General features: G+C 45.4%; 1 protein-coding gene across 1 annotated transcript; it reads right to left on the bottom strand.

Moving 5' to 3' along the window:
• Nucleotides 1-18,148: 18,148 nt before the first annotated feature.
• On the bottom strand, nt 18,149-52,399 carry HS3ST1 (heparan sulfate-glucosamine 3-sulfotransferase 1). The gene is made up of 2 exons (XM_065914306.1): nt 52,260-52,399; nt 18,149-19,530 (listed from the first exon to the last, which is right to left on the bottom strand). The coding sequence occupies exon 2, from the start codon at nt 19,417-19,419 to the stop codon at nt 18,481-18,483; it is 939 nt and encodes a 312-aa protein (XP_065770378.1). The 5' UTR covers nt 19,420-19,530; nt 52,260-52,399; the 3' UTR covers nt 18,149-18,480.
• Nucleotides 52,400-72,089: the final 19,690 nt, after the last annotated feature.

Raw genomic sequence — 72,089 nt, 5'->3', positions numbered from 1 at the left:
ATCACAAGTGTACCATTTAAAAACTTGAAGTCGTTTGAATTATGAGATGAGGTTGCCCAAGGAAACAACAAATTCCTCTACCTTTGAAATCTCAGTTCTATCCGCTCCCCACGGTTCTGGAACAAGAGTTAAAGTTTTCAAACTCCAAGCATGTTTTGTAGGAAGAGGAACCAAGCCTGAAGTATTGTAAACATTAGTTGTTGCTATTTTATACACTATGAATATGTCAAGGTCTACAGTAGAAAGGGTTCATTGTCTCTAGCAGAGTGATAGTAAAATACACAGTGTGATATGATTATGTGTGTATTAAAACGATGCACATGCCAGACAGGGACAAGAGCAGAGCAGAAGAGAAGATGTTGTCAGTGTTGTGTGATGGGGAGAGCTGCCTATAAGGTGAGACAGTCTTTTGTCCTGGCTCGGACCCCAGGCTCAAGGTCCTCTCCTCTAAGGATTCATTTTCAAGGTTCAAGGACACAAAATATACCAAAGACATGAATGCTGAATCCAAGAAAGTTCTCATCTACATGCAATCCAAAATCATGATGCCATTGAACACTCCTGGCTTAATTATAGGCTCTTATCTCCTCTCATCAGCATCTTCCAGTTCTTTCATGGATCCCCAAAAGGAGACGTGCTCACAGTTATCAGCTTATTGTTGTAGCTCTGTGGGTTACTTGTCTGGGAAAGCTTTAGATTGTATCATACAATGCATGATATAATAGCAACACCCCTGAATCTCAAAGACTTGACAACCACCATCTGTATAGCTGGGGAGGAAAGGGGATTGAATGTGGGCAGTGGACCCGTCCCTCCCACTGAGAGGTAATTCTTCACTGATCCTAAAGAAATCCTGCTCTACCTGGAATTTCACAAAATCTCCTATGAAATTAGCACCTTCAGCTACCCTTTTCCATGGCCCCTCTCCTGTATGCAAGTCTCAAAAACTAAACATTAAAACATCACCTCCATTTCTATAGCGATGAGGTACAGTTTGCAGAACATTCAAGGCTCCAACTCTAGACCAAGACAGCCTGACTTAGCCACTCACACCTCACCAATGACTGATCAAGACATGAAATGAAAAAGAGTTTGCACTTCCAAACCCATGCTGAAATCCTGCCTCTATATCCTGTCAGCATGGAGGGGTGAGTGACTTTTCAAAAATTTGTAAATAGAGGTTCTCAGGACACAGGCAACAAAGGAGCCCTTCAGTTCCCTCCTCTAAGAGCATAACAAAATGTTTACAACGTTTGAGACATTATTTTTTCTGGCTTCTAAGCAAAACAGTTTCAAAAATTTAAGGTATTAATTTCAACCAGAGCAGCCTGCGACTTAAAATATTGGCATAAAGAAGAAGAAAAGAAAGAAAAAGGAGTAAGAAAGGGGAAAGAAGGAAGGGAGGGAGCGAAGACAAAACTTTCTTCTTTTTCTTACCTAGAAGTTACAACATTCTAGAACTTTCCAGGGACTTAAAGATCATCTAGTTCTACAACCCTTTTCAAAGAAGGAAATCTCAGGCTTCAGAGAAATGACAACGTGTGTCTAAAACCACAGAGCCAGTGAAAGAATTAACTGAAACTTTCTGCAGCACTTTCCACAGCCCCCTGTTGTCTAGATAAACAACAGATTAGATAGGGGAAGGCGCGCGCAGTGATTTTCTGATCCAGATTTGAACTGCAGAGTCTAGCCGCCCAGTTGTGTAAATGTATGTCATTATTATACTGGGTGGAGTTCCTGGCCACCAGCCAGTGGAGCTGGGCTCTGGACAGGCACCAAGGGGCTGAAGTGAATGGGAGGGAGACACCCAGCTGGGAGGAGAATCTTGGCTCTCTGCTGAAGATTGCCTAAGAATCCAGCCCAAGAAATCAGTGAGAACTCCCTCTAGGATGGTAAACGCCATCAAGTGCAGAATTGCAGGTCAGGATGAAATACTGATGTGAGCAAACCGTCAATGAAATGTTCTGACTCTATTAGTCTCTTCTTTCTCTTCTTCCTTCTCCTTGTCTCCCGCAATCACTCCTCCTTCTTTTTCTCCTTATTTTTTTGAGATGATTTATACTTTCAGGTATCTAAACCCTAGCTCTTCATCCCAACATCTGCTGTACATGGAGTGTGGTGGTGGTACTGAGAGTGTAGAGAAACTGCGCGTGTCGCTGAGGCCCTCACCAATCCTTCACTGTTTCTCTGTCACTAATCAGGAAGCTTGTGCTGCCCTGAATAGATGCAGTATGCAGAGTATCGAGCTGGGGGGTCAAACAGACTCTGCTTCTGTCTAGCTGTGTGTCCTTGAGGAAGTTACTGGATGTCTCTGATTCTCACTGTCCATAGCTGAACATGGGGACAAACACAGACCCCCAAGGAATCATGAGAGTGAAATAGGAGAGGAATTCAATTTCCCGTTCTCTGTTAGAGAAACTCAAGTTTCTCTGTCAGAGACTCTTTCCTCCCTGGTGTCAATTTCTATGTGCCAGATAAAAGATCATTTGTTCATTCACTCACTAAGTATTAACAGTAGGGCTCAGACACTCTGCTGGCTCTGAGGGTTCAGGAAGGAATGGAAGATGCAAAATCCCTACTCTCATGGTGTTGGAATTCTAGCAGGGAAGGGCAGTAAGCCAACACCAAAGGAAAGCTTCATGATGGAAGAAGCTTTACTTTTTATCCACTGTTGCATTTCTTATCCTGTGAACAGTGTCTGGCCCACAAGGTACTCAGTTAATATCCATGGAATGATTGAATAAATTACATCTGTACAAAAAATTGAAATAAGACAGACTAGTAATATATATGTATATGTATATATATATATGAGATTATATATATATATTACTTTTCTCTCTTATTTCAATTTTTTATGCTAGATGTAATTTGGTATGCCAAATTACATATATATATATGTATAGTCTCTCTTATTTTAATTATATATGTATATAATTGAAAAATAAATGTATATCATTTCCAGTAATGATCAGTTCTATGAAGATAAATAAAACAGAGTGGAAGAAAAAAGTTATAGAAAGTTGCAGAATAGAGGAAGCCCTTAGTCAGGAGGTGATATCTGAGCAGAGATCTAATTTAAAGTGAAGTAATAATCATGGTGAACATTTATGAATCATGTAGTGAAGTAAACACTGTTCTTAACAGTTTTCCATGTGTTAAATTAGTCAGCTCTCATGTAGCTCAGTGAGGAGGTGTCTAACATTGGCCACATTAATGCCGATGATATGAAGCAACGGGAATCAAGTAACTCGCCCAGGGTAACACAGCTGGAAAAAGGAGAGCTTGAGATTTGAGACCTACAGCTTGACTCTGGGGCTGTGCCTTCAACTGTTCTGGGGGCACTGCCTCAATTCTATCAAGTGGGGATACATCCTCAAGCTTTGGAATCACCCCTTCCCCAGATCCAACTGACAGAACAAAAATTCAATCATTCCCTATTTCGTAATCTGTGATGCCTCAAAACAAACCACCCAGCCAACCAACCAACAAAAACTCAGAATGCAGAGGACCCTTCCCACCCCTCGCTGTGAATCAGGATCTGCTGGAAGTGGAGTATGGTAGAGTTATGCTTCTCAAAAAGCTACCTTGGTGACACGTACATCTAGCAATGACTGACAACACTGGTCGGGGTGGGGTGGAATGAAATTCAAGAAAACCTTGCATATCTATCCAAGAATCCACTGAAGTATGGAGGCTGCAATCAGTGGTGGATGGAGACAAACTCAGGACCACCCTTAAGACCTGGAGCAAATGTCACCTGTCCTGTGATGCCCCCCCCAGCCCAGGTGACCGTCATGTCCCTTCTCACCTCCTCCTGTCCACACTTCTATCACACCTGGCAGGATATGCAGTCACTTCCCTTCTCCTGAGCCATAGGCTCCTCCAGGACAGACACCGTCTTCCCATTTTGCAAACATTAGAGACCTCTTGCAATGCACTGCATGAATTGAGAAGAATGCCCATGGGTACCCCCACTAGGAATTCAGCATGTAGACCCTGAGACACACACTATGAAGACAGACAACAGGACAGGATAATCTGGGGAGAAAAGAAACTGAGTGAAAACAAGTCCGCCTTGTCTGGTCCCATTTCTCAACCTGCCCAGGGCTGGGAGGCAGAAACAAGCTCCAGGCCAGAACTCAAGAGCTGTTAAAATAAAAAATCCCATCCACCACCTCCATTTTGTAAACACCTACACTCCTTTCTGGGCTTTCCAGGCGACTCAGTGGTAAAGAGTTCACCTGCTAATGCAGGAGAGGCAGGTTTGAGAAGATGCCTTGGAGAAGGAAATAGAAACCCACTCCACTATTCTTGCCTGGGGGATCCCATGGACAGAGGGGCCTGAGGAGCTACAGGCCGTGGAGCCCCAAAGTCAAACATGATTGAGTGGCTGAGCATGTAATTTGTTGCAATATCCTTAGGAAGAAAATACAAGCACACTGATGGGTCTTCTGGGTTGACCTTAACCCACATGTTGGTGAACAACCCATTCCTATACAAGGCAGACACTCTAATTATGTATATAATTTGTTTTTGCTTATAAGGAGGTAATCTTTTTTTAATCTTTTATTTCCAATAGTTTGATCAGTTAGTCCCAACTCATGATGAGAAATTATTGTCAAACAGAACTGACAGCGTCATGGGTTAATTTTCATCCTGGATGATGCAGACAGCCTAAGGTTGGGATGTTGAACATTTCACAGGAAGGTTGGGAAGAGAACCATTTAGAGAGGAAATAATGCACTTCTCATGGGAGGGATTGAAAACTGGGTTCAGTTCAGTCGTTCAGTTGTGTCCAACTCTTTGCGACCCCATGGACTGCAGCACGCCAGGCCTCCCTGTCCATCACCAACTCCTGGAGCTTGCTCAAACTCATGCCCATTTAGTCGGTGATGCTATACAACCATCCCATCCTCTGTCATCCCCTTCCTTCCTGCCTTCAATCTTTCCCAGCATCAGGGTCTTTTCCAATGAGTCAGTTCTTCCTATCAGGTGGCCAAAGTTTTGGAGCTTCAGCCTCAGCATCAGTCTTTCCAAAGAATATTCAGGACTGATTTCTTTTAGGATGGACTGGCTTGATCTCCTTGCAGTCCTAGGGGCTCTCAAGAGTCTTCTTCAACACCACAGTGTAAAATTGTGTATAGTAGCTTAAATTATAACTGTAAATGATGTATTTGGTCTCAAGATAAGTCACCAGTTAGGCACATGAAAAGTAGATCCAATTAGGCCTGCTTTACAATAAGTATCATGTTTATTTTCCATCTTAAAATTGATATATAATGAAACAATTATAAACCAGAATTGTTGTGCAGTGATTGGTGACACATGGAGCTAATACTTTTATGAAAGTCCACCTGCATAAATTGCAGATGAATTAAGAACAAGGTTGACTTGTTTGCAATTAAGTAAAAAGTTAATATAGACCCTAAGGTTGAATTTGTGTCTGTATATATATATATATATATATATATATATAAAGTGATAAGAAATATAACATAAATTTTAACCATTTTTAAGCATACACTTTAATTATATCATTCATCACTATTTCAAAAAAAAAAAGTACATTGGTCCCCATTGTCTATTTCCAAAACTTTGTCATTATCCCAGCATAAACTTTGCTGTTGTTGGTGTTTAGTTACTCAGCTGTTGCACTCTTTTGCAACTCCATGGACTGTAGCCCACCAGGTCCTCTGTCCGTGAGATTTCCCAGGCAAGAATACTGGAGTGGGTTGCCATTTCTTTCTACAGAGGATCTTCCTGACCCAAGGATCGAACCCCCATCTCCTGTGTTGACAGGCGATTCTTTACTACTGAGCCACCCGGGAAGCCCTGTAGAGAAACTTTCTTCCCATTAGATAATAGCTCTTCACCTCTCCTTCCTCTCCAGCCCCTGATCATCTCTAATTGTCTTTCTGTCTTTATGAATTTGATCAATTATTTATTTCCTATAATTGGAATCATAGTGTTTGTTCTTCTGTGTTTGGTTTAGTTCAGTCAGCATAAAGCTTTCAAAGTTCATCCATGTTGTAGCATATGTAAGAATTCATTCCTTTCCACAGCTGAATAGCTTTTCATTGTATGGGGAGAAAACATTGGTTTACCGGGTCACCTGTGTGTGGACACTTGAGTTGCTTCTACCAGTGAAAGTGAAGGTGAAGTCGCTCAGTTGTGTCCGACTCTTTGCGACCCCGTGGAATGTAGCCTACCACACTCCTCCATCCATGGGATTTTTCAGTCAAGAGTACTGGAGTGGGTTGCCATTTCCTTCTCCAGTTTCTACTAGTGGGTGATATAAATGAAACATTGAATTTTAATAGACAGATGACGAGCATGGGTCAAATATCCCTTGAAATTTCAAACTCTTTCAAGTTTCCTTTTCAAAGTTCATACATTGGGAGATGGGAGAAATGAATCTTAAATGAATGATTATGGTACAGATCACACTCACACACACACAGAGATGAGAGAAATGGCAGCTAAGTGAAAAACAGTAATTTTATGTCCTTAGCAAATAGTTAAGAGCCTTCTCTACCAAAACAGGTAAATTTCCAAACTATTTAGTGGAAGAGATTTTCTTTTTAAAATACCTTTAATTTGCATCTGACATGTATAGAAAAGAAAGGAAGAGGACATTCAGACTTATCTACTTGAACACTTCAGAAAAACAAATAGACCTTTATCATTCAGATAATTGTCTCAAAAATTGTGTTTGCTCATCAATGGCCTGGATTTATCTGGATGTTTATATTTAGAGGCACAACAAGTTTTCACTGATTTTTTTGAAGTGTTGGCCTTGATGTTTAAAATGGGCAGTGATACCAAGGGCCTCTTCTGTTTCCAACAGCCAGTTCTTTATTACAGAACTTTTGAAGGGATTCACAAAGAGTGTGTTAAAGAAGAATGAATGCACGTGTGCTGAATGGCTACCACGTGACTGTCTATGCTTGTGGCCTTTAATATGCACAAGAACTCCTTAAATAATATCCTATTCCTATTTAACATATGAGCATATTGATCTTCTGAAATAGTTAATCACATTTGTCCTGTATGACCCCCAATTAATGTCAAGATTTAAGACCTAGTTTTTTGTTTTTTTAACTGGGAAGCAGATAAATAGATAAGTAGAGGGAAAAATGTAAGTCACAGCTGAATTGGATACTTCAAGTGCAAATCAGAACTAGGTAGAGTCTTTAATTGTGTGGAAAATGTAAATCACTACTAAAGATAGAACTTCCAAATTAAAGAAAGTAGAAATGGAATCTGCCATGCATTCTTTTCAGAGTGCTGTACACAGCTTCTAAAATGCAGTGTTAAATGTCTCAGTAACTTTCTTTTGTGTTTGACAGATTATCCGAGAGGTCCTGTAGCTCTGCCTACACAGTGGACAAAATTTCCCTGCTGACCCAGTCCTCAATTTGTTCTAAGTGTATCTTTTCTCCTCATAGGGTTTGGTTGGGCTATAATAAAAACACAGTGTAAGTAACATGGAACAAATGATTCATGCAAAATCACTTAATCACCATCACACACAATCAAAAGATTGGGCTGAAAATAGGCAAATGCTTTAGGTCAAAATAGTTGAAATTACATAGTTGGCCCGAGGACTTTTAATAATGATACCTTGCATTTGTATAATGGATTCTAAGATTCATGAAAGCTCATACCTATATTACTCTCTCTTTTAAATATGACCAAAAATCCATTAAGTAGGTGTTCTGTCCATTTTATTGTCAAGGAGCCACCAGGCATGGCACCTAGTCTCCAAAGAGGTCCCCCCAGTGCACCACGCCTCCTATTATTCAGCTCCTTATAAAGTCCTTTCCTACTGAATCTGGGCTGGCCCCACGGTAACAATACCGTGTAGCAGTAGTTTCTCTAGGTAACACTTGCAACTTTTGCTTTGCTCTTTTAGAACACTCATTCTGGGGAAAGTCAGATATCATAAAAAAGTTCCACCTAACCTTAAGTCTGCCATGCGGTAAGGAAGCACAAGTAGGTCACATGGAGGGTGGAGGGAGGGAGATCCAGCCAGGCACCCGGCACAGCGGTCATTCCAACTGCGGCATCAAGTCAGTCACTCAATCAGTTCAGTCGCTTAGTTGTGTCCGACACTTTGTGACCCCATGGACTGCAGCATGCCAGGCTTCCCTCTCCATTACCAACTCCCAGAGCTTGCTCAAACTCAAGTCCAGTGAGTCGGTGATGCCATCCAACCATCTCATCTTCTGTCATCCCCTTCTCCCGCCTTCAATTTTTCCCAGCATCAGGTTCTTTTCAAATGAGTCAGTTCTTCGCATCAGGTGGCCAAAGTGTTGGAGTTTCAGCTTCAACATCAGTCTTTCCTATGAATATTCAGGACTGATTTCCTTTAGGATGGATCGGTTGGATCTCCTTGCAGTCCAAGGGACTCTCAAGAGTCTTCTCTAACACCACAGTTCAAAAGCATCAATTTTTCAGCGCTCAGCTTTCTTTATAGCCCAACTCTCACATCCATCCATGACTACTGGAAAAACCATAGTTTTGACCAGACAGACCTTTATTAGCAAAGTGATGTCATCTCTTCTTTTTAATATGCTGTCTAGGTTGGTCATGACTTTTCTTCCTAGGAGCAAGCGTCTTTTAATTTCATGGCTGCAGTCACCATCTACACTAATTTTGGAGCCTAAAAGTATAAAGGCATCAAACATGTCATTAGTGAAGTTGTCTTAGATCTGCAACCCAGCCCAGCCTTCAGGGAGCTTCAATCCTAGCCACCATCTGACAACAACTGGGTGAGCACCCAAGGAAGAACTGGCCGGAATTGCCCAGCCCACCCTCGGAACTATCAGAGATAATAAATGCTGCATGGCTCTAAGTTTTAGAGTAATTTGGAACATCACCATGGGCAACTATAATACTAGGTCTGTGTGTGTGCGTGTGTGTGTGTGTGTGTGTGTGTGTGTTTGCTCAGTTGCTCAGTCATATCCTGCTCTTTGTGGCCCCATGGACTGCAGCTTGCCATGCTCCTCAGTCCATGGAATTTTCCAGGCAAGCATACTGGACTGCATTGCCATTTCCTACTCCAAGGGAACTTTCCGACCCAGGGATTGAAACTGCATCTCTTCCTTCTCCTGCATTGGCAGGTGGATTTCTTCACCACTGCACCACCAGTTAAGCCCAGAATACCAAGTCTACCTAGCTTTTGTTGTTTTTCCCATTTAATCAAAATCACTACTAAATGAAGACTTCAACTTTACTTAGCGGCTGTCACCTAGATATTGGCTTCCTGCAAAACACTGTGAGGCAATGGTTTCGTAGGAAGCAACAGAACTTCACCTGGGGACCAAACACTGGTGGGGAGTTACATGAGTGATATGAAATCAGACATTCAGTGTAGAAGGTACTAAGGAGTAGTTCTGAGTTCTCATCTATTATAAATTCAGCATGAACAGTGACTTGCCTCCTCTAGAACTCACACCCTTCTTCCATAAAACAAGGTTAGCTTAAACGATTTCTAAGTTCTCTTTCAACTTTATCAGTGGATAGTATCAGCTGATGTTTACCCTCAGGTTGTTGAGTGAGTTATCAAAAAGATGTAATTTATTTTTAATGCATTCATGTCTTGGAAAAATCTGCAGCAAGACAGAACGTTGAGAGTGATTATTTCTAGATAATCTTACTTGAAGGATTCAGTTTTCATACAATGAACATGTATACCCTGGGTAGCAAAAAAGTCATGCATTTTGTTTGTTTTCAAGAGAGAGTATATAAAAGTGAGTATAAATTGAGAAGAATGGCTAAAAAGTAGATTTAAGACTTCGTTGTGTGTGTGTGTGTTAATTGCACAGCCATGCCTGACTGTTTGTGGCCCCATGAACTGTAGCCCACCAGGCTCCTCTGTCCATGGAATCCTCCAGGCAAGAATACTGGAGTGAGTAGTCATTCCTTTCTCCAGGGGATCTTCCCCACCCAGGGATTAAACTGGGTCTTATACATTGCAGGCAGACTCTTTACCATCTGAGCCACCAGGGAATTTTCTATTATTAATATATAACAAATAATTATAAATCTAGCAGCTTAAACCAACATACTACTATTTCAGTTTCCATGAGACAGGAGTCCAAGCAGGCCCTTCACTGGGTGGCAGTCAAGGCCTCAGCCAGTGTGTTCTCATCTGGAGCTTGGGGCCCTCTTCCAAGTTCACATCTTGTTGGGAAACCTGAGTTCTTTGCAGCTGTAGGGCCATGGCTTTTGTTTCCTTGCTGGATGCTGGCTGAGGGACTCTTCCAGTATTGCTGGCCAGTGCAGTCCCTGGATAAGCCTCTTGCATGGCAGGTGACTTCAAAACTAGCAGGAGAATCTTTCTCCCTTCCCAGTATGCTAAGTTGGAGTCTCAGAAAACCTGATAACATCACATGCCATTGTCCTTACCAGATAATGTAAGCCGATCAAGAGGGTAAATATCCCATCTTATCTGCAAGTCCAGCTTACATTCAAGAGGAAAAGATTACATAGAGTATGTGCACCAGGGACTAGGAATCTTGGGAGGACATTCTTGAATTCTACCTACTATATATCCTTACTGATATTTGTCTTAAATTCCTAATCTCTATGTTTGCTTTCTTTATGCTCTAGCTCTTTTCAGGAGAAGGCATGTTAGAGAAAAGGGTTCTCTTCTGCACTGAAAGGTGGGATAACATGGTGATACTAAGCTACCCTACTGGTACTAGCTAGTACTACATACTTATGCTAGCCAAGAAGACAGTCGAGGGAGAAATCTAGCTTTATTTACTAGCCATGTGACTTTGAGAAAATTAGTTAATGTCTCTGTGCCTTGGATTCCCCATCCATAGAATGAGGTTAATAGTAATGCCTGCCTCAGAGGCTGACCTGAAAATTAAATGAGATAATACATACCCAGCTTGTCATTATTAGTCAGTATTATTCCATTACCCTCTAAATGGGGTGACACCAGTCATGAGAGCTAAACTAATTTTCAATGTTGATGAGTTTTTGTAGAATTATAATCTCTTATATGTGTACATTGGCCACTGGCCATGCCAGACTCATAGAATCTATGTGAAGAAGGCATCATTTATCTTGCTTTGCAGAAACGTACCAGAAGTGGAGAGAAGCTATGGAAATTGCCCAAGGTCACTTTGCCGTGAAAAGCTAGGTTCAGGATTAGCCCTCTAAGTTCAGGACTTCAGAATCCAAGGTCAGTGTTCTTTCCAGGGTGCCAACATGAAAAAGGGAATGAGCTTTGTTCTTCATAAGAAGAACAAGCAGAAGTCACAGCCACTGGAGGAAGCTAGGGGAATAGAGTTGTCGTTACAGGAAGTATGAATTTTAGTGGCCAATTTGGAGATGCAATGGCTTGCCTTAGGGAATACTGGATTCTCTACTAGTGCAATGTTCGGGAAGAGGTTGTATCATATGGCACAGTGGAGAGAGCTTGGACATTGGAATGATTCATTTAGTTAATAAATGTTTGTAACTCTTAGGCCAAACATTGCTCCATTTGCTGGGGATATGATGGTCAGGAAAAAACAATGAGCTTGGACTGATTATTTCCCCCGGGTTTTGTAAGGATTAAGTAAAACAGTATACTGTGAACTGCTATCAGTGCCTGGCCCAGAGAAGGCGTTCCCAGGACGTCAGCTCAGGAAGCTGGGATACCGTACAGGGGGTTTTCACATCAGATTGACATCTGGGCTAGAAGTATAATTCAATCCACAAAGAAGTATTTGCTATCTACCATGTGCCAGGCACAGTGCTGAGAGCCAGGGTGTTGTAACGAAGAGGAAAAGACATTCATTCAGGAGCTCTAAATTAAATACTAACCAAACAATAGAGATACAATATCTTGTCACATAAGTAAGATGGAGTGATGCCCTCATGTTGGTGAGAACCAGAAAGCTTTCATGATGCTGGAGGTTGATGGTAATGCATGGACACTGTCGATAGTCTGAGAAGGCAAAAGAAGAGACTACCCCTTGATAATGATTATGTCTATCATTGTATTTAGCAATTCTGTGTGTCAGAGAACAAAGTGGCCTCATTCCTTATGGGAAAAGCTAGAATAACTGTTGTATTACTGGCTGGTCATATTACTCATATGAAAGACAGAGAGACTAAGACCCGTATGCAAGTTTACAGTCTTAGAGTAGATGCTCTAGAAGCGAAGCTCGAGATGGGGATTCTTGTATTCTTGCTGCTGCTGCTGCTGCTAAGTTGCTTCAGTCGTGTCTGACCCTGTGCGACCCCACAGATAGCAGCCCACCAGACTCCTCCGTCCCTGGGATTCTCCAGGCAAGAACACTGGAGTGGGTTGCCATATCCTCCTCCGCCTGTATTCTTGGGCAAGTCATTTACTAAGAATGGGATTGTGGAAGAAATAGATAGCCAGGAACACAGAATAAAACGAGAAGAACTAGGCAGAAGCGTGGCTTCAGGAGAAGTCTGCCTGCGTGCATGTGTGCTAAGTCGTTTCCGTCGTATCCGACTCCGTGCAACCCTGTGGGCCGCAGCCCGCCAGGCTCCTCTGCCCATGCACTTCCCCAGGCAAGGATACTGGAGTGGGTTGCCACGGCCTCTTCCAGGGGACCTTCCGGGCCCAGGGATCAAACCCACATCTCTTGCATCTCCTGCATTGGCAGGCATATTCTTCACCACTAGCGCCACCTGGGAAGCCCTCAGAAGTCTAGCCTCCACTTGATCCCACGAATTCTGGAACGTGAGTTTTACCATAGAGGTTGTCCTGCTCAGAGACCAGGAGGCTGGGCTGCTTCCCTGCGATCCTAAGCCTCATGCCACATCAGTCAATCGTTAGTCACAGGCAACCACATGGAGAGTAGAGAAGAAGGATGAGCATCACTTCCCAGGCACCTCCAGGGAAGGCAGAAACCGACGATTAAGAGAAATGTCCCAGAACACAGTACACAGAGTGAGCTTTTAGTAGCCAGATGGGGGTGGAGAATGGGCGATGGGGAATTGGAGACTTTTTCTGGTGAATGGAGTCCAGACGGGACACCAACAGCAAAGGCCATGGTCCCAAAGCTAGGAAATGGGTGGGAAGACAAGGGCTTGGCACCTGCTGTTTCAAAACCAGTCTTGGTCTACTTCCCAAAGTTCTCAATCCTCTTAACCACTAAACCACATACCCACAAAGTTAACAGTTTTTACTTTATCTCACTGAATTCTCCCCAAAATAGAGTTAAGTAAATGTCAATCCATTTATATTCAGAAAAAAAAAAATTCTTTTGGGTTTCTGGGAATTTGAACCTAATAGCTGGTGGAATTGGGATTCACATTCATCCAGGTCTCCTAACTCTGCTTGCTTTTTCTCTCAGGTCACCTGACTTGGAAATTTGAGGAAAGTGGAGTGAGGATCTTGATTTCAGGGTGAACAGAAGAGTCAGGGTCATTTCTTCCACCAAAATATTTCAGTTAAGCATCTCAGTCAAGAATCTCAGGATCTCAGTCCTCATCCTTTGCTTGCCATTTGGAGAGCACCTTTGGGCTTCTCTGGTCTTTAGCTCAAGCTCAGACTTTCTAGATGAACGTCTACTGGTAAGGAATCTGCTTTATCACATTCCTTTTGTATCAGGATCCAGCCACTCTTGGCTTGAAGATGATCCAATAGCACTAGACAGTGCCTCCTGAAATTCTGGATGCCTCTTATGCTTCTAGGAGCTTCTCTGGTGGCTCAGTGGTAAAGAATCTCTGTCAATGCAAGAGACCTGGTTCAATCCCTGGGTCAGGAATATCCTGTGGAGAAGGAAATGGCCACCCACTCCAGTATTCTTGCCTGGGAAATGCTATGGACAGAGAAGCCTGATGCATATGCTTTATTTCTTCCTCTGCTGACTCACAGTTGCAGAGACTTTTAGTAGCAGGAGGTGGACACTAGGCCCTAAATTCCAGTTAGAGCCTCAATGGCTCTAACGGACGCCTTCAGCGTCCGAGTTTGAGTTTCCTCCCCTGTAAAATTAGTGCTATGTCGTTTCCTACTTCTCAGAATTGCCACATGGGTTAAAAACAACATATTTAAAATACCAAGCACATAGCAGGTATGCAAAAATGGTAGTTATTTTTATATGACAGATATACACCTGCACAGGAGAGAGAGAGACGCTTGGATGCCTGCTAAGCAAGCTTCCGCCACTTGGGAAGCAGATGTCAAGGCCACAGACTGAGCTCCAGTGTGTTGAAACCACTCCCATGCCCAGGAGACCATCTCCTGCTTGCATCTCTACTTCCTCTGCCTCCACAACCCCCCTTGATTCCTTAACCTGCTCTTGTCCAGAACACCCTGTTCTGGTTACCTCCATTGCCTTCTGCGCTCCGGCTCTATGGCAATTCCTCTAAGAAGCCTTCCTGCGGTAACCACAGGGTCTGCTGGCCCACAATATAAGCGATCTGGGTCACAGCTTTGCCACGCCACCCTTCCCATCTCTTCCTACTCCTGAGCAATGGCGTGGTTAAATGATACCTCTGTCATCTCTCACTTTCTATGATCCTCGATGCCAATATTCCCCATCTCTGGGACCACCATCCCCATAGCGGGAGTAGTATTCCTCTCTTTATTATTATCATTATTGAAAAATATTTATATTTATTTATCTGGTTGCTCCAGGTCCCAGTTGTGGCATGTGGGATCCTCAGTCACAGCACGTGAACCTCTGGTTGAGGAAGGCAAATTCCTGACTGCAGCATGCAACCTCTTAACTGTGGTTTGTGGGATCCAGTTACTTGACCAGGGACCACCTTGGGCCCCCTGCACTGGGAATGCAGAGTCTTAGCCATTGGACCACCAGGGAAGCTGCCTCTATTTATTTTCTTTTAAAACAATGGGGGCAGTTCCATGTCTTGTGCCTCAGTTTGTCCACTCTATCCTAGGGCTAACTGACTTCTCTCAGGGATGTTCTTGAATTCATAAGCACACTACACTGTCTAATCTGTACACAGTTTAATCTGCTTTCCTTGCCTTTCCTTTTTTAAATTTAAACACAGAATAGCCTTCCTAGCGCTTCTACGTTTTTGTTGTTTTTATTTTAAACACAGAACAGTTAATGACTATTTATTCCTGCATTAACATTTTCGTTCTCCTGAGATTAGTGCCTTAGCTCATAGTAGGTTCTCAAAAGAAAAACACAATTGTAATGAATACCCGAACTCTCAGCAGTGATCTCTGATTCCACCTCTGCGGGTAGTAGGCACTCTGAACGATGGCCTCTTTTGCCCCATATCCCCTTTCTGCTGCGCACCGTCTCCCAAGATAGAAAGAGCAGGCACTCTGCTCAGAGCCACACCAGCAGTTTTGCTAAAATAGCCCATTTCCAGGCTGTGAGCTGATAACCAAAATAGTGTCCGCCTTGCCAGGAGGTCATCACCCAAGGCTGGCCCTGAGCCTAGACTAGTCCGGGCAGCAGCCTCACTCCCTCGGCTTCTCTCTGTTAATAGACTTTCTATGAGGCGTTTGGAGACGGATCAGGTATCCATCTGAGTCCTGAGTCACTGCATTTGGGCCTCTGAGTAGGCCCACCCTGGTCTAGGGCAGGACCCCTTTGAATCTGACCGTGCTCCGATGAGAGCTAAGGGCCTGGGACAGGTCTGGAGCAATGGCCTCACGGTGCCTATCCCTTCCAAATGGCTGGCTCAGGGGGTACCAAAAACAGATGAATAGAAATACCTACTAGGGCCCCTGCCACCAGGCTTCGGTAGACCTCCATGAGAGCATTTTTAGTCAACAACACCCTCATCGGACTTCCCAGGTGGCTCAGTGGTGAAGAATCCTCTTGCCAATTCAGGAGATGCCAGAGATGTGGGTTTGATCCCTGGGTTGGGAAGATCCTCTGGAGCAGAAAATGGCAACCTGCTCCAGTATTCTTGCCTGGAAAATCCCATGCACAGAGGAGCCTGGTGGGCTGTAGTCCATGAGGTTGCAAAGAGTCAGATGTAACTGAACACACAAGCATACCTTTAAACCAACAATTACTGAGTTTATACCCCTTGATCGTCGTAAACTGGGGCATCCCCTAGCATCAGCAGTGTCAGCCACAAAAGGTAGATCATGTCTCCAATGTTTGGTCCTTCCCTCCTTCATCCTGACCCACCACCTTCTTGCCCCAACAGTGCAAGCTTCAAGTACACCATCCCGAGGGTGCTGGCATGCTTAAGTATTTTGCAAAAACCATCCTCTTTGGATTCAGAAAACACATACCAGAGTCTCCACTCAGTCACCCAATTCCTGGGCAACCTTGATAACTCGATTTCACCTTTGTCTCTCATTTTTTCAGCCTTCATCTATTACAGTGGGTATGACAGAAGTAAGATCCAGTGATGCACTATAGAGGGAAACACTGCAGATGGCAAAGTACCTCGTCAACAGGAAGCCCGCTCTATTGCTGCCACACCCTCTGGGGAGCTGGTTTTTTTAATGACAACCTTGACTTCCCTGGTGGCTCAGATGGTAAAGGGTTCTCCTACAATATGGGAGACCCGGGTTCAATCCCTGGGTCAGGAAGATCTCCTGGAGAAGGAAATGGCAACCCACTCTAGTGTTCTTGCCCGGAAAATCCCATGGATGGAGGAGCCTGGTAGGCTACAGTCCATGGGTCCCAAAGAGTTGGACACGGCTGAGCGACTTCACTTACACTTAATGAAGGTGCAGAGAAGGCATTTTCTGTGGTCTGTGCAGGGCCCAGGGCGCAGGCCATGCTAAGGTCAAGCCAGGCTGCAGCTGCTGAAGCATAACTAAGGTGACTCATTTCCCTGATAGCACAGCTGAGAAAACCTCAGGCTCCTTCTTGTCCTTTCCCTCTGGCTCAGGCTCACCTCTTGGGATGGAAGACATTTGGCACCAGGAAAGGAATATGTCAGGAAGAACTGTCTCTAGACCTTTCCATTTGCATTTAGAGAAAAAATGGGTAGAACCACCCCCCCTCCAAAAAAAAAAAGAACCTTGGACTTTGACTGTAAGTGAACTCTGAGCTCTGTTTTATAGTCAACGTGAACTTGGGCGACTTCCTTATCTTCACTGTGCCTGTTTCTTCCACTTTGAACTTGCCATTATGATTCCTCCTTCCTGGGGTTGCTTGAGGGAAATCTCCATGGGTTCCTCTACAAAATGTCTATTTCACTCCTCTGCCTTAAGCAAGAACTATGTTAGGAGACACATTTGTGTCCTTGTATTTGTTTGTTTGTTTGTTTTACCATGACGAACATATTTGTATTCATAATAAGAAAAAAAAGTCTGATTTATTTAATTCTGTATGAGGCTGACTGAACGAAGAACACATGAGAAGACTGAGGCTCAGAGGGGTTTATTTGATCATTCCTAACAACCCAGTTGTTCCGGGCAGAAGTGAAACTGAAATTGGGCCCCTCGCCTCTGAGGCAGGTGCGAGGGGTTCCAAACCTATTTCTGCACCGCTTTGAACTTTTCTCTTTTCAATTTCAACCCTTGGGAATTTAAATTCCCTTTCACATTCAGGACTCTAAATTTGGAGCTGATGTTTAAACATGTACATGCCCAGGTCTCAAAGCATATGGAATATATGTCTATAAGTGCATATTGATCTTTCAAGAAATAGATTAATAAACTCCCAGTCCAAGCAACCGGCTATCCCTTTAGTCAGCTTTTCACAGATGAGGACATGCATACACTCTACAATTCCTCTTTTCTATTCTAAGTGACTTTCTGGAGACCCATTGCCACTTGGGGCAAAGTACACAGCCCCAATATCATCCTGAAAGCCAGGTTTAATTTCCTTTATTGTTGTTTCATCTATTGCTGCAATCAGAAGGAAGTGTAAGCACTCTTTGAAGCAAGCCTCTTGCTGGTTAGCAACTAGCTTCTCCAGCTTAATTGCTTTGTCCTCTTGGAGTTTACATGGAGTTAGAATCCACACTCAGGGACCTGCTAAAGCTGGAAATGGGTGAAAATGTCACCTCCAACAACAACAGGGCATTTCAGTGAAGAGAAACTCACAATGCAAGTAAAAAATAAATCTGATGACCTCAGGGAGACATTAAAAAGACAATGAAGAAAGGAGAGAAGGGGAGAGGAAGGTAATAACTATGAAAAACATTTTTTAAAAGAGTAACAAAGAAATATATGCGATGAATGAACACACACAACTATTTGGAGTTGGGGGCAAGTTAATTATATTCAAAAAAGACTGCATCTCCAGAATTTCTTTTTTTTTTTTTTTGCAGTTAAATATTTTAGTTCCTTCATATAGAGACATATTACACATGTTAACAACCATGAAAAACAATACAAAATGCCCTCGATTTAACAAGTAGAAAAATATAACTAGTATATATGGCAATTGTGAATCTAATACTGTACAGAAGTAATTTATGGATCTTACAAATAAATTATACTTAAATGCCCTTTTAAAATTCTTTCCCCTACCCCAGATGTACACCAGAACTTACAATAGGAAAGGTTCCGAGCCTAGCTTATTGCAAAAAAAAAAAAAAAAATCAGTGCCAGTCAAATGTTCTGCCGACAAGCTCAAAGAATTTCTTATTTGGCTCATGAAAATATTCGTGCAGTTTATTGAGGAGTCTGGGGTCCACTTGGGGGTGCGCCCGGCCTTTGGACTCGTGTAAGCAGCGGTCCCGGCCGCCGTCCCGCAGGCAGTAGAAGCCCTTGGTCTTGTTAAAGTAGAAATTGGAGGCGTTGATCTGCGGCGACAGCCTCAGGAACCGCTCCACCTTCTGGATCTCGGGGAAGGGGTCCCTGATGAGGCGGTCGCCGTCCACGATGTGGATGCGGCGCAGCGGGAAGAAACGCAGCCAGTTCTGCATGTGCAGGTGGTACAGGCTGCGGTTGAGGGCCTTGTAGTCCACGTTGAGGCGGCCGTCGCGCACCAGGAACTCCTCGATGGACGGGTAGGGCTTGCGCTTCTGCACGTGGTTGTAGAACACTTGGGTGTAGTCGGACAACACGCGCTCCGACGGGTCCCGCAGGATAAGCAGCAGCCGGATGCCCGGGTTCATGCCGTGGACGCGCGCAGGCACTTTGGGCGACGTGAAGTACGCGGGGGTCTTTTCCACCGTGAGCTGGTGCGGGGCGGAGAAGGGCATCTGGCTGAGGTACCAGCCCAGGCCTTGGCTGTAGTGCTCCTCCCAGTCGAAGAAGTGCACCTCGTTCTCGGCGGCCGCCACGTCTGGATGCAGGCTGAGCATCTCCAAGAGCGCGCGGGTACCGCCCTTGCGCACCCCGATGATAATGGTCTGCGGCAGCTGCTGGGCGGAGCCGTTGGGGGCCGCGCCGTCCTGGATCTCCTCCTGGAGGCTCGCCGCTTTCCGCACCAGCTCCGGCTGGCCCGGCTCGTCCCCTGACACCACCGCGGGGCGGGAAGGCACTAGCTGGAGCTGGGCCACCAGCATCACCGCGCCCAGGAGCAGCGGGGCCATGCCGGACACCACGGTGGCTTCACTGGGCTGGGCGCCGCTGGGTCATGAAGCGCTGCCCGCAGGGGGACGTCTCCAGATCAGTGGCACATGGGTATCGCAGGCTTCTGATTACTAGGAAACAGAGGAGGAAAGTATTAACCCCACGTAAATACTGGGCTTAATCAAGCTGACAACTCTGTCATCTTTGGCAAGACATTCACCTCCTCGGGGTTTTCTCAGTTTTTTTTATCAGATGGTAAAAAATTCTGCCTGCAATGGTGGAGACCCAGGTTTGATCCCTGGATTGGGAAGATCCCCTGGAGAAGGAAATGGCAACCCGCTCCAGTATTCTTGCCTGGGAAATCCTATGGGCAGAGGAGCCTGGCAGAGGAGTCCAAGGGGTTGCAATGAGTGGGACATGACTGAAGACTTTCACTTATCCTGTCAAGCAGGGGTGGCAAACAGTTTCTGTACCAGGCAAGAGAGTAAATGGTTAGGCTTTTGGGGACATATAGTATCCATGAGAACTCCTCCAACTATGTTGTTTTGCTCTAAAGCATCCACAGAGACCTGGGTGTGGTTGTTTTCCAATAAAGCCTTATTTATGGGCACTGACATTTGAATTTCATATCATTTTCATGGGTCATTAAAAATTATTCTTCTTTTACTTCTCCCCCCCCCCAAACATTTATATGTTTAGTGCTCTACTGGCACAAAAACCAGGCCAGATTTGGCCTGTATTCCTATTTTGCCAACCTTTGCTACAAAGGAAAAAGATGGGGAAGGTCTGTCGGACCTCAGTAAACATCAGTGAATAGCAACCAGCTGCCAGCCCCAGGCAGAGGGGCAAGTGACAGCGAAGCAGGCATGGTTTCTGCTCCCCTACCCACCAGGTGCTTCTCATTTAATAGGACCGACGGACCTGTTTGAAAAATGGAATGGTTAGCTCCAATTGTTCACTTGTGCCCTGGATCTAGTTCTTGCTGTGGCCTCAGTGCAGGGGGAGTGTATTTCCTAGTGATTTTAGATTTGGCCAGTGGCACGTGGGCAGATTGACTGGTCTGAGTTCCTTGCAGTGCAAGGAAAAGAGTCTTCTCCAGCACTACAACCAAAAAGCATCAATTCTTTGCGCTCAGCCCAAACCAATCAATCCTAAAGGAAATCAACTCTGAATATGCATCAGAAGGACTGATGCTGAAACTGAAGCTCCAGTACTTTGGCCCCTGGATGCAAAGAGCTGACTCACTGGAAAAGACCCCGATGCTGGGAAAGATTGAGGGCTGGAGGAGAAGGGGGCTGCAGAGGATGAGATGGTTAGACAGCATCATTGACTCAATGAACATGCGTTTGAGCAGGGAGATAGTGGAGGACAAAGGAGCCTGGCGTACTACAGTCCAGGGCACTGCAAACAGTTGGACATGACTTAGCGACCGCACAACATCATGGGCAGAAACGACAGCGTCAGCGCCCAGCATAGGCCTTAAGAGGACTGTGTGTCTTCACATGCCCTCAGCCCTTACACCATTGCGATGAAAAAAAAAAGTGCCCTGGTCCCAGGAGGAAGATGAAACACACTTGGCGCAGAGCCACCCCATCTGTCCCCTGTGTGCGGCCTAGTCATCTCCCTCATGTGTGAGAATGAGTGCTTGTGGTTTTAAGCTGTTGAGTTTTGGGGTGGTTTGTATTTCAGGACACATTTGGCAAAAGTTAACTGACACAGCCTGGCTGCAGGCATCAGTGTGGTATCCGTTATGATCACAGTTCAGGTCCTTTGAGGACCTCTGTTCCTTCATTTTGCCTGAAACGATTAGCGATGTCTTCCTAGTAGAGCAAGCGTGTGCAGTGGGCCTAGAGGGATATACAGGTGAGGTTACTGGAAGCAACAAAAAACTTTCTCAGAAGTGTAGGTTAACTGTTTATAAAGAGCGGGTCTTGCAGTCTCAGTCGAATGTCACCCCAACACGACAGTGGAAGGTAGAAACGCAGGACAGTTATAGATGAGGGTCTCGCCCAAGGACACAAAAATTTATTCCATTTCAAAATTCACGGTCCAAATTTAAAGCTCTAAACGCAGGGCTCTTCCCATGAACTGCCTCCTTTATGCCTTCTCCTCTTTAACTCTCTGAGATTTATCACATTTGGGCATTAAAGTCCCTAAGGAACACAGGCATTGCTGAGCTGCAGCACATGGGCCCCCAAGACACATGAGCCACGGTTGATGTTTTTACGGGGCTGATAAGCAGCAATCCGTGTTTGACCCTCTCCAGGAAAGAGGCGACTGGAAGCTCTGTTTTAAATAATCTCTGTCTAAACACAGCTCAGGGAGAGTTGGAGACAGGCCCGGTTTGGGGACTGTGGGACTTACAAAGCCAGAAAACATATTTTCTATCAAGAAGGCCCATCATCTTCATTATGCCGGGTCTAAAATTCACTTTATTAGTTTAAAACTTGTCTGGGGTGGTTGGTTTAGTTGCTAGTTGTGTTCGACTCTTCTGACCCCATGAACTATATAGCCCACCAGGCTCCGCTGTCCATGGGATTTTCCAGGCAAGACTTCTGGAGTGGGTTGCCATTCCCTTCTCCAGGGGATCCTCCTGACCCAGGGATTGAACCCAGACTTCCTGCAGGCAGATTATTTACCAGCTGGATCCACTAGAGAAGTACTAAAACTTGTCTTAAATGTGTCAATGAAGAACAATATACAGGGCTTCCCTGTTTGTGATCAAACTGATTTGATATCCTTCAGATATCAACTGTATTAACCACTTTGAAAACTATATCTTCAAGATCAAACAATTAAAAAGTTGAAAAATCACAGAACACTGGAAAAGGAACCAGAAAAATCACCTGACATGCTTATTTAGGGGGAAGAAAAAAAGAAAAAAAAAAACTTTTTGGCGAGATGGTCAAAAAAGATGGGGTTCAAGGTTGGTCTTACTGGTTGGATGAGCTAAATTTAATGGGCCATTTGCTTTAGTCAACTGCATGTTTTAGCACGACTCAGTGAAATTCTATTTCCTTTTCCACTGACGGTGCGGGTCAGCCAAAGGGACCAGCTGTGCTTGCCTTTCACATGTTTGGGGTATGTGAGCATGTGCACATGCGTGTCTGTACGTCTGTGTGTACATGTGTGTGCACACGCGTGTGTGTGTGCAGGCTGTGGGGTGGGTGAAGCGAGGGAGATAGCAGCTCTTCCACATTGAACAGCTACGCACTGCCCGTCTCACAGCCTCACATCCCAGAAAACAACCCGGTCCTGGAACACGGCAGGACAGAGTCAGAGGCCAGCCCTGAAAGCCACATGTGTTGACTCTCCATGCTCTTATGCCGGGTAGCACAGTGAGCATCTGAGATCACTTCCCTAAAGGGGAGTTACCAGCAGACAGCAAAAAGAAGAAACTTTTTTTTTTCCTGCTTGAACCACGAGGCTTGTGGGATCTTAGTTCCCCTACTGGGGATTAAATCTGGGCACTCAGCAGTGATAGCCTGAAGCCCTAACCACTGAACCACCAGGGGATTCTGGAGAAGAAACTAAATATAGCTTGTCCTTTACAAAAACAAAACAAAAACAACACCACTCCAAAACAACCCCCCCTCCGAAACAACCGAAAGACTAGTATACAGTTTAAAAACTCCTTGTTGCTGTTCAGTCGCTCAGTCGTGTCCGACGCTTTGCAAGCCCATGGACTGCAGCACGCCAGGCTTCCCTGTTCAGAGCTTGTTCAAACACATGTCCATTGGGTCTCTGATGCCATCCAACCATCTCATCCTGTGTCATCCCCTTCTCCTCCTGCTTTCAATGTTTCCCAGCATCAGAGTCTTTTCTAATGAGTTGGCTCTTTGCATCAGGTGGCCAAAATAATTGAACTTCAGCTTCAGCATCAGTCCTTCCAAGGAATATTCAGGACTGATTTCCTTTAGGATGGATTGGTTGAATCTTCTTGCAGTCCAAGGGACTCTCAAGAGTCTTCTCCAACAGCACAATTCAAAAGCATCAGTTCTTCTGTGCTCAGCTTTTTTTATAGTCCAACTCTCACATCCATACATGACTACTGGAAAAACTATAGCCTTGACTAGATGGACCTTTGTTGGCAAAGTGATGTCTGCTTTTTAATATGCTGTCTGGTTTGGCCATAGCTTTTCTTCCAAGGAGCAGGCATCTTTTAATTTCATATCTGGAGTTACCATCTGCAGTGATTTTGGAGCCCAAAAAATAAAGTCTGTCACTGTTTCCATTGTTTCCCCATCTATTTGCCATGAAGTGATGGGTAGATGTCATGATCTTAGTTTTCTGAATGTTGAGTTTTAAGCCAGCTTTTTCACTCTCCTCTTTAACCTTCATCAAGAGGTTCTTTAGTTCCTCTTCGCTTTCTGCCATAAGGGCAGTATCATCTGCATATCTGAGGTTATTGATATTTCTCCCGGCAATCTTGATTCCAGCTTGTGCTTCATCTGGTCTGGCATTTCACATGATGTACTCTGCATATAAGCTAAATAAGCAGGGTGACAATACACAGCCTTGATCCATTCCTTTCCCAATTTGGAACCAATCCGTTGTTCCACGTCTGGTTCTAACTGTTGATTCTTGACCAGAATACAGGTTTCTCAGGAGGCAGGTAAGGTGATCTGGTATTCCCTACCTTCACCAATACCTTCTCCCCTCCACTCTTCCAATCACACTGCCTTCCCCAAAGGAGTTATGTAAATAAAAGTGTAACACATTGTTTTACAAGATATTCAGAAAAACTCAAATCTCCACAGGTCATTAAGAGCTGCTCAGGAAGGTAAGAGCAATCCCTCTCAATTCTGACAGTAATCACTGTTCATTTATGTTTCTGACACTTTGTCATAGCTTGTCCTAAGATGGATCATGTCTCCTTGTTACTTTTATTGTAGATGTTAAAATGACCCACATATGCACTTGTACATTTTCCAGGAGACCCGATTTAAAAGCCAATCTTTCCTGTAACCCTATCCAAAGTGTTATTACTTCAACACATAATCACTAGATAAAATGAAGGAGATATTTTGCAGTTTTTTGTCTTAAGTCTTCAAAAGCCAGTGTGTATACATTTGCAGGACATCTCAAGGCCATTTCTTGTTGCTATTGTTCTGTCACTAAGTCGCGTCTGAGTCTTTGCAACCCCTTTGCAAAGCCAGGCTTGCTTTTTAATATGCTGTCCAGGTTTGTCATAGCTCTTCTTCCAGGGCACAAGAATCTTTTAATTTCGTGGTTGAAATCACCATCTGAGGTGATTCTGGGGCCCAAGGCCACTTGTGGTTTCTGACAACTGGAGTAGACAGCCCAGAGACGTGCAACACTTTTGCAATTCTTACTCTGGAAACTCTTTAATTGTGCAACGTGCTTTCTTCAAAAGCAAGATCCATGACCCCACTCACAAATCAGGAGCTTCTCAAACAGGAAAAGAACCAGGAAGGCAAGTCTGAAATTGCAAGCAGCACAAAAATAAACAGCTTATTCTCTCTTCAGAAGTAAACTAGGTACTATCAAAGGGAATCTTCTGGAAGCCTGGAGCCTGAGCTGGCATCAGCACAAAGACTGTCCAATAGCACCTGGAGGCCAGTCCACATTCCTCCAAAAAGCAGTGTTGGCAGCAGTCATGCGGAGCGCTTGCTACTGAGCAGACACTAGGCTAGCCACTGTGCACGCAGGACCCATGTGATGCGCACTGCACGCTGGACAGAACTGATACTGTCCCAAGAAAGTGAGGCTCGGAGAAATGGAGTGGTTTCTTCAGTCATATCCGTCTCTTTGCATCCCTAAGGACTGCAGCTCACCAGGCTCCTCTGTCCATGGGATTCTCCAGGCAAGAATACCGGGGTGGGTTGCCATTTCCTACTCGAGGGGATCTTCCCGCCCCAGAGATCGAACCCATGTCTCTTCTGTCTACCTGCATTGGAAGGCGGGCTCTTTTACCACTGCCACCACCTGGGAAGTGTCATCCTTCCTTGTGTAGATGGCTTAAAAGATCCCTGAAAGAGATACAGCTCACTCTGTTCATGCCCTTTTACCAGGGAGGCTGCTTGCTTCATCCTGCGGTGATAAACCAAACCCTGAGTTTCAAGAATTCCAAAGCCAAGAATCTTTCCCGTCAGCAGCACTAGGCTTCTTTGGGCCCCACATGAAGATGTTGACCACACGCCAGGCATGGGGGACACATAGGAGAGGACACAGAACTTTCCAGGTGGAGATTCCCCTGCGTTAAGAATTAAATCCAAGGGAACTTCCCTGGCGGTCCAGTGGTTAAGACTCCTAGCTTCCATTGAAGGAGGCATGGAGTCAGGGAAATGGGAAGCCACATGCTTTGAGGTGAAAAAAGAGTTAAATCCAAATCCTTTTCAGGTCAGGAATGAACCTAGGATAGGATCTGTCTGTCCCTCCCACCTCACTGCCCCTTTAAGCCAAGCTCAGGCCTTCCGGTTCATTTGAAGGTACACCAGCTCTGAGCCTTGGCCTTCTCTGCTCCATCCTTCCAGAATGCCACACCCACCCCCCACCCCCCACCCGGCTTCCTGAGGCTGGCTGTCCCCTGTCACGGATTTTATTTCAAATGCTGGCTTTTCTCGGCAACATGAGCCCACCCTCTCGCCTTTAATCACTTTCTTTCCCATCATCTTGTTTTATATTCCTGATATACTATCCAAAATTATGTTTGCTTGTTTACTGCCTGCCTCTCCACCCAAAAAAGTCAATTCAGAGCTTCCTTATCAGCATCCTACCTCCCTCCACTGCATCCTCGGGGGCCGGCGTGATTGCTGGTACCCAGCGGGTACTAGAGAAGCTGTTTGCTGAATGAACACATCGAATGTAGTGGAAAGTCAGGCAAATGATGGCAGGCACTGACAGAGGCTTTTCATTCAGCAGAAAGAGAAACTTAACCATTTGCCATTTATGAAAAAGACAGTGGCAAAAAGTAGTAAGCTTTCCTCCCTAGAGGATCAAATAGAAACCAGATGTTGAGAAGGGGGATCAAAATTTCTCATAGAGGACAGACACAATCGCCTGAGAGCCTAGAATGCATTTTCATTAAAAAAAGGATGGGAAGTAGTGAGATAACCCTTCAAAAATATTTAATTTTCTTCTTAAGTCTTACTACATAATTCACATTATGACCGAGATTTCAAATGTAACCACTACAGCACATTTGCTCTCAGCCCCATCACTAGAACATATTCCTGGATAAAATTAAAGAACTAGAATATTTCACAGGAGGGACATTCAGTATACATCAAGCACAGCGATGCTCGTGGTCTCTCTGTCTGCCGGAAAACCTTCCCAGCCCCTCAAAAAAGTTGGTGAACCAGCCAGCACAGGTAAGAATCTTCTTGGATAACAGGCATGGTTATCTGGGGGGACAAAAGTCGTCCAAGGGATTTGACAGAAGGGTTGGAAAGGAAGCGATTACTCTCTCCCTGAGTGCCGGCTGTGTGTCAGGCGGTAGGCCCTCGTGTAGAAATCATCCCTGCTAATACTTGTAACAGTGCCAAGGGGGTGGTTATTTTCCTTTTGTTCTATGTTTTTGCAATAAAAGGGCAGTGAGTGGTAATAGAAAAGCAATTGGACAGACCCAGGCTAGAATTCTGAAAGCCAACCGAGCTCAGGTTAGTTTCTCATTTCTTTAGGCCTCAGTGTGGCATTCTGCAAAATGGGCTAAAATCTACTTCCTAGGGATGCTATCATGATTCCAAAAGATTACCTATGCCAAAGAGACAGGGCAATGTCTAGCATTTACAGGGCATACAACGAATGCTAATGGCCCGGCTTTCTCCCCAAGGCAGACACAGAGACATGCTATTAAGGTTAAAGTGAAGTGAAGTCTCTCATTCGTGTCCGACTCTTTGCAACCCCATGGACTGTAGCCCACCAGGCTTCTCCGTCCATGGGATTCTCCAGGCAAGAATACTGGAGCGTGTTGCCATTTCTTTCTCCAGGGGATCTTCCTGACCCAGGGATAGAACCCAGGTTTCCCGCATTGCAGGCAGATGCTTTAACCTCTGAGCCACCAGGGTTAAAAGACCTTCTCAAATAAAGAAGGCTGAGCACTGAAGAACTGATGCTTTCAAACCGTGGTGCGGGAGAAGTTTCTTGAGAGTCACTTGGACAACAAGGATATCAAACCAGTCAATCCTAAAGGAAATCAGTCCTGAATATTCACTGGAAGGACTGATGCTGAAGCTGAAGCTCCAATACTTTGACCACCTGATGGGAAGAGCCGATTCACTGGGAAAAATCCCCTGATGCTGGGAAAGATTGAAGGCAGGAGAAGAGGATGACGGAGGATGAGATAGTTGGATGGCATCACCAATTCAATGGACATGAGTTAGGGTGAATTCCGGGAGACAGTGAAGGACAGAGAAACCTGGCATGCTGCAGTCCCTGGGGTCACAAAGAGTCGGACACAACTGAGCAACTGAACTAGAACAAAAAGGTCACGGGACCAAGAAGTGTGCTGCTTTGCCTCTGAGTGGAGATGCCTTCCTTGGACTGCAGCAAGCACACTCCAGGCAGAGGGGCGAGCTTGCTCAAAGCCCGATAACACAGCAGGAAGGATGAGAGCTCTTGTGTTGCTCTCCAAGAATTACCTCTGTCCATGCATGCTGGGGTGTTAAATGATAACTTTCTGGAATGCACTAATACCCGAGTCAAGACGGTTTGATCAGAACTGTCCTTTCTGTATCCAACCACTGATGAGCAATCAATGGTATATGATTTTTTGTTTGCCTTTAGGAGACCTTTACCTCTGCGTGGCTAACTTAAGAGCCCGTGGCAGCGGGGTCAACCTTCCATCCTTGGCAGGTCATTTTGGAAACCAAGAGAGGTTTTTCCTCAAGAGAGGAAACAGATTTAGCTCCTTCCTGTCAGTCTACAGAAGGACAACGCGATCTCAGGATTCCCATAAATATTTATTTTCTTGAAACTGCCTACACATGACACTCGTCAACAGCTGCCGACATTGACTTTGGCTTGGATTTACTCATGGTAATTGCTGTGAGGTAAGTTGGGGGTAGAAAAGAACTCAGGGTACAAAAGACCCAAGGTCGGTTCACATAATGTTACTACAGAGAGAAGTAAGTCAGAGTGAGAGAAACGAGTACGGAATATTAATGCATATATGTAGAATTGGAAAAAAACTGGTATAGACAATCTTATTTACAAAGCAAAAATAAAGACACAGATGCAGAGAACATATAGATACCAAGGGGGGATTGGGATGAATCGGGAGATTGGAATAGACATATGTATGTTGATATATATCTATTTTATACACATTGGTACCATGTATAAAATAGATAACTAAGGAGAACCTATAGTATAGCATAGGGAATTCCACTCAGTGTTCTGTGGTGACCTAAATGGGAAGCAAATTCACAAAAGGGGGGGGGGGTATGTGTATGAATAGCTGATTCATTCTGCTATACCGCAGAAATTAACACAGCATTGTAAAGCAACCACACTCCAAATTAAAGAAAAAAGTTCCTTTGGGCCACACTGACTGCCTGGGAGAAGGAGGGGTGACTAGCCCTATTTTCCTCTTGAAAAAGACCAGGACTCTTCCAATACTCCCGCCTCCACTTTATAGGCTCCATGGCCTCCATGACACAGGAGGTTCCTTATATACAGAAGGTTACCTGGATAATGAATGCAGCTCCACAGAATTGAAGGAAGGAGGTGCCTGGGTCAGCCAGGGAGGGCAGCATAGTGGGGTAAGGATTTGAGACCAGTGGATTTCAATCACCGTGTTATTTCCAAGCTTCTGAGAATTCCCTGATCCAATGCCAACTGCCCCATAGGTAGCCTGAAGTCAACCCACAGGACATACTTTTCCAAATTAGGTGAGAGATTAGGTTGAAGGATCTGGACAAGGGGTTGCTAGTGGGAGGCGACTAAAGCTCCCCACACCCCTGCCAAGAGCTCTGGCTGCTCCATCACCATCGCCAGGCATAAAGCTTTTTCCAGACTTACAAGTGCACATCGATTCCCTGGGGATGTAGTTCAAAATGCAGATTCTAATCCAAGAGTTCTGGGCAGAGGCCTGGGAGTCTGCGTTTCTAACCAGTTGCCGGGAGAACCGGTCTGCCCACCCACAGCCTTTGGAATGGCAAGAACTCAAGAACTCCCTGAGCTTGGAACAACTGCATCCATTCAGATTGGGAGTCTGATGGTCCTGGCCTTGGGCTGGGAAGGCTGCCTTTGGATTTGGTTTTCTATGGTTGTTAGGGTAGTTTGTTTTTAAATCCAGGGTTGGAAACAATTGCAGCAGACAAAATAGAGAGGGATCAGTTTGGTCACAGAGGTGGTGTTATCTGTGGAGGGGGGTGGAGGGCCGATGCTGGAATTCAGAGGATTTAGAGCCAAAAACCCAGGCGCAAATCTCAGCTCTCTAACTTAAAATCCACAAGAGAGCACTGAAATCCCAGACCTTCGATCGAATGCCTTGGCCAACCTACACCGATTGTGGGGATTAAACAGAAGCCTATGAGGGTGCTTACGATGTTGCCATATTGCCTGGCCGATGGCAAGCCCTTCAATCGTGGCAGCTATTTTTGTCTCTTAAAAAAATAAAAGGAGGCTGTGTGATATAAATGGGAATCAAGGATGATAATTAGTCAAACGCATTTGTTCATGATCCAAAAGCACTGCAGTGACTCAACCAGACAGAGGCTTGCAGGAGAAAGGACAGTGACACATAGGGGCGATCTGGGCTCTCTGTCTGGGGAGGGGTGCAGAGGGGCCTCCAGAAAGGCCCCCTGCCTGAGTGAAGGGCGGCCAGGTGTGTGCAGGGGGATGAAGAGGAGCCCCTCCCGCTCATGGTTAATCTGCGGTGCCCTGCGCAGAAGGCAGTGGTGACCTAAATAAATCCTTCATTAGCAGCAGAAACACTGGCACAGGCTGAGCTCCGTGACGGGAGGGCGGACGGGGCCTCTCTTATTACTCAGCGCAGCTGAGTGGAAAAGGGGGCCATGCCAGCAGACGGGAGACAGGATCTCAACCGCCTCGGTGCGCTCGGATACGCACGGCTCAGCTCCCGCTCCAGGTGTGAGCCAACCTCCTGACAGATGCCATCTGACTCTGAGAACGTCCCCGGACGAGGCGGACAGTCCTCATCACCCCACTCACGGCCAACACCTGTGCAATCCATTTCCCTGGAAATGGACAGGAAAGACACAGCATCAGAGGCCAAAGAACCCCCTGTCCCGCCTGCCTCCCTGTTGATGAGGACACAGATCGCAGAGAACCGGAGCCCCAAGGCCAAGGGTGCAGGGGCTGAAATGAATCAGAAAGAAGGTCTGCTGCTGCCCATGCCCCGAACCCCAAACACGCGGGAACCTGTGCTTCTTTTATTTGGGGTCACGGAGCCCTAGAATAGTTGCCACTGAAAATAAATATATACAAGTCAAAGTAAATTCTTCCCCTGGGTAGGCAAAGGCGGAGGGTGAATTTGTCTCATTTCTTGAGCCAGGCTGGATAGACTGAGTTTGGTTGCCTCTCAAATTTCACACGTTGAAGCCCTTGTCCCTGGTGTGGTGGATATTTGGAGATGGGACCTTGGGGAAGTAATTAGAGTTGGATAAAGTCCTGAGGATGAGACCCGTAACGAGACGAGCGTCCCTGGGAAAAGAGGAAGAGAGATTCGTGCTGTCTCTGCCACCTGAGCATGCTCTTGCTTGCTTGCTTAGTCGCTCAGTCGTGTCTGACTCTTTGCGACCCCATGGACTGTAGGCCACCAGGCTCCTCTGTCCATGGGGATTCTCCAGACAAAAATACTGGAGTGGGTCGCCATGCCCTCCTCCAGGAGATCTTCCCGACCCAGGGATCAAACCCAGGTCTCCCGCATTGCAGGCGGATTCTTTACCATCTGAGCCACCAGGACTGATATGCAGCCCTTAGGAGAAAGAAGAAAGAGTCTGCCTGGGACTATTCCCACTGGGTGAGTCTTCCCAGGGGTGGCAGACCATGGTCTCCTGGACCCAGGCAGGTGACATGACCCTCGGAAGCTGGGTGTCTGGGGCGGGGGACAGCAGCAAGCAGCCCCGTGTGTCCGTGGGCTGTGTAAAGGACAAGCCATAACTCTGACTGATGTTGGGGAAGAGGGACCAGTGTCGTCTGATCTTTGGATTTTTTGAGACTCTACTGTGAATACTTGTATGGAAACTCCTGATTTTTATGGATGCCCAAAGAAGTGAAGATGAAATAAAAAAAAAAAAAAAAGAAAGATTAGAAGGCAAGTCTGCAAAGACTGATGCCTCAGGTCTATACTTGCCCACAGGTGATCACTCTACACTTTTACAAGGCACCTATGATGTTTCCATCCCCTTCAAGGAGCACAGCCTTGTCATGGCAAAGGGGCTTGTGTAACTCAATGAAGCTATGAGCCATGCCATGCAGGGCCACCCAAGACAGACGGGTCACAGTGAAGAGTTTCAACCAAATGGGATCCCCTGAAGGAGGGAATTCCTGGGGACACAGAAATGACCCAGTCACTGACTTCAGAGCACCCTGTAGTGTAGAAGATAACCGTGGGAGGAAACCTATTACTGTGTCCAGGGTGAGCAGGGATCAGGCACCGCTGTATCAGAGCGCCGGGGAGAGAAGCCACACATGAAGAAGACAGGGAGGGCCTGGCGTCATTCCACTAAAAGGAATCAACAGCAAGGCCAGAAATAATCCAGGAGGAGGCTCGGGGGTCTGCTTAGCAGCAAGTCCCCAGGGACAATCAGCCCAGAAAGAGTTTGTAGCGGAATCAGGGCTGGGCAGGGGCCAGGGACTCAGCCCGTGCTGGGGTTGGCGGTGGAGGTTAGGTCTTTGGGGGAGAGTGGCAGACGATACCAGACTGCAGGAGCCTGTGGGGACCACAAGTTGAGATTCAGAAGCACAGGGAAGGAAAAGAGCCCTGGCAATGGAACAAAGGGAAACGTCCCAAGCCTAAGTCCCAGAAACGCCACTCACAGCCTCCAAGTTGGGACACGTTAATGGAAAATCTTGGAAACTACTGCTCACTTTTGGTCCAAGAGCTTGTTTTTGTCTTTCCTCTTGGATACGCGTGTTCTTGGTTTAACGTGATCATTTAAAAACAGACGTTTGCGTGTGAGCTCAATACTGACCTTGAAAGACACCAGGGTGGAGCAAGGACTGAGATACCCCTGACTGCACGTTGCTGAGGGGGAAGAGGCATGGGCAGAATTAACGCACGGCACCAGAGCTAGTTTCACTTTTACATTGTCTATATATACGTATATATTTTTTTCCTCTTCTGAATTGAGTTGTTGCTGTTACTGTAACAGCACTGAATAAAGTAACGGCTGATTTCTCCCTCCCCACACACATACACACAGAACTGTGATTTCTGTTCATCCTTTACTTAAAAAAAAAAAAAATTAAATACTATTCAAGTTAAATATTTCCTTATTCTTAAAGCTTCAGGTTTTACAAAATGAGCTAGTGTCTCATTTGCCTCCGAGTCGAGCTTGAACTTATCCATAATAAATTTAAACAGAAAGCATCTGCCTTATTATCTCAGTCATCCTGGAATCTTTAAATGCTGTTTAATCTGCCCAGAAGAACTATACCTAGATCTTGCACTCGACACAACCTTCTCTGTGATCTCTTGTTATCGCTTGTGATAATTTCAGTGTCTTCAGATTAACTACAATACTATACAGTAAGTTCAGCCACCGTCAGCCTGATCATGTATTCTTTCTGAATGCTGTTGCAAAGTGGTTTATAGTTTAAAAATATTTTCAACTTATTATTCCTTAAATAATGTATCCAAAACAATCTGGCATTTGAGGGAGACATTCAGGAGTCTTCAGGAATGGCGAGCTCAGAGGGGCCAGCTGGTGGTTAGGAGTGTGGGTTTGAACCCCAGCTCCATCCCTCACTCCCACTGTGACCAAGGTCACGCGACCTCTGTGGGCTCTGTTCTTGTACATAACACGCATGGATGATGGCAGCATTAATACTGTAGGATTGTTGTGAGGCTTAAAGGAGATATTACCACATACATGAAGTGCTAAGAAGAGGCCCTGGCACGTAGAAAACCCTCACCAAACGTGATCATCAGCCCTTGGCGGAACTCTGTTTTCCATGTTTAATCCAGGTAATCAATTTCTCTAACACCGATCATTTCAGGCACACAAAATGCATCTCCACAAAGTCATCTTGGCTTGAAAGGACCCACACACAAGAGTGAGCAGGGTGTTGAGCTGGGGTCTAGTCCCAAGTTCTGTCCTGACTTCTGTGTGACCTTGGCCAAGACCCAGAAATACTCTTAAGCCTCTTTTACAAAAGAAAACAATTGGACCATAAATTCTCAGAACATCTGCCCTCTTATATCCATCTACAATATGAAGGCTTTACAGAATTAAGAAACATTCTTGTCTGTCGAAGCAAGACACTATTATCCAAGATTCTAAACAAAATAATCACTGTTAAAAATAAATCTTAATAACGTTTTGTCACTTGGTATCAGCCTTCCATTTCATGGGCTAAAGGTAGAAAAATACATTAAATTTATGCATTTCTGAGGTCTTTTTATAGTCAGGAAAATAATATAGCTTCTAGCAGGAAAGACTGTCCCGTTGAGGGTGTGTGTGTGTTAAGTCACTTCAGTCATGTCCTACTCTTTGCGACTCTGTAACCCGCCAGGCTCCTCTGTCCATGGAATTTCCCAGGCAAGAATACTGGAATGGGTTGCCATTTCCTACTCCAGAGGATATTCCCAACCCAGGGATTGAACCCACGTCTCTTATGTCTCCTGTTTTGACAAGTGTAGGGTCTCCCAAACTATCTGCTGCTCTGGTTCTATTCAGATCATATTCAGCATTCAATCAGCAAATATTAATCAAACCCAGGACCTGATTAAGAGGTGAATATGCAGGATTGGGGAACTCCTCTCTGAAGGAGGCTTCATCACCCCAGGGGGAAAAAAAAAGATGAAGGAAAATAGCATTATATAAAAGCTTAATGAAAGGAATCTATACAAAGTAAAACAAGCCCTTCCGGCTGGGGTGGGGGCTGAGGGGTTGTGTGTGATGGGATAAGCCTTCCCCACACTCAACTCCAAAGGGTGAGCCTCAGCACGTTCTGGGCTGGATGGAGGCAGTTGAGTTCGGGACTTTTGCTTGGGTACCTTTGGGATGGAAGTTTGGGAGTGAGCAGAATTCCTTAAGACGACAGAAAAGGACTGACGGCTGCCAGACGGGTCCTGCTTCTTGGTCCTGACCACATGTAACAGTCAGTCTCTTCCTAAACCAATGAAGATGCAACATTTAAAGAATAGTACAAAGTGCAAAACCCAATTATCAGCCGGTCCAACATACCCAGAATCCAGCCAAGACCTAAACGGACTTGCCGTGTCTCAGGCACTGGGGAATTAAGAGACACAGCTTGCATCCTTGTTCCTTCCCTCTAATAACTCAGGTACATGCAGGGGTACAGGGTGTGTTGGGGGTGCGGATGAGAGAGAGGAGGTAACATACGTGATAACTGCACTATGGTTAGGGATGAGAGGTGGCCATGAATACACTGCTTACTAGCATAAAGATTCACAGACAATGGAATGATGGGTATACATACATGACACATCAAATTATTTTGGTCATATTAATGTGTCAAGAGACAAGAAGAATTGTAACAAAGTTGCATTTAGAAATAGTTTGTTTTATTTGTCAAAATCAAAGGTGGGAGAATGGAGTGGGAATGAGTTATCATGTCCCAATAATAGGTAGAATTTGTTCCTCCAAGTCTCAGTGAACAAGAAGGAAAAAGCAAAGGTGTTGGGAGAGGGAGAGATGAGAGGAGTCTGTGTGTGAGTTTCTCCATTGCTCCTTTTTGATGGTGTCAACTGGATTTGACGGGACTTCAATAGGGTTCAGGCTTCCTAGGTGGTGTCAGTGGTTAAAAAAAAAAATCACCTGCCAATGCAGGAGATACAAGAGATGTGGGTTTGATCCCTGGGTTGGGAATATCCCCTGGAGTAGGAAATGATAACCAGCCTCAGAATTCCTGCCTGGAAAAATGAGTATGCACACACAACATGAAGGCTTATCCATGGGATTCCCTATTCCAGTTCCTTCTGAAAGGAATTTGCTACATAAAATCTGTATGTATGTGTATGCGTGTGTGTTTGTGTGTTAGAGCTCTGATGATAGACCAGGTTTTTAAGACTTTCTGCAACTTTCACATCCTCTCAAGGCAATCAAGGCACTAAGGAAGTTGACACACGCCTTGAAGTCTTGCCTATGTGATGGTTCTAAGACGATGCCTTTCCAAGGGACATTTTCAAAGATGTCAAAGAATAAATCACTACAGTCTCCTTGGTCACTGAGCCACACAGATATCCCACCTCGAAAACCACCTTCATTTCCCCATCAGCTGGTGTGAACTTGATGGCCTGGCTTTGTGCTTCAGATCAAACTCAAACCAGCATTCGCTGTTCAGTCGCTCAGTCGTATCCGACTCTTTGCCACCCCATGGACTGCAGCACTCCAGGCTTCCCTGTCCTTCACCATCTCCTGAAGCTCGCTTAAACTCAAGTCCATCAAGTCAGTGATGCCATCCGACCATCTCATCCTCTGTCGTCCCCTTCTCCTCCTGCCTTCAATCTTTCCCAGCATCAAGGTCTTTTCCAATGAGTCAGCTCTTGCATCAGGTGGCCATAGTATTAGAGCTTCAGCTTTAGCATCAGTCCTTCCAATGAATATTCAGGGTTGATTTCCTTGAGGATGGACTGGTTTGATCTCCTTGCAGTCCAAAGGACTCTCAAAAGTCTTCTCCAACGCCACAGTTCGGAAGCACCAATTCTTCACATATGGTGTCCCACATGTCAGGGTAAGTGAAGTGCTCAGACAAAGCTCAATGGTTCCAATTAAATGAGGTGTTGACGATCATGCTGACATTTCTGGTTTGGCTGTCCACAAGTGTCTTTCAGGTTCTTAGAGTCACAGGAAGAAAGGCATTTAATAATGTGAATCACTAAAGCAAATTTCAAGATTTCTTCTTACACACATTACCCTCCTTCTTTTCTCAGATACCATCCAGGAGACTACATCGTTTGCTCAGGATGTGGACACCAGGTCTCCAGAGCACAGGTCCCTTCTGGACACTGGTCAGGGATGCAAGAAGGAGACTGGTCCCTCCACAGCCCCCAGAGGCCCTTTGTGGAAGGAGGAAGATGGATGTGGAAATAGACACTTCTGGCCCAATTAGTCGGAGGAGGATCTGGGATGAACACTATTTTAGCAAATTAAAGGAAGCCAGGAAGAGGAAGTTTGGGACATACTTCATGGAAAAAAACACCTAGGGAACACTCAGAAGTCTGGTGAGGACAAAAACCCAGTTCAATATGCTTTTAAATGACATCCAGGGTAAAGCATATAAACAGAGAAATAAATAGAATGGTGTGGGAAGATCAAAGCAAGTGAGTTGATATCTGCTGGGGTTTAAATCCTGGCTTAGTTATTTGATCATGAAAAAGTCACACATCTCTCTGGGTCTTATTTTTCCCATCTAAAGAAAGTGGGGGCTCCCCTGGTATGGCTCAGGGGTAAAGAACCCGCCTGCCAACAGAGGAGATGTGGGTTCGATCCCTGGATCCTGAAGATCCTCTGGAGAAGGAACTGGCAACTCAGTCTAGTATTCTTGCCTGGAAAATCCCAAGGACAGAGGAGCCTGGCAGGTTGCAGTCCATGGGGCTGCAAAGAGTTGGACATGACTAAGCACCCACATGTGCAAAAAAGGGGGTGGTTCCTACAATGTTGAGTGACTGTAAGATTTAAATGATACATTAAGGAGAACACTTTGGCTCACCTGATGCACCCTCAAGACAAAGGAGTTCAAAAATACCAGAGTAACAGTAGATGATGACATCAGCTTGAAAAGAGAAGGAAAAGGACAATAATAGCAATTAAAATTCAGATTTTTATAACACTTAGCCTGCTTAAATAATGGTCCTAAGTAAAGAAAGGAATCACAACATTCCAAAACTGACATGTAAGGAAAAGGATTCTTTAGGGAAAGCGGAAAATTTTGAGCATTGAGAGCCATTCATGGAGAGAGAGAGACGACAACGGAAAATAGCAGAACGAAAAGCACAAAGTGGCTCTTAATCTAATGTTTTTAAAGGACAACGATTATGAGATAATTAGCCTTGGCACCATCTTTGCAGAGGATCATAAAGAACTCTTCAAGTAAGAAAAGGCGGCAGGTGAAGGCAATTCTGAACGTGAGATTGTTTCAATCAGCAGGCTCCGGTGGATTGTGTAACTGGAATCCTCCAAGTGGCTCCAGGCCAACCCTGAGCCCTTCTGCAGCTTCTGCTGGAATCTGCGCAGCCAGGAAGCGTGGCTGGGAGCAGAGTGAGGTCAAGGCAGGCTTGACTTTCAAGACTGTGTGTGTGTGTATGTGTGCCCAGTTATGTCCAACTCTTTGTCACATTATGGACTGTAGCCCTCCAGGTTCCTCTGTCCAAGGGATTTCCCAGGCAAGAAGACTGGAGTGTGTTGCCATTTCCTCCTCCAGGGGATCTTCCTGACCTAGGGATCGAAACCACCTCTCTTGTGTCTCCTACACTGGCAGATGGATTCTTTACCAGCTGAGCTACCGGGGAAGCCCACTTTCAAGACTAAATAATGCAAAGCCGTCCCTGGAACAGAGGCTGCCAGGCTGGGGGAAGGCTGGTGCACAGAGGGCTGCCTGCAACCAGAGAGCTCAGGAGGGAACAGAGCGCCAGCTGGCACTGATGTTACCCGGAGACCATTTACTCCGGTCACTTTCATTCCCTGAGGGACCACTGCTGACAGCTGCCCATCTGAGCTCACAAATCTGGACGAAACCTCAGGCTTCTCTCAAAGACTGCTGTTTCTGTTTATGGTAACAGTACTTTCACTTCCAGCAGCTGCGACGGGAGGCTTTTTTTTCCTGCTTTCTCCCCACATAGATCCACCTTCTGTTGCGCAATCCTGCACTGAGATCTGGGACCAGGCAGGAGCGGGTGCAGAGCTGAGAGCAGAGGCTTATCCTGCTCTCCCGTGGCAGCCGTTTCCTGCGGGAAGCAGCCAAGCCCAGGTCAATTACAGCAACGTCACGGCGCCAGAGGAGCCAGGAGCACGGAGAATAGACCCTGCATCTCAGCACCTCCAACCCTCGGCTTCTTGTCCCACTCGGGTTGGTGGCAGGCCTCTGCCCACTCGAGGGTCGCAGAGACCTAGAAAGACAGCGCCAGCCATCTGGGGCCAGAGTGGGGAGAATGTGCATAGACCTCAGCTGGCCCTTCCAGCTCTAGGAAGTGACACAGCGCTTCCTGTCACTTTCACTGCCCGCAGCAAGTCCCAAAGTCATCCGACCTTCAGATGGGAGAGGAGTGCAACCCTACTCTGAGCCTAAAGACAGCAGGATGCTGCCACAGGCATTATTAATTATTGTGGATGGGAGGCGGGAGGCGGAGAGCATCCAAGACAGATCTGAGGGAAAGACAAGAGAGTCTGGAGCTACGAAGAAAGGGGAGGGGGCTAGCAAAGGGTGGGGATGTCCACATCCTTGATTCATCTGGGGAAACAGTGCGCAGTCCTGTGGGCAGACCACGAGGTGAGTGTCAGAACAGAGGACGGTGAGGGACAAGGCTTGGAAGAGTAGCCTGGGAATGCCAGGCTTCGGTACTTGGAATTGCATCATCACTTGCATTATTAACAGCTAGGTGTGGAGCACCCACGACGGGCATTAAGGCTTCCCTGGTGGTTCAGTGGTAAAGAATCCACTTGCCAATGCAGGAGATGAGGGAGATGAGGATTCGATCCCTGGGTTGAGAAGATCCCCTGGAAAAGGAAATGGCAGCCTGCTTCAGTAGGCTTTGCATGGAAAATCCCATGGACAGAGGATCCTGGAGCACTAGAGTCCCATGGGGTTGCAAAAGAATCAGATGTGACTTAGCTACTAAATAACATCATGAACATTAAATGTTCTCTATACACCACTGCCTTTAATCCTGACAAATCAATAAAACAGAGTATGTTGGGGTCCTTAGTTTTTTTGGGTCAATAGTTATTTCTTGGGTGACAACTGCCTACCACATCCTGGTTTAGGATTGACCTAGGGGTTGAGGGGTTCAGACAAAGCCTCCATCCTCCTGTGATTTAATCTACTAGAACAGATTAAACATTAAATAAGTGTATGAAAAAATCATGAAGAGTATGTGAGGTTTGCAGAAATGATAACCTTGCCCAAAGGGATACTGTGATGTAGCAATATAGTTGGGCCCAGAGCTCATCTGCGTTTAAGTGTCCTGTACTCAAACACCAATGCCGTATGCCATGGACTCCATGGGACACTGTGCACCAGGGGACAGGGCCGGGACCAGATTATATTTGTGTTCTTCACAGTGGGTCAGAGCTAGAGAAATTAACACAGAGAAATACTGTAGATTGCAAACAGCCGTAAAAGTTATGAAACTGAGGGGGGAAAGGAAAGGAAAACCAGAAAAATACAAGATTTACATTTCAGCTGAAGACAGCCGTCAAAGATGTAATAGAGCGGAGCAGCTCCATCACCAATTGCAGGATCCAAACATAAATGTAATTGTTGCCCAAAGGCGTGTGCATGCTAAGTCACTTCAGTTATGTCCAACTCCTTGCGACTCTATGGACTGTGGTCTGCCAAATTCCTCTGTCCATGGGGATTCTCCAGGCAAGAATACTGGAGTGGGTTGCCATGCCCTCCTCCAGGGGATCTTCCCGACCCAGGGACTGAACCTGTGTCTCTATTACCTCTCCTGTAGTTGCTCAAAGGCAAGAGGGATCAATTCTGGATGGCCAAGATTAATTGGCTTATTATTTGATTAATTGGCTCCTCCACAGATTCAAATGGCTGTGCCTTAGTTTCTCCTTCTGTATTTCTGGCCTGTGTGCATGTGACCAAACTTTTGGATGAGGGGACCAAAGGGAAAGCTGGCTTCCCTGGTGGCTCAGTTGGTAAAGAGTATGCCTGCGATATGGAGACCTGGGATCAGTCCAGTATCCTTGCCTGGAGAATCCCATGGACAGAGGAGCCTGGTGGGTATAGTCCATGGGGTCACAAAGAGTTGGACACGACTGAGTGACTAACTTTCAAACTTCTCTGTTTCACAGGGAAATCTGCAGGCTTTTGAGAAAGATTCCCTTCCCTGATTAAGAGTCCCTCAACCTTGCTCCCTTCCTACGTGAGGGCAGAGGGTGAGGGCAGCTGTCGGGGTCGTCCTGGGTTTCTCCCCACCTGGACAGGTGAGCGTAGGACAAGGTGCTCTGGGTAGGGATACACTGCTAGAGCCTCAGTAACATTCTTAATCTGCTTTTCACACAAGATCAGGCTTACCAGCAAGAAAAGCTCATAATCACTGCTAAGTGCTGCCTTATACACACATATTCAGTACCAGACTCTCCAATGGGTATTTTACATATATTATCCAGTGTTTCCACCAGCAAGAGGTCCAGGTGTTGCTGTTGCTCAGTCGTATCTGACTCTTTGTGACCCCACCGACTGTAGCCCACCAGGCTCCTCTGCCCATGGGATTTCTCAGACAAGAAAACTGGAGTGGGTTGCCATGTCCTTCTCCAGGGGATCTTCCCAAGCCAGGAATCAAACCTGCGTTTCCTGCATTGGCAGGTGGATTCTTTACCACTGAGTCAGCAGGGAAGCCCAAAAGGTCCATGAGGAGGAAGTATAATGCCTTTCAACAGGACAGCCAAGGTTTGGAAAAACAAAAGCATTTTCTCCAATGTCGAAAAGCTCAAATAATGCAGTGTTGTCGGGAGCAGGGGCGGTTCTCCTGTGCTGTGATCTCCTCAGTGCTCTGGCCCCAAAGATGCTCCTGCCTCACTGGACAACTGAGGACCGACTTGTCCCCCAGAAAAGGTCAGTCCCTCTGGTGTGTGTGTAGATGGGGCTGAGCGGTCAGGAGGGAAGGAAGCATTTCACAGGGAGAAAGCAGGGCAGGAGAGATGCCACCCGCAACTCTCTCTAATAAGAGCCCATGCTTAAGAAAGAGACTCACAGACTTAGAGAACCAGTTTATGGTTGCTGGGGGCAGGATGAGGGGAAGGGATAGTTAGGGCGTTTAGGGTGGATATGGACACACTGCTATGTTTAAAATGGATCACCAACAGGGGCCTACTGTACAACACATGGAACTCTGCTCAATGTTATGTGGCGGCCGGGATGGGAGGGGAGTTTAGGGAGAATGGATACACGTATGTGTGTGACTGAGTCCCTTCGCCGTTCACCTGAAACTATCACAACATTGTTAATGGACTGCCGCTGCTGCTGCTGCTAAGTCACTTCAGTCGTGTCCGACTCTGTGCGACCCCACAGACAGAAGCCCACCAGGCTCCTCCGTCCCTGGGATTCTCCAGGCAAGAGTACTGGAGTGGGGTGCCATTGCCTTCTCTGGTTAATGGGCTATACCTCAAGAAAAAATAAAGTTAAAATAAAAGAGCTCCTGTGTAATGAATGGAAACAAAATCAAGCCCAAAGTAACAGACCCACCCCTGGCATCATGCGGAGGACCACGAGGGGCACAGTGGCCGGTGTCTCCACCAGATGGCACTGGATTCCCTTGCGTTCAGTTGTCATCGGGGACTTCGTGCTGGCTCAGAGCAGGGAGAGAGGCCTCAGCTTCTCTGGTTCCATCACGTTCCACATTCTTTCCAGTTCCACCAGTACAATTTGTATGTCCTTCCCTCAAGGTCATAGGTATTAAGCCCAGATCCTGAGAAGCCTTGGGACAGGGAGAGGGAGTGACATTTACTTAAATGCCTGTATCTGGATAGGATTTAACCAGGGACTTCCTGCTGCAAGAGGCCACACTGCACTTCCCTGGGCTCCGGATCCTCTGTCTGCTCATAATCCTCTTCTGTCCTGGCTTCTCCTCCCTTCTCTTCCCTCCTCCTTTCCTGGGTTCTTCCTCCTTCCCTTCCTGTTGTAGCTTTTCTGCATTGCTGCTTCTAAGCTTTTGGCCCAGAAAATGAAACAATATTTGCTCACACTATATAAATTAGGACTAAAGAAACAAAGGGCAAAAGCCTCAGACAGTCTCCCAAGAATGCTGAGTTATGAGATCCAGGCTCTCTGTGATACAGCACTGAGTTTGCACTCTAGAAGTCTACACTGCTTTCTTTTGTTATCTTACTAACAGCATCTTTTTTTTTTTTTTTTAATGCTGATGAGTCAGGCATTGTGTAAATGTTTGACATTACTTATTTAGTTTAATGTGCACTGAACAATTATCTGCTATAATTTTAATTATGCCCATTTTGAAGATGTGGAGACTGAGGCTTAGAGATGGGAGATAACTCATCTCCTGCTGCACGGCCAAGGAGTAGCAAAGTGGATCTAACCAGATCTTTCTGACTAAGTCAGTCTACATGCAACCCGCCAAGCCACCTTGCTTTCTTTCTGTTCCATATTCCATATAAACATACTGCTAGTAAGCAGCTCAAGTTAAACGAAGAGTTAGTGATTTCATATGCAACAGAAACATCATTTTGGCATGAGAAGTATCTTACTATAGAAGAAAGCATTAAACTCTGCTTGGGAAAAGTTCACTGGAAACCAAAGTATTGCTCATTGAGTTCCCACCAGGTTATTACCTGAAATGGAAACATATTTCCATGGCCATCCTCAGAACAACATTGTCCAGCAGTCCTGGGGAGATCTCGGACTCAGTTCATAACCTGAGGTCATCTGCTTGGGAGGAGCCAGTCTGAAAGGCCCTCTCACTGTTTTATTAGCTTTGGATTCATCCGAGGAGGGAGCAATCGCAAGCGTGAGTTTTCAGAGCACAAAGCTCCCCTTCAGCGTCCTCACTGGAGCCCTTGTGCGCATCTCGTGGTTCCAGCTCCCGTCCTGCAGTAATGAGCTCAGAGCAATGTTTGTGTTGAGTAATGTGCTGCGTTGGTGAACTGGCTGCTCCCCTGGTGGCCTCAAGGGTTGAAACGCCTTCTTCCCAAAGGGTGCTGGGAATAATCTGCTGCATAGAGGGCAGAGATCTGACTCGTCCACAATTCTTCTGTTTCTTTTCGAAAACAAGTAAGTTTGCCTCGGTTTGATCTGTTGCTAAGCTCATCAGAGAAAACAGCCCTTCCTTCTCTCCTTGGATCATACGGTGGCTAAATTATTTCACCTCCAAATGACTGTATTCTTCCCTCTCTCACTGCCTACAGCTCTAGAAGTTTCATCAAAGGCATCACCTACAACTGTCACTGCAAGATTAGAGATGCTTAATAATAGGACTTCCAGTTAAATTTAAATTCCAGAGAAACAATCAATCATGTCTTAATATGAAGTATCTGGGATATACCTATACTAAAAAAGTATATGTTCTTTATTCAAAGTTCACATTTCACTGATCATTCTGTATTTTTACTTGTGAAATCAGGCAACCCTGCATAAGAAGAATATGCATTTTCTTGAGCATTACACTAGGCATTTGACAAGGGCAATCTCCTTTAATCCTCATTAGAATACTGAAAAATCTGAGACCCAGAAAAGCTGTCTATTTCTCGGGGTGATACCATCAGTAAGGAGGAGATCAGAAATTCAAACAGACACGATTTCAAAAGCCACACTCTTCGAGAACAACTCCTACACCTAATTCCAGAAACTTGTAATTGACACCTTCTCCGGCCTTCCTCTCAGGGACACTGGGAAAAATCTGGCTGAAGATGGAATTTATATCAAGCTCAATTGAGTTTTTTGGAGGTGGCACCATGCCGGCCTGCTTTCACTCCATGCCACTCAAGTGTGTATTTCTCTGAGCACAGCTAGAAGAGCAAGCCTTTTCATTTCAGCTGCATCTGCAATCACCTTCCTCCCACTGTATGTTAACTGCTGATACAGGACTCTGATTTACTCTCCTTAAAGAGTGAAGATATTTACACAAAAACAACCCTACTGCAGGGTATACCTAATCTGTAGGAATTCTAGGGGAAATTCAACAAGACACACAATGCATCTCAGAAAGTGCTGAAGTGGAAGTTCTCAACAAATCAAAGGAGATGTGAATGTTTAAAACTTAAATACATTCCTTTGCTTATAGAAAATGTGGGCTACTCAGACCCCCCAGGGATTTAACCAGTCTCCACCTTGAGCCATCTGCTCGCTGCAAGTGGAGAATTGTGGCCCTGGATCCGGGGTCTGCTGCCATCATTTTGAGGATCTAAGAAAAATCACTTCTCTGAATCTTGGTTTCCTTAAATATAAAATAAAAATGCTAAGAGATCCCTGTCTCCCTTGAAGGACCAGGTACAAGAGAAAAAGGAGACAGTGGGTATGAAAGTTCTAGATGGAAGTTAAGAGTTGTCATTTTCATTCTTTTCTCCTATTTTTTTCCCCATTTTTTCACTATTTTTAAATCATTTTCATGCCAGAGTGCTTTTGTGCTGCCAGAATCTATTCAGGGAAGGGTTTGTGTTTAACATGCCAGCTATTCACCTGGGCTGACTACACTGAGAATCTCTAAAATGGACAAATGGGATGGCTTGGGGCCATATTTTGATTATCTTGTATCATCACCATTCATTGGCTTTTCTCTGCAAGCCTCTCTTTCCTTAAATATTTCTTTCCCCCATGAAGCCTTTCCCAGTTCCCCCCGGGCAGAAATATTGCCTCTTGTTTCTTTTCTGAGTAACTACTTGGAACCAGACACACTGTTCTGCAAACTGGTGGCAGAAACAAACCTGAGGCTCCAGATGCCTGCTCAGACCGGGTGTATATTCTGGTGGGGGCGTGAACAGTGAGGAGCATGGGAACCAATGAAGTAACAGGATGACTCCAGATAAACATTATGGCTGCAAAATTATGCTGTGCGAAGGAGGATTGCCATGAAAGCAATACATAGAGTTATTGGAAAGAAGTTGTCCTCAAAGGCAGGCCTACCTGATGCCACCAGCAAAGGCCCAAACAGGATGCATTTCTCAATTCATATGCAAAAAAACTGGGCATTTATCTGACTGCCATACTAAACTGTAAGCTCCTCAAGAACAAAAACATTTTTTTTTTCCACTTCTGCGCAACTACCCTGGCAACAACAGCCGCCATCAATGGTAGAAGTAGACTGGAGAGGGAGATGTACTGGAGTCTCAAAGGGCCTAAGTACATTTCACACTTGGAACAGATTTTTCAAAGACTCCATTTTCTTGATACAAAATGAAATTTGGTTAAGAATACAAAATGTCACCGCCAGGTTTTTTTTAAAAAAAAAGCTTCAAAAAATTTTTATTGACGATGGGGTCCGGGTCTCAAATAGATTGAAAAGCACAGATCTAAACTGTTCCTGGTACATCTCAGATGGTCCATTAAAAAGACACTAAATGGGGGACTGGCAGACTAGTGGTTAAGACTTTGCCTTCCAATGCTAGGGACCGGGGTTCAATCCCTGGTCAGGGAGTTAAGATCCCACATGCCTTACAGGCAACAGGCCAAAACATATAATAGAAGCAATATTGCAAGAAATTCAAGAAAGACTTTAAAAACAGTCCATGTTAAAAAGTAAAAAAAGTCTTAAAAAAAAAAAGTCAAAAAGATGCTGAATGTCAGCGTTCTGAGTGTCAAAACTCAATGGTTACAACTCCCTTCTCACCCTCATCACTCATTTTAGCAATCTCCTCTTTTGTGACCGTTTGTTCATGTCTTCCACACTGGCCTGCAATTTCCTGGAGGACTGGAAATTTTGTCTGTTAATGGATTCTAGCACCTAAGGTAGCGCCTACCACCTGCTGGACACTCAATGAATGGGCTCAAGAGGTGACCTCATTAAAACTAAGAGAAGAGTCTGCTTTTAGGGGTTTACCCACAATAGCAACTCCCGGAATATAATACTAGGTCCAAACTCCCAAATCCTCAAATCCTTTTTGTCCTTTATGGCGGACCTGACTTCGGTTATGTTAGATCAGAGACTGAACCTGGAGCTTCCTGGCCCCTTGCCAAAGGCGTTACCCCAGTATTCTGACATTTCCCCTAATTTATCTTTATTCTTAGCACCTAAGACTCTGACCTAAGATGAACTGTCCATCCCCATCTTGCTTTTCCCCGTCTCCCCCACTGAGGATAAGCAGAAGAGCAGAGATTTCCATCTGTTTTACCCCCTATTGCGTCACCAGCGAGAAGAACATCACTTGGGACACGACTGGAACTCAATAAACATGTGTTAGGGGCATAAATGTGATTGGCGTAGCAGCTTACAGGACAAGGAAAAAGTAACACCGCAAACAGAAATTCTGTAAATGCAAAATTTAACTCACAGGAACACGGTTTACACAACACTCCTGATGCACTCTTGCCTCAAGCTTATGAATAACTGATTATACTGGGCCTCTGTAATTCCACCAATTTCTTTTCTCTGCCTGGAACCCAGAGACCATCGACTGGAGGCCTGTGGGATGCAGGTACAGATGAGGATGGAGGTCTGTCTATAGACGTGCTTTCTTTGGTCCACATCATATCATTTTAAAAATACGGAATTAGCTGCTGATAGGAGACTGGAGTTTGATCCCTGGGTCAGGAAGATCCCCTGGAGTAGGAAATTTCAATCCACACCAGCATTCCTGTGCATGGAAAATTCCATGGACAGAGGATCCTGGCAGACGTCAGTCCACGAGGTCACGAAGAATCCGATACCACTGATTACACACACAGACACAATGAAAAGTCAGGGGCTTCCCTGGTGGCTCAGCGATAAAGAATCCACCTGCCAATGCAGGAGATGTGGGTTCCACCCCTGGCCCGGGATGATCCCCTGGAGAAAGAAATGGTAACCCACTTTAGTATTCTTTGCCTGAAAAACCCCATGGAAAAAGGAGCCTGGCGGGCTACACTCCATGGGGTCACAAAGGGTTGGACACAATGAGCAACTTAAAAGTCAGTCAATTCTACATAAAATTGTAAGCTTACAGCCTATCTTGGAAAATAAAATCATACTCGGCAAGACAGAGCCTGAGGTCCCAGCTTGTGCGCTGGGTCAGAACCAAGACATCCCCCCTTATCCAGCCTGTCCCCAGGCCTGTTTTCACTCAGGCTATTTACTTGCCTGGTTGCTAAAGGCATTTGAATGAGCGACCCCTGCTGGAAAGTTACCAAAAAAACACACAACATGGAGGAAAAAAAAAGGAAGAAAAGAAAATATGCCCACTGGGACCTATTTTTGTTATGTTCAGGCTATTTCTCAGAAGAATAATGTATTCATTTTTCTAGAACTCTAGTGGTATCACATAACTGTTGACATACTATGGCCCAGTAAATATTACTCTAAGGGCCTGAAAAAGCTATGAAACTTAAATTCCCTAAGGGTAGAGGAAGCTGAGAAAGCTTCATGCCAGAGGCAGGCCTGAAGATGGATGGTGAGAGGCTGACATCAGCTGGTTACAATACTGATTGAATCCGAGAGAGAAGGAGTTTACTTGAAGACTATGAGTTACCTTGAGGAATTCATGAGAAGCTGGAAAGCCAGTCTTGGAAATGAGAAGGAACGAAGAGAACCTGGGAGCATCAGGATTATGCCACTGGAATAGCATCCCTGGGACATTCTAAGACACTGTGGCTGCAACTGACGCCTCTTGATTCATGACTCACACTGGTAAATAAATGCTCAATTGTTCTTTTGCCCTTCAGTCAGTTCTTTGAGATTCCAAGCCTCAGGTGGGCTCACCAGACTGAGTCCCAGGTCAGAGCTCAGAGATATGGATACAGAGAAAGAGTCCCCCGCCCCAAGGAAAAGTCCCTCCACGAGGGGAGGTTGTTGTTGCGGTTGTTTAGTGGCTAAGTCCTGTCCGACTCTCTGCGACCCCAGGAGCATGCCAGGCTCCTCCATCCATGGGATTTTCCAAAGAATCCTGGAGTGGGTTATTTCCTTCTCCAGGAGATCTTCCCCACCTAGGAACTGAACCCACGTCACCTGCATTGGCAGATGGATTCTTTACTGCTAAGCCAACCTGAGGGAAGGCTGGTACCTCCCTGAAGAAGAAGGGTGTTTGATTGCTGGAAACCTTACAGAACGCAAAAGTCCACTAAGGATTAGGAGGATTTTAAGTGGTGATGGGAGAGAGGGCAACACAGGCTGTACAGCGGAATGGAACAAGAACAGGCAGACCTCAACTCCAATCTGGAATCCTTTGTACCTTTAGAAAATTAATTAACTTTTCTAATTGGCAGATTCCAAATCTTTAAAATAGAAATGTTGCCATCTGCCTGTGTACTGCATGAGCTTGCTGTGAAGATTCAGCTCAAGCATTCATTCACTTATTTTGAAAATACTATTGGAGCATCTATTAAGCCACTTAGCTAGCACCTGGGGACAAATTTTGAACACCAAAAATGCAACAGAGAGACAGTGCTTTATGCTAGATGACAGATGTAGATAATGGAGACCCAGGTCATCTTCTAAAACTGATCATGTATCCCTTTTCCCAAACTGCTAATACTCATCTGCGACATTCTTCCTCTTTTGGTTAATCAATACCAAGGCCCTTCCTGAAACATACATTTCCTTCTGATATACAAAATGCATTAAGCTTAAAAAAAAAAAAAAAAAGCACCAAAAAACTTTAACTCTGATTCTACAAATAAGAAACTAAAGGTTCTCAGAAGCAGTGAGCCCTGATGCTGGTGAATTTCAGGTGGAATAATCACAAGATATTGGCCCATTATATGAAATCCTCTCCCTCATTGAATGTTTAGAATATGTAATTCACACAGACATTCACAAACTAAAATGAAAATTAGCATTAAAATAGACCAAATGAAATTTTCAGCAAAAGGAAATTAAGTAACCCAGGAGCTTTGTCACCAGTGCTTTACAACCACCCAAATGCTCTCCACATATATCTTCCCACTTTCTCATAATAATCTTCCGAGCTCTATTTTTTAGAGGATGAATCTGAGGCTCAGAGAGGAAAAAGAATGTGCTCAGAGTCCTGAGGCAAGAAGCTGGTTCCAAATCCCACTAGCAGTCTTGCCATTCCCCACTGGGAAAGGTTGGTCTGAGTGGGAAGCACTGGGTCATTAGTGGGGTTGAAGGAAGATACTTACATCAAAGTGATGGGGAACAACACAGATCTTTCCCAATACCAGCTGGAAAGTTACAGCTTTCAGCAACAGCCAGAAAGTCACTTCATTTCCCACAGAGCAGGTAGAAGACTGCTGCTACTCACCAAAGTTGCTACTTGCCTTTACTCCTCCAAGACGGTATCTTACACAAGATCCCTGGCATAGAAGCAGGCCCTGGAGCCTGAATTCTCAGCCCTGATCCTGAATACACTCAGTTCCACCAGGATGCCAGTACCTTTTACTATCCCTTTCTCCAAACTGACTTCTATAGCCAGAATGTGACTCAGGACTCACTGTGAGTTTGGACCACCCTGGGTAGATGGCTCTGTTCTGGAAAAGCCACTGTGTACCGATCATGCACGTTACATCAGCCTCTCCCCGGCCTCTTTCTAGCCATCATCAAATTTTAATTCAAGATAAAGAAAGCTTCCACATTGCATTTCCCTTCAAGGAACTCTCTGGACATTTCCAGTCAGAGAACGGTCTTCTTTTCAGAACAAAACCACATCCCCAATTACATGGGAGAATACAAGTAAAGGGTTCCTGAACAACAACGTGGAAGACTTGAAATTTCACACAAGGTACACCGGACAACACAGCTAAGAACCATGGGCTTTTCCTGTTCTCCCCCGTAGAGTTCAAGGTATTACCTTCTCACCACTTTCCCAAGCAAGGATTCTCCCATCTTAAAGCTACAACGCACAGTACAGCGGGCAGCTTTAGCCTGGATCAGAAGCCCCAAAAGCAAGGCTCAGGATGCCTCAGTAAAGGATCCTCAGTGGATGCTGTCATAGTAATGAACTGTTTGGACTTAACAGTGCTTAGTCACGAAGTTGTTGATCCCAGGCAAACTCTCGGCTGAGTTAGAGGGACCCGCTGAAGCCCTGAAACGCTCCATAAGAAGTTGATTTTGCTCTGCCGAGCGCTGGAGAAAACCTTATGTAACACAATGGGCCATTTCAATATGTTATTTCTGCAAGCCTATGGGAGGAAAGGGGGGAAAAATCTAAGCGCTAGAAATACAAAGAGTAACGCGGGGATCTGCAGCTGAAGCGTTCATCTCCTGGAATTTCACTTGGTCAGGCTTATTCGAGTCGCACCCAATCAGTACCGAGGAAGCAGAAAGGAAGAATAATTCCGAACACCAGTGGATGGGGTTTAGAAATGCAAGGAGGCAGAAGTTGTCCTTTCTTTCTTTTTTTTTTTTTAACATAAAATTCCTGAAATTAACCCTTGAAGAGTAGTGGGCAATTGCATTTCAACAAAATAAGGTAAGATGTGGCTGCAGAGCAATAACGCCCAAGTAGGACCCATAGGATCCTGAGTGTAAGCGGGTTGCGGCCACAAAAGCCAGCAAGCACCAGCGCCCGGGCGCTATGGGACCCTCGGGGATCCGCGCCCGCATCTAGCGCCAGGCGGAGAAGCCGGGCAGGTGGAACCGGGGTTTCCAGAGCTCCGTCTTCATACCTCGGCAGCTCCTCGCGGTTGCTCTCTGCTAGAAGGGTACCGCTTCTGGGAGCGCAGCGATTAGACACCAGATTTGGAGTCGCCTCCCCAGAATCCCCCCCGAAAGCATCTCGGTACAAGTAGTGGATAAAAATAGCCAGCGGACCGCGCCGGGGGGGAGGGAGGAGCGAGACTCACGCAAGGCTAAGCAAGGATCCGACTGGTCCTCCAAAGTGGAGGGCGGAGGAAGAGGGGTGTCATCCCCTCCCGAGAGAGGGGCCTGGGTGCGCGAAGAAGCGTGGACGCTCGCCTCGCCGAGGGGAGGAGATGGGAGACTCGCGGAGCTCGCAAACTGCCGCGGAGCAGAGCACACCTCACACTCTCCGCACCCCGCCCCCCACCCCGCGCCCTGCATCCCAGCTCTCGCTCCCTCTCGCCTCTCCATCTCATTTTTTTTCTTTTCTTTTCTTGTCGGCGTCGGGGACAGACTGGGGTCAGAAGCGCGAGCGGCGCGCGATCGGCCGCCTGGCCCGGAGGGAGCACCTGGAGAGTTCAGGCTCCGCGAGTGTGCCCGGGTTCTGAGTCCGGGTCTACGCGCTTCCACCACGGGTTGGCGCCCCTCCTCCCCTCACCTTCATCTGCTGTCACCACCCAAGGTGCTCGAAATAGAAACAGACGCAGGGGAAAAAAAGAAAGTCAAAAGTAACACGAAAAACCAGAACCGCGTATCTTTGGCATGGGGGGTGAGGCAGGCTACTTACCGTCTGTCCACCGCTTCCATCTCTCTCCTCCAGAGCTTTCCCCGCCCCTCGGAAGATGTCCCATCTCTGCTTCGTTCCCAAAGCTAACCGCACTGAGGTTTCCCCACCCTGGATGCTCCCTCAGGACGGACTTTTTGCTGTTATCCCCGCCCCAGTTCCCAGCCAGAATGGTACCCAGGCTCCGCGGCGCTTTGCGCTCATACTGCCCCTCACGGTCGGTCCTAGAGAGACGCGTCGGGCAGAAGCAAACCTCCTGCCTCTTCAAGGGGGTAAGGAAAAAAGAAAAGAAAAGAAAATCCACTAAGCCAGAAACCTGCTTGGAAAAAACCAGTCCCTGAAGACTTGCCTAGCTGAGGGACCAAGTCAGGAGGCTAGCAGGATGGGGAAAGCTCTGGGCTCTCCTTTCCCCCACCTACGTGCACTCCACTTGCACCAGCCTCCAGTCACCTTGGGCTCTGCTCTGGCCCTGAACTCCAGGATGCCAGGTCGGGGCGCCTCGACGGGCCCGGGTCCCGCCGCTCCCCACACTAGCGACCCCCGCCGCCACGAGCGCGCGCCGCACTCACCTGAGCCGCGTCGCCGTGGTCCAGCCGGTCCGGCGCCCGAAGTCGACTCCCGGGCTTGGCCATGGGCAGCGCCGTGGAGCCCCGGCGGCCGGCGGAGCGAGTTTTTTCAGGACGACCCGGGCCGGCGGGCGAGACACGGGCGCAGGCGCCCGCGGAGACCCGGCGGTGACGGCGGTTCGCGGCTGCCCTCGCGCCGGGGACTTTGCAGGCGGGGAGGCGAGGTTATCACCGCCGCCGAGGGGAGGAGCAGGGGGAGGAGCGGGAGCGGGAGGAGGGGACAGCGGAGGCCGGGCCCGCAGGGATAGCGAGTCAGGTCGAGGAGGATCGCGAGCGCCCACTGCTGCCCGGTCCGCTCCGGTGCTGCCCCGGGGTTGGGTCGGCTCGGAGTCCGGCTCGCCACACCGCTCCCGGGGCGGCCGGGGCAGGGTCCGGGAAATCCCGCCGACAGGTACCGCACGAGTCAGCGCCGCCCCTCCCCTGGCGCGGCAGTTCCCGGGGTTCAGCCCTGGGAAGCTGGGGGTGGGGATGGGACTTGGGGAGGGGAGCAGCGCTCCCTCCCGGGAGGGTGGGGCCGGTTGTGGGTTGGGTGACCGCCGTCCCTGCGAACCTGGGGCATCCTGGCTCCACCGTCACGCTTGGTAGAGAAGGCGAGGTCCTAACCCCGAGCCCACGTCTTCCTCCACTGCCCGGCCCCGCCGGGTCCTCCCACGTGCGCCAGCGGGGCCGATCTCCGTCCGGAGATGCCCACCTTAGGCATCGGTTGCTCCCTGCGCCGCCCAGGAAGCGAAGGGAGCCATCCACGCTCACCGCAGGCGGGCCCGGACGCCGGCAGCCGGGCAGCCGGAGCCAGGATCCGCGCGAGGAGCCGGCTCCCCAGCGCTCGGTGTCGCCACTGAATGCTCCCTCCCTCTTCGGTTTCGCGTCCCCGGAGCGGATGCGGATTCACCCGGAGGGCGCAGAGCTTTTAGCTCTGCCTTCGCTAGTGCATCGGGATTGCAAACGTCAGCTCTTAAATTAAGCCGGTCCCGCTGCCCGCTTCCCCCGCGTTCCTATACCTGGGAAGTTTTGTGTCAAAACTAGACCGGCCTTCAGTCTAATTTCAGATATAAAGTTTCCAGGGGCCCGGGGTTGGAATCCCCTTGGAGAAGCTAGGCTGCCTGTCAATCCGAGCCCAAACTAGTGGTCCTAAAAGGCAGATCAGCCAGTACGTTAAGAAATTAAATAAAAGAAAAAGAAAACGTGCCAGATGAGTGCCAAAGTAATTTATTTTAGTTGAAATTTCAGTCGCTCTTCCATATATTAAGTATTGGAAAATAAATGTTTGGAAGAAATCAAATTTGGCCTTCAAGTGTAAAAAAAAAACCTCATTAACTTTGCTCGGATTAAAAATACACACTCACCTAAGTAATAAATCCTATAGGAAAGTGACCTCTTTCTCACGTAGTGTTCCCCACTGCCCTTTTAGAAAGCAAAACAATGATCAGCCTTTTCTGGCTGTCTAATAAAACCAGGAGCATCTGGGAGGCCAAGGCCGAGTCTTATTTTGGAAAATAAGATTATAGGAGTTTTAATGATCCTGATCACTTCTTTGAGCCAGACTAATATTGACATAATATTTTTGAACTTTTAGAATACATTTGGAGTACCTTTGTGTTAAGTTGCTTCTGTCATGTTCCACTCTTTGTGACCCCATGAACTGTAACCCACAAGGCTCCTCGGTCCATAGGGATTCTCCAGGCAAGAATACTGGAGTGCGTTGCCATTTCCTCCTGGAGGGAATCTTCCTGGACCAGGGATCCAACAGTCCTCTCTTACATCTCCTGCGTAGGTCAGTGGGTTCTTTACCACCAGTGCCACCTGGGAAGCCCAAGGAAATGGCAACCCACTCCAATAGTCTTGCCTGCAAAATTCTATGGACAGAACACGACTGAGCCGCTGAACACACACACGCACACAAGCACACACACATGCACACAAATACACATGCAGCACACACACTCGCGCACACACACACACGCATGCGTGCACACACACACACGCATGCGTGCACACACACACATGCATGCGCGCACACACACGCGCGCGCGCACACACACACACATATGTATTTTAAAAAGTCACTTTAATCAAACTTGTGGTTAGGGGCTGGGTGTGGAGGAAGGTAGTCAATAAGTACAAGCTTCCAGTTAAAAGACACAGAAATATCAGAGATATAATGTACAACACAATGACTACAGCTGACACTGTTGTATGGCATATAGGAAAGTTGCTAATAGAGTAAATCCCAAGAGTTCTCATCACAAAGAGACTTTTTTCTTTCTTCTTTTCTTCCGTTTTATTGGGTTTACGTGAGAAGGTGTCTGTTAGCTGAACTCATTGTCATAATCATATCACAATAGATGTAAATCAAACCAGCAGGCTGTATGCCTTAAAGTGATGTATGTCAATTACTTCTCAGCAAACCCAGAAGAAAACAAAGTCAGTTTAAAGCCCCTTTTTGAAAAGCCTTAACATTCAAATTTGCATTGGCTTTTTTTTAAAAAAATGTACTTTTCCTGCCTCATTCGATGAAGCCCTGTAAAATCATGTATGATGAGGTTATGCAGGTCAAATGGTAGTTTCAGATATACCCTTGCCAAGCACTGGAGTCCTTAAGCTCCTACCAGCAGCTAAGCCCAGCACAGATCACAAGTTCTTCAAAATAGGGAGCCACTTTGATGTCCTAAGTTGGTATGATTGCTTTTCCTTAAGAGTTCAAAGTGCTTTTGGGTCCACAGTCTGGATTTCACAACTCATTTGTGAGATGCAAAGTGAGACTGGCAGTGATTCCATTCGCACCCTGGGAGCCAAAGTCAGGTTAACTGATCTGCTTAGTTCTCCACTGCAAGCCCTAAAAGGGAACTAGAACCTCAGGCCTGCAGCCCTGAGACTGTTACAAGCTTCACTTGCCCCAAATGACTCCAGACAGATATGGCCACTGGCAAGGATTGATGTTTTAGCTTCTCTCTCTTTTTTTATTTTGGCCAGCATTCATTGATCTGTGATCAATATTCTTATGCTTAGGTAAATAAGAAAGTATTCACTGGTTATTTTGTTCCTATTTAGCATCTTTGTTGCTGTTATTGTTGTTCACTCACTAAGTCCTGTCTGACTCTTTGCAACCCCTTGGACTGCAGCATGCTAGGCTTCCCTGTCCTTCACTATCTCCCAGAGTTTGCTCAAACTCATGTTCATTGAGTTGGTGATGTCATCCAACCATCTTATCCTCTTTCGCTCCCTTCTCCTCTTGCCCTCAGCCTTTCCCAGCATCAGAGTCTTTTCCAATCAGTTGGCTCTTCACATCAAGTGGCCAAAGGATTGGAGTTTCAGCTTTAGCATCAGCCCATCCAATGAATATTCAGGGTTGATTTCCTGACTTCCCTGATGGTTCAGATGGTAAGGAATCTGCCTGCAATGTGGGAGATCCAGGTTTGATCCCTGGGTTAGGATGATCCCCTGGAGAAGGGAATGTCTACCCACTTCAGTATCCTTGCCTGCAGAATTCCACAGAGGAACCTGGTGGGCTACAGTCCATTGTCTCACAAAGAATTGGACATGACTGAGCGATTAACACTTCCTTTTGTTAACAATCCTTTTGGATTGACTAGCTTGATCTCCTTGCAGTCTAAGTCACTCTCAAGAGTCTTCTCCAGCACCATAGTTCCAAAGCATCAGTTCTTTGGTGCTCAGCCTTCTTTGTGGTCCAACTCTCACATCCATACATGTCTACTTGAAAAATCATAGCTTTGACTATATGGATCTTTGTCGGCAAAGTGATATCTCTGTTTTTTTAAATAAGTTATCAAGGATTGTCATAGCTTTTCTTCCAAGGGGCAAGCATCTTTTAATTTCATGGCTGCAGTCACCATCGACAGTGATTTTGGAGCCCAAGAAAATTAGATCTGCCAGTTTCTGTTTTTTCCCATCTATTTACCATGAAAAAGATTCCTAGCCCAGTGCCTTCTATACTGGAAGAGTTTATGTTTGCTTTTGTTACCTCTGGTTTTCTACTTTTCCTCAAATGTATGATGGAAGAGAGAGGTCAGGAGAAGGAGAATTAGAGAGAGGGAGAAAGAGAGGGCTTGCTTCCTCGGAAGACGTCGAGGACGCAGAGTCACTACCTTCTTGAGCTCAACCTGATTTTATCTATAAGGCTCCCCTGTACAGCCTCAGCCTTTCCTCCCTTAATGGCTGTTTGAAACCTGCAGGTTAATAGCATGAATATTAAGGAGTCCAATGGGATTCTTTATAAGTAGAGGAAATTGGGATCAGGTTAAAAATCCAATTTTAGTAAACTTTCCAAGTCTTGATTTAGATGATGCACTAATGGCTTTCGGTGCTGAATCACCTTAAAAGTCAGCGTATTTTTAAAAGGTCCTTGTTGTAGAGAAATTTGGATGGGTGTCGTTTAATTGTAGACTGTGCATCCCTGTCATCATAGAAAAGAACATGTGTATAATGGATGAGAGCAGATATGAAATGCCACTGTGCACAGAGCTGGTTGGCAGAGGAGAGGGCGTTTGGTTTGAAAGATAGTTTTCGCTCATTTGACCAAAACAAAGAGAGTGTGATTACACTGTGTGAAAACGGTATCCTCAAATAACTCCTCTAATTTGATTGTGCTGAGGTCTAGAATTGTTTCCATTTCTTTTGACTTGCTAATTAGCTGGAGCAGAAGGCTTGTGAGAATAGAAAAATGATGGTCACATCCAGAAAATATGTAGGACTGTGATTCCTCCCAGTCAGCGCACCTGTCACCTGCCTGCCCCACCAGCCTGTCCAACGCCCAGCTTTATCTATGTGTCCTTGAGAATGACTCACGCCTCTGCAATTAGTAGACCGTTGGATGTTTTTCTGCAAACAGGACTTTCATCCCCTTCATAACACTGGACACACTCACGGCACATGTGGTTACAAGTTTCAGTTCTAACTTTTGCCTTTGTAGGACCTATCCTTCTCCCATATTGCTTATGTAGTTAATTAAATATTAATAAATAAATAAAAATAAATTAATAAATAAAGTAGTTAAATAAAATTATATGGCATGTCTCCATCACCATAAAGAAGCATGTGTGTGCGTGTTCAGTTGATCAGTCATGATCTGACTCCCCATGACCCCATGAACTCTATAGCCCACCGAGCTCCCTTGTCCATGGAATTCTCCAGGCAAGAACACTATAAGGGGTTGTCATTTCCTTCTCCAGTAAAGAATATATTGATATTATTTTTTATTTATTTAAATACTTTCTGAGGCCCCCAAATCGGTACTTCTTGGGAGTTTAAAAGAAATTAAAATATTTTTGAAAGGCCCTGGAAGTACCTTGGGCTCTCAAGACTTCTAATAGAGTGGTTGACCCTGTGTTGGTGGTGATGTTGTTGGGGATGAACGCTTAATTGGTTCTGGTCAGGAGGTGCAGTGGTAAAGAATCTGCCTGCCAATGCAGGAGATGGAGACATGGGTTCGATCCCTGGGTCAGGAAGAATCCCTGGAAATGGCAACCCACTCCCGTATTCTTGCCTGGAAAATACCATGGACAGAGGAGCCTGGAGGGCTACAGTCCATGGGGTCGCCTAGAGTCAGACACGACTGAGAGACTGATCACACAGAGTGTGTATGATAACCGCAATTCCAGGCTCATACTTTAAGGTCCATTTATTATGTTGGATAAACAACTATAGAAAACATGCTGCTTTTATTTCTGGTCCTGTGTCAAGCTTTGCCCCAAATTACACACATCAGTGCTGCAAAAATTGCAATATTGCAGTCCTGAAGTGGCCCCCTTGTTCAAATTGTTAGACCCTGCTGAGGGCCTGAAAACCTTCCGGGCCATGGGAAATTGCCGCACTCTCTTTGATTTCAGGTTTGCAGGGACCAAAGCTGATGATGCTTTGACAGGCAGGTCTTGCTGATTCTCTCTTTTAGGCCTTATTCAAGGATCCTGAGAGGTTCAAACTCTTCAGGAAAAAAAAACAGTGGATCTTTACCTCTCTCTCTAGCCCTGTTAGTTCAGTGGAAACACTGGGTACGTCCTAGATAGCAGCCCGGTGGTAAGTACCTGGGTGGAGACGTATAGAGAGGAATAAAGTGTAAGCCCTAACCCAAAGGGGCTCACAGATGTGCAGAATAGAAAAATTACAATTCAGCCTGATGCTTCTCATGTGCTCAGTTTCCCTGTGTACTAGGAAGGTCGATGGAACATTTGGGATGTGATTCTCACGCCCTTACATTCTACCCTGAACTCGCAGCTTCAAGCATCACTTGCTATTTCTAGAGGCTCTCTCCTCTCGGAGTCCCTGCTGAAGTCCTCCAGAGTGTGGCCTTATTGTCCCTGAAAACCGGCAGGGCTGCCTTCTCACTTCTGAGCCTTGTTTTGATTCCAGATTTAAAATAGAATCAAAACTATGAGAAAAGTCTTGAAAGGTGCTCACGAGTTCTCTTTCTGACTTTTACAATACTTTTCTTATAAAAGAGTTTGTAATGACGCTCAGAAAGAGCTAGCTATATCTATATATATACATTTTTTTTCTCCTTTATGGTAGCAACGTGTATTTTGTAGAACACTTTGAAGCTCAGACAACTTAGCTCTAAAAGGAAAAAACAAAAGCATTTGATATTTAAAATGATCAAGTTGACATATCTCAATATATTGGTAACAATATTTATTATAAAATGTTAAAATGGCTAGCTTGCAAATATGATACCTCAGTTCCTTTTTGTGTCTATCCTGTGACCATGAGAGAAACAAAGTCTGACATCCGGGACACAGAAGATGTCAAAACAAGTGGACCAAAGACGGATTAGGATAGAGACTCAATGAAACCTGGTGAAGGATTCACCTGCAATGAGGGAGACCTGAGTTCGATCCCTGGGTTGGTAAGATCCCCTGAATAAGGGAAAGGCTACCCACTCCAGTATTCTGACCTGGAGAATTCCATGGACTGTACAGTCCATGGGGTCACAAAGAGTCGGATACGACTGAGTAACTTTGATTAGATGAAACCATGCTTGAATTCCATGTTAAAAATGGCTAACTTGTACAAAGTTGGGAAAACGTTATTAGGCAGCATGGGAAATAAGGTGAAGGTGTGAAAAGGTAAATAAAAATCATGGCGTTTATTGATAAGCATTGTGCTAGAAGATCTGGATATCTCTTATCCTCATTTTGCACCCAGGCATAGAGCAGTTAAGGAAGTTCCTAAAGGGCATACAACCAGCAATGCTGGATTTAGGATCAGGTGAACATCAAGTCCTTCTGTGTTTTTTTCCCCCTGTCTCATGATATAATCTCTGTTTCTTTACTTAATTTCATGTATTCACTTCATCAAAGAAAGAAGAATCCAGTGGGGTTTATGGTCTATCTCTTCCAAATGAAGAAGAGATCAGGGGTTCTTTTCAGGCCTTGAAAATATACTTACATTCTAGGAATTATCCATAAGGTATTTAAATCCCATATTCATGGTACTGTTATAATTGCATTTAGTAAACTAACTCTAGGCTTAAAAGCTCAGTTCTCAGTGTAATTGTTTTTCTCCCCTTGCATACACTTAAGATACAGATGTATTGCTGGCAAACTTTATCTCATACTGTTGCCCTTGATTTCATGCAGGGCTTCAGATCTCAGCTCTGGTGTCTGTGGTCATTCCTTCATTTATTCCAGCACCATGCAGTTTTTAGTTCTTAGTCTGTGCCAGGCACAGGGGTGGGCCCTGGAGATACAGGAGTGGAGTGGAGATAGCACTCCCTGTAGTCTTAGAGCTGAAAATCAGGAAGGCATCCAAACATCCTTTGGAGGGTTGAATGCCTTTCCCAGCTCTTGTTCCTTATCTGGAGTCAGCCTGCCTTTCTGGATTCACTCTACCCAGAAGCTGTTCTGATTGGTAGAGACACTCTGCCTGCGTAGGAAAGTGGATGGACTTGTGTGTCGGTGTATGTGTGTGTTCAGTTACTCAGTCGTGTCTGACTCTCTGCAACCCCATGGACTGTAGCCCACCAGGCTTCTCTGTCCATAGGATTTTCTAGGCTAGAGTACTGGAGCAGGTTGCCATTTCCTCCTCCAGGGGATCTTTCCAACCCAGGAACTGAACCCGCATCTCATGCATTGGCAGGCAGATTCTTTACCACTGAGCCACCTGGGAAGCCCAGTGAATGGAGTTACTTGTGAGCGAACTGGGAAGTATGTCTTCAGATCATCCATTAGCTCTGCCTTTCTTCCTCTTGGGAGCGAGATGCCTGTAGGAAGTGTCCGGCCTGCTCTGCTGCCTCTCTGGGATCCTCCTCTGTGGGAGAGAGGTCTGTCTGTCCCGGGGCTGTCTCTTCTTCCCTGGGTTATTGCCCAGTTCTGGGGTTCAGCTATGCAGCCCTCTTAGCTCTCACATGGGGAATTTCTGCAATCTCATTTCCCTTAGTAATAAAGGACTTATTTAGCTGATATCCATCTTCGTCTTTATGGCATGGGCACGGAATAGGGGTGCCACTTACAGAAGTTGATTTAAAATCTCCCACCTGATGAACTCTTTTTTCCCTTGTCCTAATTAACTTACTGTTCATGGAGTTCTCAAGGCAAGAATACTGAAGTGGTTTGCCATTCCCTTCTCCAGTAGACCATGTTTTGTTAGAACTCTCCACCATGGCCCGTACGTCTTGGGTGGCCCTACATGGCATGCTTCATAGTTTCATTGAGCTGAACTCCAGAACTGCCCATAATTAGCACTCACTATTTACCATCCTGCGCTCTAATTGTTACCATGGGCAAGGTCATTTCCTGGGGTTAATGTAAGTCTGTTGGATTCACAGTTTATGCCTTTTAGACCCTACTCATTCTTGGAAAGAGAACATGAAGTGAATTCTTCTAAAATAAACATCCAGGACATATGAGAAACCTCAAGACGGCAGATTCCAGATCCAGGTTGCCAGGGTTCAGATCCTAGATCTGCAGAATGAGCTCTGTGATGTCACCTGAGTTATTTAGCCTCAGCTTCTTCTTGTCTAAAATCCTGAAAATGGCCCCCTTCTCTTCTTACATGGGCAGCGCCTGGTACAGAGCACACACTGGATGTGGCAACAGGCAAGTCCATCCACGAACAGGCAGCGACATCAGCCTCATGACGACTTCTTGGCCGACCACAATGGTGAGATGCTATCAACTGTGGTGTAAGCTCAGTTTCATAAATAGTAAAATGTAAAAAGCAATCCTAAAGTCAGTGAAATGCAATGCTATTCCTTAGAACCTTTGAAATGGCATCCCTACATGATGTATTATACATTTTTTCTTGTAATTTCCACATTACCTTTGTAGTTATAATAGAGAATAAAGAAAGCCAAAACTGTGTACCTCAAATTTTGAGGTATTTCATTAGTAAATAATTTAATCAGTCAAGAGATGGATACCACTAAGTTCTAGGCATGTGACAGCTGCTTCATGCATGATCAGTCATGTCCAACTTCTTGCGACCCCATGGGCTATAGCCCACCAGGTTCCCCTGTCCGTGAGATTTCCCAGGCAAGAATACTGGAGTGAACTGCCATTTCCTCCTCCACAGAATCTTACTGACCCAGGGATCGAACCCGAGACTGGAGTCTTCTGTATTGGGAGGTGGTTTCTTTACCACGGCACCACCTGGGAAACCACTATGCATGTGAAAGTGTGTTAGTCACTCAGTTGTGTCCGACTTTTTGCGATCCCATAGACTGCAGCCAGCCAAACTCTTCTGTCCATAGGATTTTCCAGACAAGAATACTGGAGTGGGTTGCCATTCCTTTCTCCGGGGGATCTTCCCCACCCAGGGATCAAACCCATGTGTCCTGCATTACAGACAGATCCTTTACCAACTGAGCTGCCAGGGAAGCCCTACCCTCAAAGTCTTTGATGGATTCAGGGGAAAAGATCAGCTGATCAGGGAACAGAATCTTTCACAAAGAGGTGGGATCTAGGCCACATCCATGTCACATAATGCTTGATTTCAGTAGAAGTTTCAAATAGCAAAATTCTCTACAAAGTTTACTGAACAGGTCAGAGGAGAGAAAGGCATACAGGCCACCAGCGACGCACAAGCAAGGACCACATGGTGTTTTCAAACTTCCACATCCCAGTATTAAGGGTTAAGCTAAATTTTAAAGTTTACTTTGGCATTTGTTTTGTTATAAAGTAATACTTGCTCATTATAGTTAATTTGGAAAAAAAAATCACAGAAAATTAGATAGAGAAAAAAAAGAAAACAATAATATCACTACCTGAAGGCAATTCCTGGATTAAGACTGGGTGGATAATAACTGGAATGAAAAACGAAATTGAAATCACCTGTTTGTTGTACTAGAGTATTTCTAAATCTATAGCATTTAAAGTTGTTTATGTTTAACTTTATTAAACATAACATTATTGTGTATTTGGATTTCTGATTTCTTAGGAAAGGGTGCAAACCAGGACCTGGTCTCTGATTTTTAAAAAATCAGTTTTAGTCACACTTCAATATTTACATTATAGAGAAAATGAACAAATACATTCTTGTCTGGTGATGCATGGAAGTGTCAAGCAACTCACTCTCACCCACTTCTCGAGCCAGGAATGGTTTAGATGGAGGAGTAGGTCTTTACCTCCACGAGACTTTCAGGCCTCTTCTCATCAAACATCCTCCCTCCCATCCTTCCCCAAAGTCACCCCCTCTCCTGAATTTTAAAGTTAGACATTAAATTTTCAAACTGGAATGTGATTTAAATACCAGCAGGCATCACTATTCTGAGTCCCAGACCTTTTTTTCTACCTTGTTTATACAATTCATCCATGCCATTGCTTGGAGATGGAATTCTTTGTTACTGCTTAATATTGTATGAGTATTGGAAGATTCTTAGTCCTGCTGTTGATGACGTTCGGGTTGTTTCCAGTTTAGGACTTTCCCAAATCATGCGTCTGTGAACATTCCTGTGTGTGTCTTTTTGGTGCGGAAATGTAAACATTTATGTTTGTTGTAAACTTAGGAGTGGAGTTTCTGCATAGTGATTCAGTATTTTTGCAGTTACACTTGATTATAGGCTATGATATGATGGTTGCGATAATTTCCTGTCTTGTGCAACATAACCCTGTTGCCTATTTTATATGTAGTAGGCTGTATCTGTTAATCCCATACCTCTAGTTTGTCCCTCTTTTATAAAATACCTATTCATGTCTTTTGCCCATTTTTCTATTGTCTTGTGTTTACTGATTTGTAGAAAATCTTTATATGTTTGGGGCAAGTTACTGTGCTTCTGCTTTCCTGCCTACAAATGTGAATAATAATAATGCCTACCTTACGTCTTGTTGTCGCTAGGACTATGAGTTAATGCATGTAAACACTTAGAAACGTATGTGGCACAGAGTAAGTGCTCCGTAAGCGTTTGCTTTTGTTACAGGTCAGGTTCCCATGGCTAGTACATTGTGGACGCAGAACTCCAAAGAGGCTTCAAACTTCCATTTACCGACATTTCCTTGCAAACACTTACTTTACAGATCCAGAAAGATTGGAACTCACCTCAGTCACCCTTAACTGGGCCCGACTAGAGCCCTGGTGGTTTAGCCGTTAAGAACCTACTTGCAATGCAGGAGGTGTGAGTTCAGTTCCTGGGTTGGGGATATCCCCTGGGGAAAGGGCACACTTCAGTATTCTTACCTGGAGAATCCCTTGAACAGAGGAACCAGACAGGCTGTGGGGCTGAAAGAGTCAGACGTGACTGAGCTACATATACAAGGCCCTAGTGATAGCTTTAGAGGAAAATGCTGGTTGTGATTTTGTTATAATCACCACACTGTTTTTAAAATAGTAAAATTGTATTTTTCCTCTGAAGAGAACAAAGCAGTTTTTGACTGAAAATTACTGAACTAGCGGTTACCTCACTGCCATGGTATGGTGCATCTGGCTTGTTGATTCCAAGATTCCAAAAGTTTTTATAGAATGACTTTGCACCAGGAGGTTAAACACACACAAACACAAACAGACACACAAACAAACAAAAAAAAAAACCTCCCCAAACACAGGAATTAAATGTATTTGAAGCTATGCAGTGTGAGCAATGAAGTGTTTTAGGCTAAGTGCCCATCTCTGCCGCAAACAACTTCTCTTGGTTCACCAACCACACTTAGGAACAAAGGACATTTCTTTTCTCCCCGTTTGGGAATTACTTTGCCTCTAGTAGCCAAGGCAGTAGAATTTGTTATAAACAAACAAATCAACAAACTGTAGTCAGCCCGCCTTGGCTCCTTCCATTTGTGAAATTTTTACAGATAAATTAAATTCATTCTTTTCTGAGGAGGGAAGCATGCAGAGGACCATAATTTAGGCCTTTACAACCAAAAATGACAATCTTTCATTTATTATTCCTCACAGAGAACAGCTACTAATATCTTCCTTCTTGGTCCCTTAATTAAATTCAGCTTCTTATATTTTTTTCCTGATTCACTCTGTTTCATTCCTGGATTAACCTAGTTCTTCATAGTTGTAATTTCTCAACTGTTAAATTTCATTTGCCTCATTTAAATTTCTGGAGATTTCTTTCCTGAGTGGAAAGTTTGTCTATTTTTTCATTTCTCTCCCCAGGCAAGAAAACCATCTCCTTTAGACCAGAGTTAACTAAATTATAAACATCCACACTGTATTATTCTATATATGTGTATGTGTGAATATAGAATGATTTTGGAAAGGAACAGTGATTGGCCTAAGACTGTCAAGAAAGCGGTCTTCTTCATCCTTGAAGCCCCTTCAAATTAGTTACATAGTCCACAAAATTTTGTTCTCTCAGCTTGTACAGACTGAGTTCAAGGATACTGTATAAACCGTGTTTTTGTCCCTGATATTGTTCCCACCTTGGAAGAAAAGTTATGAACAACCTAGACAGCAGGAAACATGACAGCCTAAAAAGCAGACATTACTTTGCCAACAAAGGTCCATCTAGTCACAGCTATGGTTTTTCCAGTAATTATGTCTGGATATGAGAGTTGGACTATAAAGAAAGCTGAGCACCTAAGAACTGATGCTTTTGAACTTTGGTGTTGGAGAAGACTCTAGAGAATCCCTTGGACTGCAAGGAGATCCAACCAGTCCATCCTAAAGGAAATCAGTCCTGACTATTCATTGGAAGGACTGATGTTGAAGCTGAAACTCCAATACTTTGGCCACCTGATGAGAAGAACTGACTCATTTGAAAAGACCCTGATGCTGGGAAAGATTGAGGGCAGGAGGAGAAGGGGATGACAGAGGATGAGATGGCTCAATGGCATCACTGACTCAATGGACATGAGTTTGGGTAAACTCCGGGAGTTGGCAATGGACAGAGAAGCCGGAGCACTGTAATCCATGGGGTTGCAAAGAGTGGGGCATGACTGAGCGACTGAACTGAACTGAACTGATTGCTCCCACCTTTCTGTGTAGGGTTATACATACTTGACTGTTGCTGTGTCATTATAACGCCCCTTGTGGCAAGACTGTACGTTTTGGTGCAGTCCTGCACATTGGCATTGGCCGTGTAATGTGCTTTAACCAATGGGATGTGAGTAGACCAGCCTAAGGGGAAGCTTTCAAAGACATCACTCTTGTTCTTCTCCTGTCGGGTTCCTTCATTCTGGTTCCAGAATGAGCATGCACATGGCATGCCAGGAACCAAGCTATGGTCTCCTACATGAGCCATCAGCAAGAAGTGACTATCTAAGGCTTGGAGTTTGTTGGATACTTCTTGTCATTGAAATTGTTTATTAATTTGTCTGGTTCAACATACCTTCCTTGAAGACAGTGAATGCATTTGCTTTGTTGGGTATGTGCACAGTTTGGTGCTTGGCTGTCGGTAGAGACTAATAAAATTTGTTGATCAACTGAATGACTTGATGATTGTCAGTGATGAATTTCTAACCTCTTCTATGGCAGCTGTGCCTTTTGAAAAATGTTTCTCATTCTAAGCAGAACTCTGATCCTCCAGAACTTCACTAAGGGTATCAGTGCTCTTCTTTGGACTCACATAAAACCATCTCATACCCGTTCATAAGACAGCCCTCTAGGGTTTGAAAACAGTGCTGTTCACTATTCAGAAGTTTGTTCCTTTTGTTTATTATCTTTCATGCTTTCACCTCCTCAACTTCCTGGGGGGTTCTACATTTTTGGTGCAGAGATCTACCCATGGGCTTCCCAGGTGGCTCAGTGGTAAAGAATCTGCCTGCCGATGCAGGAGATGCAGATTTGATCCCTGGGTTGGGAAGATCCCCTGGAGGAGGAAATGGCAAACCTCTCCAGTGTTCTTGCTGAGATAATCACATAGACAGAGGAGCCTGGCAGGCTAGAGTTGATGGGGTTGCCAAGAGTTGGATACAACTGAGCGACTAAGCATGATTTACCCATGCCCCCTCTAGAATGTGAGATTTGGCATCAGCACCAGTCTTAGTGTGTGGTCAGAGCAGCCCAGAGTGAGAAAGGGTCTTCTCCTCTGGAGTAATCACCCATCTGGACTAATTACACTGCGTCTAACACAGCCTTTGCTGTTCTTGGCAGCTTCATCACACTGCTGACTCAGACTGAGTCAATCAAATCCCTTAAGCCTTATTCACGAGTCTTTATGACCACATCGTGCCTCAACTTGTGAGGTAGGTTTAAGGGACCCAGATGTCAACCCTAATACTTTTCCTTGTTAAATTCTTTACCTCATTTCATCTGGTTTGTGGTTTCTGTCTACTTGGGAAAAGGAAAGCTTTGATTTCTGGGAATGGAAACTCAGCTATTAGCCAAGAGAAAGGAGAAAAACCTTGTGTCATCAACTAAGGAATGATTAGAGGGCTCCATTGTCTGGTCCAGCAGCCTGTGCTTAACTATGTGATGCCGTTCACTGTCAAGCATGTGGAGTCTTCTCTGAATTTGTCAAAGAGAACGGAAGAATACTGAGATTCAGCAACAAACAACAGCTCTATTTACCGGTGGCAGACTCGAAGGGATTTCCATGATCCCCACCTTCGAACAGTCATGCCTTTGCATAATTTCTTCTGCTTGAGTGCCTGCGATTCTTCTAAGTTGCTTAAGATCACTAGAATGTGGCAAAGGTGATGGAACATATGTGCCTGCGTGCACATGGTTACATTACATGAGACTGTAACATTGTCTTTCTGGAAGGCTCTCCCAACTGGCTCTGAAAAAGCCGGACGTGTCATGAGCTGCCCTGTGGAGGAAGCATGTGACGAGGAACTGAGAAGAGCTTCTAACTGAGCAAGAAACTGAGGTCTGTCTCACAGCCTCAGTCGTGATGCTGCCGGCAGTCACGTGGCCCTGAAAGCGGATTTTTTTCCCCAGCTGAAGCTCAAAGTGAGACTGTAGCCCAGGTCAACACCTTGGTTGAAGCTTTCAAATGAGACTCTGAAGTGGAGAACCCAGCAAAGTAAGGCCTGGACTCCCGGTCCACAGAAAAATGGTGTGTGTGCTCAATCGTGTCCGACTCTTTGAGACCCCACCTGGCTCCTCTGTCCATGGAATTTTCCAGGCAAGAATACTGGAGCGAAACTGTGATACAATAAAGATATGCTGTTTTAAGCTGCAAAGTTGCTTGCTAATTGTTACTCAAGAATATGTAGTGGGATATGTACTAATGTATCATGAAACCAAATTCAGATGGAAGCCAAGGCCATCATGAAACCCAGAAGATGCACAGCCTTTGTCTTTTTTTGGTGGGTTGGAATGACTTGAAGAACCTTTGATGAGCCCTGTGTACCATACTACCAGGATGATAGAAGATCACCTTAAAATCCAACCTCAGACAATAAAGATTTTTTTTTCTAGCATTTGTCCAAATGATCTTCTGCTAATTCATTTCATTCAGTGGTCCTCTCTTCTCTTTCCCTGCCTTTGAATTCCTTGCATCTGTACCCAAGTCTGATTTTTCTTCCTGCACTCAGATCTCTTAACTTTGTTTCTTCACTGGATCAGGGTTCCTGGTTTTGATGCCTCCTAGACTTTTATTGAGAGGTGTCTCCATCTTGGTTCTATTATATCTATGTCTTCCAGGTCTAGTTCTCCCAGGTCTCCTGCCAAAAGAGAAGCATCAAATATTCTAGATCCTTACTGGTAAAAAACCTTCAGTGTGAATTTCCACACAATCTTAGATATTGCTGATAGCAGTGAGGTCAGCTCAAACATTTCATTATTTTCACTTGAGTTCTTTTACTCTTTGAACATGAATCTTGTCATTATTATCATCATAGTAAAACTCTGTGTACATCTTCACGTGTAAAAAGGAAACTGTGACTTCCAGTGTTTGACTCAGAGTTGTTTGTATGTATGTGTTGATGGCCCATTAGCATGCCCCAGACATACCAATTTGTTTGTTCCTGGAAGAGTGCTTGCTGTCGTGAATCTAGCTTGAATCTTGCTTATAATGTCAGAGACTGGATACTGGGGCCTGAGGAGAAAGCTGATGATTGACTTTTGTGTTTCTATCAGCCATGCTGTTTTCCCATGCAGTTGAACTTGCCAGAGATGGGAAAGTCTCTGGATTTCTTTAGACCTAATGTACTCCTTTTTTTTGGCTGCACCAGGTCTTAGCACATGGGATCTTTAATTACAGCATTTCAGGATCTGGTTTTGTGACATGCACTGAGAGCGCAGTCTTCGCCACTGGACCATCAGCGAAGTCCCCCTCATGTACTTTAAATACCAAATCTATGGAGATAGAGAATCTAGGAGCCCAGATTCTACTCACCCAAGCTTGTTCTTTAAAAGAAATGGGATCTTAGACATGACCTTTCAGGTTAAGGCAATTTCCCCCAATGTATCACTGCAGAGCAAAAATGTAGGCTACGAGCAACTTGAGTCATGCCTGTTAGATGGCCTTAGAATAATAGAGAGATCAGAAAGGAGACTGAACTAACCATTCATTCCAACCCTTCATTTTACCAGCAGAAAAACAGAAACTCAGAAAGGTCAAATGCCTGGATCAAATTTCTGCAGTTAATTCATGGCAGCATCCAGACTTGATTTCAGATGAGGTAGCCATGGTGTTCTCTAAAAGGCTGTAAAGAAATTTAAGTCCAGAGGAGAAAGTCAATCACTTCTAATTACTCAGAGGGGAGGTGGGTGAGAACACACGAGGCCAGACCTGCAAGGACAGGCACACAGATCCAGACTAGACTTTATCCATCTCCTGTCTAGACTTTGAGAAGTCCTGATAGTAGGCGGGGATGAAAATAGTATCCGCTAAGTTGAGGGAAACCAGAGTCTAGGAAGGGAAGGCGTCAGCCCTGATGCTCTTCCCTCAGGGATCCCATGTAGAAGGAGCAGACCTCTTAGACAAAGTTTTGATATGATAGGACTGTTTATTTCCTTGTTTCTGCTCCTGAGCATTCAGCAAAAGGCATATTGATTTTCATTATTTTTAATTCCAGCCTGGCCTCGGCTGTATGGTGGGGAGTTAATAGAAAGGTCTTTTCTATCTGGGCCAGGGTATTTGAAGAAGATTACTACCCTCTGAGGCCAGCAGGATGGTGATAGCAGGAACCAGGGAGGGATGCAGACCAAAGGAGAATCTGAAAAACGAGGTCAGAACCTCAGCATCAGGTGCTTCTTCTGCTAAGATATTCTCTTTTAAGTGTCCACTTTGTTAGGACTTCTCTTTTTTGCTTATAATCCATTTAGGACCTAGATTGAAGGTCGCTTTTATCAACCAGGTCTCCAGAATTGACCATCTACTCCCTCAATTCCCTCCTTTGCATCTTCACAGCCTTTAGCTGGACACAGATGCCTCTACCTGTCATCCGTTTTGTTAACTGTAAGTGGGTCTGTCTGTCCTACTAGATGAGAATCTTTCTCCAGCAAAAGTATCTTTTTTCTTTTACATGCCCCTCCTCCAGACCCCACAGAAGGTGGCTAAAACGGGGACTTAAAGGTGGCAGATAATCATGAAATAAGGCTTACCTGGTGGTTCAGTGGTAAAGAATTCACCTTCTAATGCAGGAGACATGGGTTCGATTCCTGGGTTGGGAAGATCCCCTGGAGAAGGAAATGGCTACCCACTCCAGTATTCTTGCCTGGGAAATCCAATGGACAGAGAGGCCTGGTGGCCACAGTCCATGATGTTGTAAAGTTGGACATGACTCGAGTCTAAACAACAATTAATCGAGAACTATGTGGTCTCTTAAGGAGAAGTAGTGGCACATTGAGGTTAAGCCAAGAGCCTCTGAAGTCACGTGACCTGGATTTGATATGTGGCCCCACTGAGTGCTTGCCTTGTGTCTTCCACCAGCCTCCTTGGCTTTTCTGTGCCCTATTTCCTTAATCAGTAAAGGCCAATGTTACTAGTACCTGCTAACCGGGGTTAGGGTCCATTTAAGGGAGTCATTTCATGAAAGGCTCTTAGAACGCTGCATCATTAGGCATTTACAAAGCACTCCAATAATAGAGCTTCCAAGATGGTGCTAGTGGTAAAGAATTTGCCCGCCAGTGCAGGAGATGAAAGAGACACAGGTTGGATCCCTGTGTCGGAAGATCCCTTGGAGTAGGGAATGGCAAGCCACTCTGGTATTCTTGCCTGGAAAATTCCAAGGACAAAGGAAACTGGCAGGCTATAGTCCATGGGGCCACAAAGAATTGGACACAACTGAGTGAATTCCCATCCATCTGCCCATATGTACTGGGTTCTATACACCTAGTGGCATCCCACCAGAGCATGGCAGAGCAAACTGGAAGCTCCAGCCTGGCTTTGTCAACTCTCCCCAGTTGTACCCACGCCCCTGCCCGGAACAACCTCCCCTACTGTCCGCTGTCCTCTTCCAGACATTAGGGATGTGTCCCAAGGCCCAGGTGTCCTTGTCTCAGTTTCCTTGCTTTGATTCTGCCTTAGGTTTCCCAAGGCTGTTCTGTAGAACCATCAACCACTGTGTAGGCATCCATGTCCCAACAACCTTCTACTTTATCCAGTTTAAAGAGGGTTAGGATTCGGGTTGCATCGCTGAGTCTACATGATGACCACAGTGGGGATTCTAGATCTGATTGTCTGATATATTATGATGGAGGGAGAATCTTGCCCTCTAGTGCCTCAGCGTATGTAATTCTTGACTGAGAATCTCCTGTCCTTTTCTGCCAGTTTATTGATTGGGTGAAGGATTTCCTTTGGGCGTATAGATGAGTGATAATTACTGTGGACTGACCTCCAATGTGAATACCTATGGACTTGGTGTTCTTTCTCGGTCAGTCATTTTCAAAATGTGGTCCAAGATTGGCAGCTTCAGCTTCACCTAGGAATGTTAGGAATACAAATTCTCAAGACCCCAACCAAGATCTTCTGAGTAAGATACTCTGGGAGTGGGACCAGTGGTCTCTTTTGTCACAGGCCCCCTAGAAGACTCCAGGAGATGCTGGGATGTATAAAGAACCACTAGTCTCACCCTGGAAACCACCTTTATCTGTGATGACACCACAGATGACCAGGGAAATCCCTGCTAGGTACCTACTTCATACTTTTACCAGGTAAGAGACTTTAGAATGGTGTTTCACAAACTTCCATGATATAAAAATCAGTCTCAGCTTTCACCTCTACTCTCTGATTCATGCCCTCTGGGGGCAGCATTGGGGAAGCTGGGCTTTTAACCAGAGTTTCATGTTAAAATCTTATATGTGAAGTTTAGGAAGCTATTCTTTTTTTAAATTTTTTTTTAATTGAAGAATAATTGCTTTACAGAATTTTGTTGTTTTCTGTCAAACCTCAACATGAATCAGTCATAAGTATATATATACATATATATGTGTATATATACTTATATATATATATATATATATATATATATATATGTATATGTATATGTA

The sequence above is a fragment of the Muntiacus reevesi genome, chromosome 22 (genome assembly GCF_963930625.1).
Source record: "Muntiacus reevesi chromosome 22, mMunRee1.1, whole genome shotgun sequence".
NCBI lineage: Eukaryota > Metazoa > Chordata > Mammalia > Artiodactyla > Cervidae > Muntiacus > Muntiacus reevesi.
This window is presented reverse-complemented; position numbering and strand designations above follow the sequence as displayed.

Bases quoted from the DNA above. Each gene is read 5' to 3' on its own strand.
- HS3ST1 (XM_065914306.1), bottom strand. From the start codon at position 19,419: ATGGCCCCGCTGCTCCTGGGCGCGGTGATGCTGGTGGCCCAGCTCCAG.